Raw genomic sequence first — 72,089 nt, 5'->3', positions numbered from 1 at the left:
CAAGGTCAGTCATCATGGAGACACAGGTTACGTTGGTTAACACATATGAGAAGTACTCCTTGACCATGTAGATTCTCCCAAGCCACTGTGATTTAACAAGAAGTTTCTGGTTCCTAGCATGCACAAATGGCAGAGGAAACACAGTCCATACATGGAATTGAGGCAAGACTCTCTAGAGAAAAACATCCCTTGTGACCATTTTGTAGCACCAAATGGCATCCGATGACAATCGGATCCTTCTCAGACTGCAACAACAAAAACCACATGCCCAAGTAATGAATAGCTCTTAAAAATGCAATCGGGACAATCTTGGACACATTTCTTAACAAACAATTAAGATATCTTTCAAAGGAAATAGCACAACTCCTATTTCTCTAATCGGCTGCATTATGAGATTATCAGACGTGTTTCTTACAAGGACCAAATAGCAGACCAAGAGGTTCACCTATTGAATAATGCAGAGGTAAGTATCTTAATCATAGCCCAAACTTTTGACTCAGACCTGCATTAAAGCAGCAGAAAATTATTCCCAAATTAAAGAATAGAACAAATTCCCACACCTGTATCCCAAAACTGACAAACAAATACCGAGCCAAGAGGAATTTGCACGACAAGGGACAACACAAGGCAAAACGGAATGTCCCATAAGCCCACAAATTAGGCAAGTAACTGGGACTAAATAAATGGAAAGATCAAGACGATATATGTAGTTTAATGATTTCTGTTAATTCCACTGTCTTTACCAGGCAATGTTAGAAGCATCAAAATTTTGTGATAAAAGAAAAAGAAGCATGATCATTTCATTGGGCAAGAATCTATTTTTTTCTTTCTATGAGCTGTGGCAAATGAGGGAGGAGGAATTCGTTATATGACCAAAATCCACCAGTGATAGAATGAGCAGACAAGCAGATAACGATAATAACTCAGAAGGAACTCCAAAATCAATAAATTTGGTCTCCTTGTACAAGCTTGCAAAGGCATAACAAATTAGGTCTCCTCCCTAATAGCTAAAAAATTAACAAAACATATGAAAAATCAAATAAATAACCAGAATAATAATGCCAGTATAATTAAAAGGAGTGGGTTAAGTGAACACACATGCAGCAATTCATATTAGGAATCTTTAAAATCAAACTACACAATAAACATAACATAACCAACTTTATCAGACACGAGACACATATAGGCACTCCTTCATAATGAAAGCATAAACAACAAACAACCATTAGAATAAAAAACACGATGCTAAGAGTGGGTTAGCGCAAATTACGAGCTCAGATATCTGATTCAAATCCAAGAAGCCACGAGGATTTGATGTTGTAGCTTCCTCTCCTCTGAAATGTTTTTCCTGTGTCATGTTCTCATTATGGAATTCCATGGCCTGGGGTTGAGCAAAATCTTCAAAAGGTCTTCTTTCCATTTGGTTTTCAATTAAGTACTTGTATCTCCTCCTCAAGAACCTGAACAGAAAGAGAGAGAGAGCAATTACTTCTTTGCATTTTCTCCAGATTCTATTCCCAAGCATATAAAATAAATAGTATGAATGTAAGAGATATATTCCTAAATGAGAACAAGATAAGTTCTTTGTTACCTCACTTCGGCTAAGAGTCTTTGCTCCTTCAATTTGGCTTTCTGCAAAGTCTTTTTTAAAGTTCGAGTTTCCTGTGAATGAATCCCAATCCAAAACTATCAGAAAGCCAAATATATTACTAAAATTTCTTAAACCAAAATATGCAAAACTTGCATGGGCCAAAGAAAAGAATAAAGATGCGAAAAGCATTTCAAAATGCTAGGAACTGAAAGGATCAAACATTTTCAATCAAACTACAAAAGACTTGCAGAAAAACCATAGTTTGAAAAGTTAATGAGAAATGGACAATCATATCTAGGAAATAAAACAATATTCCCAGAAAATAGATAGATAGATCAGAACCCCATCATGAAGAAAGCCAATAGATATATAAGCTAGACCAAACTAAATACCAAAAAGAAAAAAAAAATATTTTGAGGAAATCAAATAGATATATAAGCTAGACTACAACAAATACCAAAAAGAAAAAACAAATATTTTGAGGAAATCAAGTAACAAAGCCTAAGGTTTCGTTTCATCACATGGGGCGAGGATGAGGTAAAAAAAGAGCCAAATAAAACGAGAGAGAGAGGGTTAAAACAACTCACCATGGAGGAAATGTTATTGAAAAAGAAGAGGGAGCAAAACACAATGAAATGATGGAGAAAACGAAGCAAGGGCAAAAAAGAGAGAGAAAACTCATACCGTCTGCAAATCATCGTACTCGTGCTCCAAAACCTGATGCTTCACAATCAACCTCCTCAAACCATCATCACCAACAGGGCCACGATCCATTGAAACCACCTTCATCATCAACAACAAAACCTCTCTCTTTCTCTCTCTAAAACCAGAATAACAGTCCAACAGAACCCAGAAAACGTCCAGACCGATCAAACCCACAACCCCACGGATCTCAAAGAAGAAACCGAAATGAATAAAGAAAACCCAATAAGGAAACAGTTTCGATAAACCATCGGAGATTACTTTATTAAGGAAAGTTTGAAGCTTTCAAGCTATAGGCAGCCAGAAACCGCCATGGCCCCAAAAACCAGGAAATAGAAAGCTAGAAAAGAGAGAAAGAATTGATAAGAGAGAAATAAATGGTAGAGAGACAAAGAAGACGTATAGAGACAGAAAACAGCGTGTGAATGCTTTCTTGGTAAGGAGGCGCTGTTCTCTCTCCTGCAATTCTGACCAAGACAATGCAAAAGAGGCCCCAAATAAGGCGGGGATAAAAACTGGGAGTGGGTTATTGGGCCTTGGTTTTGCAGAGAGAGAAAGAGAAAGAGGGGCATTATGGGAAGTTGGGCTTCCTCTCTTTTTCTTGGATGGTAAGAGAAAGTTCTTCGCTTTGGGGTTTCCTCTCTTTTTTCTTCATAAATTTGGTCCACCTGGGCCATAACCATCAACAAACAGAAGAGAGAGATAGAGAGAGGTAGAGAGAGAAAGAGAGATAGAGAGAGTGAGAGATTTCAGGATTGGTTTGAAGTCCGATGTGTTCGCTGGTTTCTTGGGTAAAACTTGTAAAAGCGTGGAGAAATGAGAGAGAGGAGAGAGAGAGTGGGAGACGCGGGGAAAAAAAAAGGGTAGAGAGAGAGAGAGAGCAAAATTGTTAGAGAGAGAGAAAGAGGAGGAAAAAAATGGCAGCCTGTTTCTGGCTCACTGATAATACTGATTCCTGTACCTTTTGTGCACGAGACACTTTGGTTTGGACATTTGGTGCCGATCTTTAATTTAAAACTCCTTGTAGTAATAAAAAGAAAGGATATTATATCTTCATTAACAAAGCGTCGTCTTTCTTTGTAATGTCCATTAGGTCCTTGCTATGTGAGTGACGCTCTGTGAGCCGTACTTACATTCTGTTGATAGACGCTAGAGATTGTCCCAAGGGCAAGCGGACTTTTAATCTAGGCCGCTCTTTTGACCTATAATTTAAGTTTACATCGAGATGAGGCCTAAACCATCAAATTAAGGCGCTTCAGAACTTGTCTAAAATTCTTCAAATCCATCGTCTCGATATAAAAAACATATGGATATGAAAAAAAAAATAGATTTTAAGTCTCGAAAAAAATACAGACCGTCAAGTGTTTATAAATTTTGTCGATTTTTTTTTATTTTTAAAATTTTAAATTTATAATAAATATAAAAATAAATTTTATTGCCTGAAACAACATCTTCACAATTATTTGATGATGCGTCTTATTTTGGTTGCTTAGAGCCTCACCTTTATACAATCCACACCACTTGTTTTAGTCTTAAAATTATGGATAGGAAATGTTAGAAAAGAGTGAAAAACATTAGAGGCAGAGAAAGAGAGGTATATGTGGTGATGGATAGAGATTGAGAGGGGTCAGGGCATTTCAGCAAACGCTTTCATTGATGGGGAGAGAGGAAGGCAATGTGGAAAACCTTCCAAGGGAAGAGAGAGAGTGAAAGAGAATTGTTGACACGATAGGAGAGTGGATAAAATAATCAAAAAATAAATTTGTCAAAAGTTTCTATGCTCCTGCTAGTGCATATCTTCCATTAATTCCCTCAAGTAAAATATTATCTATCTAGGATGTTGTTTGAGACCCTAACTTTGAGATTAAACCTCCTCGACCCAATGACCAACTTGAAGAAAAATAAAAAATTTATGCTTGAAACAAAAATAACTTCTCGAACATTGAAAGGATAAACTGTCAACATATCTAGGTGTTTAGGAACTTCAAATCAATTTATTTTTTAAAAAATATACATCTTGTGGTATATTAAATTTTGAGCTAGGAAAAAGATTCCCAAGTAACTAGTTTTGTCTATGAGGAAATAGGCGTTCTTGAGACATGTTGTAGATACGACCAAGTGTCTCTCGAGTTAAATTGAGCGATTATTAATTTTTTATTTTTCCTTTTTGAGTAGTTTAACCGTAGGAATGAACCTTCATATACTGCTCACTCCTCAAACTCAAAACCTGATTCCTCACATAAACCTTACAAAAATAACAAGTTCATTTTAAGTTAGTTTGAAGATATAAAACATGATTCTAGTCGATACCAATTAATTAAGATTCAACTTTGGTGGTGATGATTTCAAGTTAGTTCAAACTTTTCAATATATAACGAAACCCTAAACGGTGGACGACCGTTATATTGATGGTTTTAACAAGTCCGTTATTGTAGGATTCACTTGTCATTTATACAAAAGATCATGACCTTGTGGCTTCTGAAATTAAATTTCCGGGGTTTCTAAGTTGTTTTACGTGATTGGATATTGCTTAAATTAGGGGATTTGACCTTACAGATGGAGACATCTCCTCTAAAAAACCCTAACCCTAATTTGTGGGATAAGATTGAGAGACAGAAGAGGTAGAAAAAGCTGCTTCGTTGATTCCTCTCGTGCACCTTGCCTGCCACTGGTGAGGATTTAATGGTGCCCATTCCTATATTTTTTTATTTTCATTTTGCCCTTCTATTAAAAAAAAAGTGCAATTTGTAGAATTGTGGTTTCTTCTTACTATTGATGGCGACGTGTTGTTTTTAGAGAGAGAGTGAAGAAATATGTGGCTATGGAGTGTTGATAAAATCGAATCGGAACGGTTAATCGGATATATGTCGAGAAGTGGTTTAAACAGCCTAATCGGTAAATCGGTCGATTCAACTGTTTTAACCTGACAAATCCTGGGCAGTCAACAAAGTGTTAAAAAAATAAAAATAAAATCTACGAAAATATGAAAAACATATAAACAATGATTAAAACAAAACACATTCTTGAAAATTAATGAAAAAATAGATTTTGACCCATTTTATATATTTCAATAGTTATTTTTAAAAAAATTTAAAAAATATAAAAGTGAGCAATAATGATCAAAACAATTTTAATCTTTACCATAATGTAAAGAATATTTAAAAATGCATTACAAATCAAATCTCTTGTTTTTGAGAATTTAAATACATGTTTTTGAAAAAAAATTTAAAAAAATACAGTTGATCATCCTAACCTCCTAAAACCTAAACCGGCCACTGGCTGGTTCCGATCTAACCGAGCGGTTTATGTGGCCTTTAAAGGCCTTATGAGTGTGTACTGAAATACTTTCATTATAGTGAAACATAAACTCAGTGGGAGTGTTGACCATCGAGGACCATACTAAGTAAATGATGTTTGCATACACCGAACTATACTTATCAATCTAGGCCAGATGGTTGGAAAACCCAAGGTACTTGAGCATAAAAAATTAACCGATGAGGGTTTTGGGTTAGCCCTTGATGAGGTCGGAGCTTCTGCCTAGATGAAATAATCGAGGGACTGTGTAACCCTTGTGTGTGATGGTAGCCCTACTGAGACGGGGGTCAAAACCTCATCTATGTTCCATCACACGGCATGCATATTGATAGATCATTCGGAAAGTCAAATATCCACCTTTGGGTGAAGCGTATGCATGTGCGAGAGATACCCCTATGCACCATAGAGCTGTGGTCGCATCAGGTCGTGGTGACCTTGATTCGTTTTTAAGGGAGGACCTATAATCCACAAACTGGGATTGCGACCCCTTGGCTTATCGGTCAGACTTTAGTGACCCGCTAATGAGCTCCTGATTGGACTGTGGGTCATGGAAAACACTAGGTCGGTTTGATAAAGCAAGTGTAGTCTGTAGTCCATAATTGAAGGTGGAGTACTCCGTGATCGTTGATAGAATTCCTAAACCATATGGATAAACTTCCCATTATATTATTTTAATTGTGTTCATTTTATTATTAAATTATTTTAGATTATTATTTGAATTTTTATAAGTCATTTGATATTTTATTTCTTATTTTTGGACTTATAAAAATGAAGTTATTAATTTACAAAGTTATAATGTTTTAAAATTCACTTTGTTTAATTTTAAATTATTTATTAAAAAAATACATGGGGAGCCCATAGTGCACATGGGCCCACCATGTGGGTATTAGGTGGGGCCCCACATACCATACATGCGTGGCACACCTTACCCTTGGATACCTTCTCTTATTGCTTTGTCTTCAAGTTTATTAAATATAGTAACTATATCTTATAGCATATGGTCAAATATTGATTAGGAAATATTGACCATATCTTATCTTGATTATGGAAGGAATATCTTGACTTGATATTATTGAAATATTTTTATAGAAAATATGAGATTGAATATGCAATTTATGGTATGCACTATATCTTTAATGGATTTAATTTATTTTAATATATTGATGGGAAAATGGTTTAAGGAAAGGGGGATAATGGTTCATGCACATTCCATAATATTGATGTCTCATTTATGGAATAGATGGCTCAGATCTCTCACCTCACACGTCACATGGATCAAACGGTCCATATTCAATCTCAAGAAAGAGGCAAACTATGGGAAACCCTAAAAAAACCCTAGACCTAAATTTCACTATAAATAAGGGTGCTCTCCCCCCTCTCTATACACCTCTCTTTGTTATAAACTCTCTCTCTCTTCACTAGGGGCCACACCCCACCTCTCTATACTTTTTGATTTTCTCTCTCTACTCTCTCTCTCTCTCCTAAAAAGACTCAAACCTAATTATTTTGGAGTTAGGGTTTTTGTAGAGATTTAAAGGTAGTTATCTAGTTTGGTCGAAATTAGCTTTCCCGATTCGAGATTGAAACTAGATCGCTAATCCTACACCATTGGATGTAGTGACTTGGTGTGGGGTGTAAAAAGCCCGGTTGAGGTAATCTCCGACATCTTTTCTTTTATTTGTTAGTTCTTTTATTTTGTATACTCAAGTACAGTATTAAGTTGTATGAATGGCATCAAGTAGTTGAGATTTATTTTATTGATGTGTTATTTATTTTTTTTTGGAATTTCTATTGTTTGTAATAAGATCATATGTGAGTGATATTGTTACCAAAGTTAAAAGGGGTGATTATTTAAAAAAAAAAAAAATTGCATTTCCCCCGACAAAAGATCATATAGGTCTTTCTTTCAGTTAGCGGTTAGATCGGGCGATTTTGCGGACTATGGGCTCATGTAACTTGCGGTCACTTGGAGGACAGCAATGCACACATGGGTTCATTATAGAATTGCTATCCATAAAAGTTGTGTAAGGTTCGCTATGAGGTTGCATCCTCATACTGCTCAAGTAAGGCCTGTCTCTAAAATTTGTTTAGAAATGTCGTGTTGGGAATTTTATGATGGTTTGAAATTTTGAAAATAGATGGTCCAGAAATTTTATTACAAAATACACTTTTTTTTGGATTTGGACTTCTTGTTTTTCTTTATGTCAATAGATCTCAAGGTCGAGATGATCAATTAGTGGATTCTCTGACACCGGCACACTCCTCTTCTCATAATTTTTGAGGTACACCTCACTTCATTAGCGCAAGGTTGCAACCTTATAGAAACTTCTCCCATAAAATTCTATCTTCACATTACGGCTTATTCAAGGCGTTGGCATTTAAGGTGCAGTTTCAAATGTACACTTGCATGGAAATTTTTTAATCTAATCAATAAATACTTGAAAATATTGAAAATAAATGGTTTAAATATCATGTTACAAAATACGGAATTTTTAAGATGGGAGATCATGTTCTTCACATATCCATAGATATTGTGTTTGAGATCATCAACGGGAGGGTATTCCAATGCGGAAACAAATTTTTCCAACAGGTTTTTGAGGTACATCTTACTTTTATAGTATGAGGTGGGCATCTAATGTAAATAATTTTCTATTAATTAAACATGCACTAATAATATTGGACTTTATGAACTTTTAATCATTGTTATCGAGGATGGATCAGATCGATTAGTCCAATTGGTTGGACTACTCTGAAATCTAATCAAAACCAATGTTCGATCAATTTTAACAGATAAATTGGTGACCGTTTAACAAGCTAACAAGAGTAAGCTATCATTTATAACATAATCCATAATTTTAAACTAACTTTTTTATTGTTCTAAAATCCAATTCAACCGGTTCAACAAGCAGCCCGACCAGACAGTAATTAGTAGCCGGTCCAATAATTTCCTTCCAATGTCAATTAAAGTGACTATTAGACGTCGGTTGTCAACTACCATTCTGATTTAATCAATGATCAAGCCGCAAGTCACTCGTGCTTTCAAAATTTCGGCCACATCACTTGGCACTACATATGGAAATATGATCATAAAGCTTACATAGTAATGTATCCAATATCCTCTTTAAGTTTGAAATCTTAGAAATGAGTGGTTTTGTGTCACCATCTCCTTGAAAACCCTTCAATTGAAGCCTTGCAAATGTCGTTGTTCAATTAAAGCTTTCATGATTAGCTAAGAGTGGGTTTCGAAGTTTTCAAAACCTGGTTTTTTTTGTCAAGTAACAAGCGGTTTTTTAAAGGGTGGGGTTTGTATCGAGACTCTGAACAATCAAAATAAAACACACATTCAAATAGTATCGAGAAATGTGGTTTCAATACTGAAAATCTTTGTGATAGCTTTAAAATATATTTTCATCTTTAATTGTAGAATTTAAAGTTAAAAAACTAATATAGATTGAGCAGATCCATGAAAGCTTGAAAATCGTGAAAATTGATGGTCGAAAGTTGCGTTACAAGATGCACTATTTTCAAATCTTGAAATCCGTTTTTTCTCATGTCCATGCATCTTGATGTCGAGATGATCAATTTCAGGAAATTTGAGCATCAAAATAACCACTTCTAGTGAAATTTTTGAGGTGGGCTCTAATTTGATTGTTTAGAGCCGAGGCTCTATAAATTTTTTTCTTTTCTAAAATCCAGATGGGTAGTTGGATTGGTCACAAGCCAGGACCCATTCGAGTTGTCTATCTGGGCCAGTTCGGACTGATTTCCAATGTGAGAATCGGTCCAAAATATTTTGAAGTAACATTTTTAAATTTAAAAAATAAAAAGGTGGGAACTGGATGATAGTCTGATATAGATTGCCTTATTCCTGACAAGTTCGTTCAATTATTTGATAATACCAAGCTAATTTGTCAAAATCGGATGAATTTCCTATCCAGCTAGGATACATGCGTAATCCCGATCTAGGTTCGTCTTTCCCAATCCCCTTTAGCATTCATTCAAGGGAAAAGTTATCTAGAGCCGAGGCTCTAAACAATCAAATTCGAGCCTACCTCAAAAATTTCACCAGAAGAGGTTTTTTGATGCCCAAGTATTTTCAAGTTGATCATCTCAACATCAAGATGCATAGACATGAGAAAAAAATGGATTTCAAGTTTTGGAAATAATGCATTTTGTAACGCATTTTGGACAATCAATTTTCAAGATTTTCAAATTTTCATAGATATGTTCAATCTATACTATTTTTAAAGCTTTAAATTTTATAATTAAAGATGAAAAAATATTTTAAGGCTATCACAAATATTTTCAGTATTAAAATCACATTTCTCGATACTATTTGAAGGTGGGCTCCAATTTGATTGTTTAGAGGCTCGGCTCTATACAAACTGCACCCTTCATTCAATTACTAATGACAAGAAAAGAATTGATAGTGTGAAAGAGGCCTACTTTTACCATCTCATTTAATAGTGGGGTGTTTGAGATGTACCTTTATTCTCTCATGAACTTTGGCTACTAATTTGATTTTTGTGGCCTTGGTTCCAATGGTGTTTGGTTAGTGGGGTGATAGCCATTGTCTTTGATATAAAGGTGTGATTCTTGGTCTATATGCAAATGTTGAAAACTTGAAACCACTCTACAAGTCTTCATGATTGAAGCCAGCACCAAAGCTAGGAGAATTTGACACTTATATTTTGAAGTAGACTTTCTCTCTTGCCATCATCAATTGTGGGATCTGGTACTTTCATATTCACTTGAGTTCTTTTGAAAAATAGAAAAAATGTTCATACCTTTTTATTATGTTTCCATGATGTACCACAATAAGCCAAAGCATGGCACTGACATGCACATGCCTTTGCTGAGATTGTGTTCATAACTACACACCTCCAATGCAAGCCACCAATCTTTTCGCTGTATAAACAGTATGCTACTTTATGTAGTTCTTTTTTGAAATCCCATATTTCAAAGTTGCAATTGCAAGAAACAATAATAATGATAAGGAAAAATTTTAAATGAGGATGCAACCTTATAATGTAGAACTACTGATGCACCTCAAAAATCCATTGGACAAGGTAGTTTTAATGTTGAAAAACCCTTTGATTGATCATCTCGACATCGAGATGCATGACCATGAAAAATAAAAAGATTTTAAGTCTTAGAAATAGTGCATTTTACAACATATTATCTACACCATCCATTTTCAAGATTTTCATATGTTTATATATCTACTTGATTTTAACCATTTTTGAAATTTATAATTTTATAATTAGATATAAATATAGATTTTGAGATAATCTAATAACATTTTACATCAAAATTATATACCATGATAAAATTTGAAGGGGCACCTTACCTCTACAGCTACGGATGCATCTAAATTCCAACTGCACCCTAATGATAAAGGGTGTGGTTTGAATAAGGCTGAGGTCCTAAGCAATCAACGTAGGGCGCACCTTCAAATAGTGCCAAATATATTGTTTTCGTACCATAAATCTTTATGATGGCTTGAAAATTTATTTTCATCTCTAATTATAAAACTTAAAGTTAAAAAATAGTGTAGATCAAGCGGATCTATGAACACTTGAAAATCTTGAAAATTGACGGTCTAAATAATACATTACAAGATGCACTATTTTCAAGACTTGAAATCTATTTTTTCTCATGTCTATACATCTTGAGGTTGAGATATTCGGATTGAGGGGTTTTCAGCATCGAAACAACCTTTTTTAAATGAATTTTTGAGGTGCGCTTGAATTTGATTATTTAGTGCCTCCCCCTTATATAAAACTTTTTCCAATGATAAAACAACCAAGACAATCTTGAGGAACATCACTAACTTTTGATTTTCATTTCAAGGGGCTTTCAAGGAATAGGAGAGAGCCGAATTATTTATTTCCTCCAAGATCAGTATGGATGGATATATGACTTTCAAAGTCTGGGTTTACAATTTCTAGGATTGATTTTGAATGTTGACTGTTTTTTTTTTCTTCCCCTTTTCTGGTTAAAATCTTCAAAATTTCAAATCTAATAGATCATCGACCATGATCCCCTAACCACAAAGCAGAGGGGAAAAACCCATTTCCCGTTTAATTTCATATGGCGAATAGGAAAATATGACTGATAACCAGAGCATTGGATTTCAAACTCCACACTTCTCAGCATTTAAAATTTTAAACTAGAGAGTTTTTGTGAAAGATGCCCAAAAATACTGATTTCATGTTGAATATTTCCTTTTTTGGGGCACCAACTTCAAACTTTAACTCGGCAAGTTTCATCCCCAATTTAATAGAATTTGGCCTAAATTTCAAGGTAGGCTGTTCTGTATTCTTCTAATTAACTAAAGGAGTATAATGCTGAGTTTGAAGTTCAAAGTTTCAGCTCCTCCTCTTCTCCATACCACAAAACAAATCCAAAAATTTACTCCCGATTGCGTTTCCACACACATTTTGGTCTTTGGTCGAGCAAAATAATTCGCCTTTTTCGAAGTGGGATTATAACCAGTACTTCCAATTGTCATCTCACTCACAAAATTTCCGTGTTATGCATTCCGGTTACACCTACTTGGTTTCCAAAGGGCGATGAAAACAACTACGAATGAGGCCAACAGCACCAGAGCATGTTTTGGGGTGGTTTGCAAATAAGCATCCTGATTGCAATAACAATATTAAATCTACAATTTACAGCACTCACAAAAATGAATGAACACAATGGAAATTTAATTACTATAAGAGGACAGGATTTCCACACCAGGTTCCTTATTTTGAACAGGAAAACAAATGCACAATTTTCCTAGCCATCTCGTCTAGTTGTTGAAAACGCAGATAACAAACATGGAAACTGTAAAGCTCTTTATAAAAGGCTTGAACCGTCAATCTTTTAGAATGATTGTTTAAATAGGTTAGACATGTAATAGCAGTTTCCTCACTATGAGATGTGCTATTAAGTTCAAAATTTGTTGTCAACTATGAAAGTGGAAATCCTTCTAGCATGAAATAATCAAAGAAAAAGCTTCATCAAAGATAAAAACTAAGCCACTAAACATGGAGATCTAGAATCAAAATTTTATGGTGGTTGTCAATGAGGCAGGTGAACTTTGATCATAAGAAACAAATAATACCAAAGAAAGGGCTAGATCAAAATATTTTATTCCACATCTCAACTAAGGGTAAGTAAAGATTGCTCATGTAAGCATTGATGAGGATGAACTTGGAGGCAAAGCATTGATGAGGATGAAATTGGAGGCACATTTTGAATATCTAGAAGGGTGGAGATGCATTGCTAATGAAAGAAGACTAGGTGTAATCCCATAGTTGGTCAATTAAGGAAGGGTGCAGTTTGCATAGAACCTAGGCTCTAAACAATCAAATTAGAGCCTTCCTTCAAATAGTGTCAAGAAATTTGGTTTCAATGTTGGAAATCATTGTGATAGCCTTAAAATATATTTTCATCTTTATTTATGAAGTTTAAAGCTTCAAAAGTAGTGTAAATCGACAAATCTATGAAAACTTGAAAATCTTGAAAATGGACAGTCCAAAAATGCGTTACAGAATACAGTATTTCCAAATCTTGAAATTCATTTTTTTCTCATGTCCATACTTCTTGATGTCGAGATGATCAATTTGAAGATATTTGGGTATCAAAACAACATCTTCTAGTGAAATTTTTGTAGTAGGCTCCAATTTGATTGCTTAAAGCCTTGGCTCTATATAAACTTTTCCCATTAAGTAATGACACATCTCTAATGAATAGATGCTTTGGCACATATTTAAAGTAAGGAAAATGTTTTGATAGGGCTACACAACCTTATCAAAATAAGTAAAGCCTCAACTCAAAACTCACGTAAAATTGTACTTCTGGCATCGAAAAACCTTCAAATCGGTCATTTCAACCTTGAGCATTATGGTTATGAAGAAATTTAGGATTTCAGGCCCTAAATAAAAAGTATGATATAACACATTATCTTGACTGTCGATTTTCAAAGGTTCACGGATTTGCAATATCATTACCAGTTTTTTAACTACAAATTTTCTAATCGGTAGTGGAAATTGAGTTTAGAACCATTGTAAAGATTTCCCATATGCCCAAAATGTTTTCCGGTTGAGGTTTCGAGATAAGGCCTCACCTTTTTTTTCATAAGACTTAGGCCTTATAGAAATTGAATCATTTTTAAGTAATTATTCTCTTTTTCCACTTTCCTTTTTCACATGTGCAGACATGGAAGACAGTAAGTAGGTTACAATTTGGTGAGAGACTTTTCTTGAGTGGGGATTTGCTCATTATTGATGTGGGCTTCGTTGACGTTGGATTTTTATAGTGAAAACATGGTGTGGATTTGCTCAGTATTGATGTGGGAATTGCGCCTTAAACGCCACGTTGACGTTGGATTTTTATAATGAAATCATGGTGTGGTAGTTAAAGTAGTTAGACCTTAAAATCATCTATCACTAAATGTGCCCTGCAACATTTGTGATCCCTTTGGGTGTAGCGCGGGTTTAGAAACCCTGTATTGAGATTTGGATCGGATCGGCAATCAATTCTCATAGTCAAGAAGTATTAAAAATAAAAAAATTAAATGGAATATTTATGAAATATTCTTTGACAGAACAAGGCTATTATACGAGTATCACAGCCGATTTCGGATCTCATAAGGGAATAAACCTCAGAACACAGCTAGTCCGATCCCAATCGACCCGATTTGGGTCGAAAGTATTTTCTTGGACCCGACCGTTAGAGCAATTCTCTATCTCTCTCTATCTGAGACAAAGATCCTCTTGAGGGAATTCTCCAACTGAAAGAGAAATTAAGTTCTTAAAAAAAGAAAAATATTAGATTCATTTCAATTGAGTAAAGTACTCATCATGCATTTTTTAAACATTTATAGCATTATTGTAGTGCAGTCTCTAGAGTGAAGAGTTGTAGTTTGTAAAGTCTACAATATATTTATTGGCATTGACCATTCCAAAACGCAGACAAGCTTCACCTTTGTTTTTATGCCGACTTGAAACAAAACTAACCTGTCGATAAGTGGGGTTGGTAATAAATTGACACAGGAACCATACTTTTGGCCATTAAATTTTGATTTGTTAGGTGGTTCGTTAGAGTAACCACCTTCTTTTGCTAAATAAATGTATATTATGTACATCCTATGTGTAGCTTGACCCAACTAAACGGCGGGTTTGATCGCTAATTTGGTTTGATCCAAAACAAAAACTTTATTTAATTGAAAATTAATAATCTAAATTGGCGTTTTGACAGGTTGGACCATTTATTTTTTACTTTTTAAACCTACTAAATAAAGTTCAAAAAAAAATTCTAATTTTTTTTTATATTTTTAAAATGTTATTCATTCTTATTGTTCTCATATTCTTTTTGAGGAAAATTATAATACCCTCAATTTCAACTATCAACACATCTTTACCCTCAATACTTTTTCTGTTATACCCTAAACCTCAACACAAATTTTTCTTGTATTTACCCCAGTCAAATAGTAAAAATATTTTGAGACCAAAATATCTTTTTTTTCTCTCTCTTTTCTCCTTTTCAACATACTTTTTTATATTTTCCTGTCAAACTCTATCTCTAGTTACCAAAAACAACTCTCTCACACCCATTCTCTCTTTTTTTCTCTCTCCTCCTATTTCTCTCTATATCTCTCTTTCTCTTTCTACCCTCTCTCACTGTTTCACTCTCTACCCTCCCTCATTCTTTTTCTCTCTACCACTCACATATTAATGTGGTCCGGCACAAAAAACATGCCGGACCGAAGAGAGAAAGAATGCGAGAGGTTAGAGAAAGGAAGAGAGATAGAGAGAGTGAGGGAGGGTGGAGAGAGAAAGAGAGAGGATAGGTAGAGGTAGAGAGAGAAAGTAAGTAAGAGAAAGTGAAAGTAAGTAAGAGAAAGTTTGTGTCTAAAAGGACAGAGATAAAAAATGAGAAGAGAGGGAAAAAATGTATTGGTTTCAAAATGCTTTGACTATTTGAATATGAATATTTAATTAGGATAAATACAATAAAAAATAGCGTTGGAGTTTAGGATATAATAGAAAAAGTATTAAGGGTAGGATGGGTAGAAAATTGAAACTGGAGATATTTATAATTTTTTCATTTTTACCCATCTCGACATTTTATTATAAATATAATTTTAATATAAAAATTTCTTAAGATAGCTTGAGAATCTAGTTTTGTCTCTAATTATAAATTTTTAAACTCTAAAAATAATTCAAATCAAGTAGATCTATAACACATGAAAATGGACAGTCCATATAATGTGTTGCAAGATGCACTATTTTACGAACTCAAAATCTTTGTTTCTTTTCATATTCATGCATCTCAATGTGGAGATGATTAATTAGAAGGTTTCCCAATATCAAAAAAACTTTTTATGATAGATTTTTTAGGTGCACCTTTAATTCTACATTTTAAGGTTGAAACCTTATATAAACTTTTTCATTTCTTAAATTCTGGTCCAACCAATTCAACCAACGGTTTTGATTACACGAGGCCGACTGTTAGCAGTATCTCCAAAAAGAGAAGACCTAAAATCGCGTAGAAAGTGCTCCTGCAGGAACTGAACTGAGTGTACTTATTAACCATGTCAAAGATCTAGTTACAAAAAATTTCCCAATCTAAAACTTTTGAGCTTATTTTAAAATCACCATACGAGTATCTTGAAAATAAAAGTGACTGCAAGCTACAAAACACATAGATCTCACAGTCTACAGATTGGATGACCTTTGATTAATTTTACGATTTTATTTTTCTAATCACAAACATAATGTCTTTAAAATTTCTCTTTCTTATTTTATTTATTGAGAAGGTTAAATCCCTCAAAATTGGGTCTTAAAAATACCTATAGAAATGGTTTTATCCAAAGCGGTGAATGGAGGATTTATGCTATGAAACAAATAATCTGTTCATCAACCAAAAGTAGTGTTATCAAGGAGGACGAATGAGCAAGCATTTCGTTCCGAATCGATACAAACAACTAATTAAATGAATCTCATCGTTTTTAAAAAGAACGATTCACACTTTCATGAAAGTACCCAAATATGTTTAAACGTTAAAATAACTAAAATTGGAAGAAATGAAAACTTGGAATCTAATTATAAAATTTGTAAATTGTTAAACTATGAGAAATTTTGAGGTTGAACAGAGTACAAGCAAAAAGATAAAAGTGCAATGATGGGAACTGAGACTTTTTTTTATTACCCTTTGTTGCGGTAAACTCCTCACTAAAACAAATCCAGTACTTCGAAACCAACTTACACCTTCAAATTGACTTCAAAGATTTTAAACATGCAACAAATGTATATGGTGTAATAAATTTGGAAAAAATGAAATGAATAAATAGAAAAATGATGTATACTTTGCCCCTGAGGGAGCATAGTTTACTTCTACTCCCTCGGTTAAATGACCTACTTGAGAGGATTTTTTTCAATTTGAAAATTTGATAACTACCTCATAATCACTAAATGATTATTCTCAAAAAGAAAATTTGAATTTGAGTTTTTCAACACTTAGATCGACCTTCTATAAATTAGACGATTTCTATTCAATCTTGAGACATTATTTTTTTTCAAGTGCTTAGAGGGTGCAATTAGGAAAGTTTCGTATTACGTTAATCTATGTGTTAAAGAGGTTATATCCCCAAAATTTGAGGTCCTAAAACTAATCCTAGGTGGGGTTTTTACCCGAGGGAGGAAATGGACAATGAGAGTAGAATATCTTTTGACAAATAGGAAATAAAAAAAACACAACACAAACAATAACCCAATCACCACCAAATACAAATATGTATAGTTCACCCTAATCGGGTTACATCTATGGGCAACCAACAAATTTCACTATCAATGGAAAAAATTACAAGTTTTTTTGGTTTATAGAGATTACCTTATAATAGCAAAAAGAAATTCAAATTCATTTTTCCATATCACAAAAATATCATCAATCAACTTCTTTTTTGGCTATCTTCGACCAACTCTTTCGCAGCAAAGAAAATATTAATATATCTGGCCCAATACAAGGGCATAAAAAAAGATTAGGGTGCAAAGCAAACCCCAAATCTCTTTCTTCCTCCAAACTTCTCTTCACTCTTTTGTACTCATAAAGGTGATTTCCCATTTCACCAAAAATTCCATTAATATTGACAAAAGCACCACACTGACCCAATAATCTTCACCTCGATACAATAGTATACTCTTACCTTGCCAATTGTATATGTTTAATCTTTTGCTCTTGAATCTAGAGAATTTAACTATCGGCTTAAGCTCTCTAACCAAATGACCTCCATGAACATGCCTTGCACAACTTTCTTCGTGCTTATTATTTTTGTGTAAACTCTACCTTCTACACTCTCATCCTTGAGTTCTTAAGGTCACCTTACCTTTACACATGCTTTAGATTGATCATTTTCAACACACCTAGAAGTACAATTGATGCTTGATCTCTGATCATCGAGATCATTAGCGTAAGTTGTTCTCATAAAGCCTTATTTATGTTCATAGACTTGGCCATACTTGTTCGTACTTTTCAAATTTTGAAGTACCCATTTCACTCTATTCCAAATATTTTCTTTCTAGGTTAAACACAAGCAGATCAAGAAAACAACAAACAAGTATAATAACAAATCTTACACTAACCATGACAATAATCAAAATTAACATTAGAGTTGTATTCAACATGCTAATTTTTATCGAGGAGGATTAAGATCAGAAGCCCCATGTCCCCATACATGTGTAATTCATATGTACATAGAGAGACATAGAAAGTTTTTTTTATAAAAATCTCATTCATATAGTTATAAATCTCTGGGATCAACTACTACTCATGTAATTGAGAGATTGGATTTGATTTTTTTTTCTAGCTTGGGAACATATAGGATCAAAAGAAATAAGTACAACTAATCTTAAATGGCCTTTAGAGAAGAAATGATTTCAAGAAGGATGAGTCAAAAATAAATGAAATACAAAAAAAAAAAAAAAAAAAGCCCCAAGCCATCAGATTTGAAATATAATTTTCCATCCCAAAAATAAATGCACTTGAGGAAAAAAACGTTAACATGAAATATAATTTCATTACAATGTGGTAAACACAATCCTCATTTGGATGGCCCAACAACTATGCCAAGGTGGTTATTTAGAAATACAATGATAAAATGTGTTCTTAGTTTTCAGAATTGGGGGTGGTTGGGTCACAGAAAAAGTCATTGGTAAATAGTAAGCATGCAACCTAACCTATTTTTCACTCCCAAATGGATGCAGGCTAAACAAAGCCTTAAAGTTTAGTAACAGCACCTTGGAACTCTTGGTAAAACATAAGGCTCCGTTTGGATAGATTAGTTGTTAGGGAATAGCATTATTTTTTTCCTTTGTCTAAAAAGATATGGTTAGAAATAGTGAGAAAAGACACAGGGACTTATGGCCTCACTGAGTGAATGACTGTTAATAAAGCAGAATGGCAGACCAGGATTCGTATAGCCGATCCCAATTAATTGAGCAAAGGCTTTGACTAAGATAAAAATGAAGATTTAAGATGAAAATGAAGATTGGTGGTGCTTGATCTAATCCATTATTCACAAGTGAGCCCATAGCCCTAAAATGCATGCTATATCTGTAATATGAAAAATGTTGATATATTTTCCAATAGCTCCCTTAGTAGATATATTAGGCCCTCAAAACAATGTCACACAATAATCCATATTTAACGGATGGTGGGTAGTAGCAATACCCTTGGGAATATTTGTCACTGAAACATGGCTAGTTACAACTATCTGTAGTTGAGGACTGACCCATATACAATTGCATAGGGTTTTGTATGGTATACTTGCCTAAGCATAAAGTATGGAATTATATAATTTGGACCTGCATATTTATGGTTTTTGGCATGTATGGTACACCATTGCCGATATTTACGTTTATGTTTAACGTTTTTGATTGAAATGTTAATGGAGTTCTTGATATCAACTAGAATTCGCTTTTATTAAATGATATATAGTGTCATGTCTATTTTTTTGAGCTGGAGGCGTTTATTTTGTGTGACATATGTACCTCTCTCTATATAGCATAGGTATAGAACCCATCACCCAAACTTTCTTGACCCTTTCTTTATCTGTAATTGCTTTTTGGTCAACTAGGCTGCCATTATCCAAGAGAATAAAAAACAGATCAGACTTATTCAAATATAGTTTAAGTCAAGCAGGTATATTATCACTAGCATTAAATGCTATTAAAGATAAAATATGCCTTCTTCTTTGTGAGGCTAAACGAACTTAGGGGCTAATTTTACAACGTTTTTCAAGCAAGCGGGGCTAAAAATGGTGGTAGGCAAGGTTTAAAAAAAAAAACAGATTGGTGACCCACATTGCTTATCTGGAAAACTAGTCCGGTTCGGTGGGTCAATGGTCCAAATTCGATGATTCATTCTACTGAACCGGCCAATAAAATTTTGAAGAAAATTTAAAAATAAAGTCGGGCCGATTCTGGCTGGTGCTCTAACAGAACTGGTTGGTTTGGTTTTATCATAGAACTTACCAGAACCCCCTAGTTTATGGATGGAACCGACCGATTTCCAATATTTTACAAGAACTAGGACAGCATGATTGGTTTCCAATCTAAATCGGCTGATTCTGATCCAAATCACCGTCTTTTTAAACCATGATCATGGGCAAAGACATTGCGGAGTACTCGTGTTATAAAGAAACAGAATTGAAAGTGTCCTTAAGTCCATCTAAACTGGGTTTTAGACATTTCTACTCAATTTGATGCACGCCTACAACTCTTAAGAATTATTTATCATTAAAATGCAAAATAAGACTATTTAAATCATTGAATTTTAATTGAGAAAGCTATCTAAATGATTGAATTTGAATACTACTCTGAGCAACTAATCATGAAATTTGAATAATAATTTTATCCACGACCCTATCCTCAACAGGTAAAGATGGGCCTTCTCTAAGTTATTAAAAAACTCTTACTCAATATTCAATGAGTACAGAAGGCCCTAGGAACTATACCCATGCAAAGTTGAGAGAGAGAGAGAGAGAGTTAAACATTTGGAAGAGAGAGAGATTTGGAAGGTCAATCTCCTGTTATGGTATTTAGACATGTTTGTTTTGGAAGACTAGAAATGAATCCATACATGTTCAAGAATATTCACTAAATTACACCACAAAGGACAGGCCATTTGATTGAACATTTGAAGATGCTTATTTTAAGAAGTTAGAGGTCATGCATGGAGACATTAACCTCTTTTGGATGGATGTGATTTTCTTTATCTCCATTATTTTGTATGAATTGACCAACTATCTATCTACAATGAAGTTTCTTGGTATCTATCTCCTGATCATTTTGTTTCTTTCAATTTGGGGTATGCCTTAGAGGATACGAATGCCATTTTAAGTCTTGCAACATTTTATAATGATGGCAAAGGAATAGATAATATTTGCCAAGAGTTGCATGCATATCTGTTTCTATATCTATATGTGCCTGTTGGTTGAATGTCCCTTTCTTCCCCCTCATTATTTCAAGGGTAGAAGAGAGTTTTTTTTTTTTGGGGAGTTTCACCCACGGTATGTTCCTCTCTATCCCTTGTTGCAATTGCTGGTAATCTCCCTCTCTGGTAATTGCTAGCAGTAAACTATCTCTCACTCTCTCCATGTTTGTCCAAGTCTTTAGTACTGGCAATGAAGTAGTCTCTCTCTCAATTCCTTTCCTTGTAGTAGTCTTTCTTGTGCTTATTATTACTATGAACTATAATTAATCTGGACATCGAACTGGTTAGGGATCTACGTTAACCAATTTCTGTTTGATTATAAATAAGAGCATTTTAAAACTATGAAATATATTTTAAAAAATAAAATTCCCCAACTTGGTTCAGCTTGTTTAATTTGTCAAAATTAAATAATTGAATCTGTAAAAACAAGTTAAATATTATTTTTTTAGGCAAAATTACAAAAACCTGCCTAGTCAACTTTGTTTACAACCCCTCCCACCCAACTTTTTTATTGTAATGTTTACCCCGAAATAAACTTCTACAGCAAATATTCCTCAAAGTAAAAAAGTCATAGTTTTTTCGACCAAAATGCCCACCCCTTGGTCTTTGAATGTTGTCAGTGCGGCACTTGTAAATGCGGTCCAACAGATTGTTGCTAAGGTCCGGTATATATGATGCCTTGGTCTGAAACTTGTAAATGCAGTCCACCAGATTGTTCTTCTGGTCCGACAGCTATGTCGGCTCGACACTATGATGCCTCAGTCCGGCATAAGTTGCATGCGGTCCGGCAGATTGTTGTTGCGGTCTGACATGTAATGTGTGGTATGGGTTCCAGTCCGACAATAATATGTGCTAGACCGTCTTTGGTAATTGACAGTCTACAGAAATGTGGTACCTTCATGTACAAGCAAGCATCTTTTTTTCTTCCAAACTATGACTTTTTGATTCGGGGGTCTATGTTATATCAATTAGTTTTAAGATAAAAATTGCGAAAAAAATTAATTACAGGGAGGTCGTAAAGAAAGTTAATTAAGGGGTTTTTGTACTTGTCCCTGATTTTTATTGAATTTTTACCTAGCACAATTTTTGTTGTTGACCAAATGCCACTATGAACACACCACAATCGTGGAAATCTCTTTCTCTACCCCAAAGTATTGTCTGTACCAAAGCTGTAATGAACTCACACACAGTCTCTCTAATTAAGTGTTGTCCAGATCTTTGGCGTACTTGTATGAGTAGTTCTGTTCACCTAGTTTTCTTCACCTGATTGCTACCAAAATATCAACTTTAGAGGTCAAACTCACTGTAAAAAACTAAGACACATTAAATTCTCATTTTCTCAATGATTTATTCATTCTTTAACCCCAGGAAAAAAAGGAGAGAAACTTGATTTCTCTAACCACCAAACCTGTAAAATCGTAAACGAAAGAGCAAAAAAATAACTACCCACCTTAATTTCCCACTCACCATCATCACACACACACACACTCTCTCTCTCATCAGTTTCCACTCACCCACATGACTCTCTCTCTCTATTGTGCTTCTGTAGTTTCATTATCAACTTCACTTTCTCACATCTACACCAGTTTTTCGTCCTTCTCTCTCTTCTTTTGTCTTTACCATATTTGTGGAATCCAACAGGCAGAGATTATCAAACTACCCACACAGGACCACCATTTTTTTACAGACTGTTCCTGTGGCATTTATGGCCCCTGTTTTTCCCTGCTTCCAAAACCTGCCCTTATTCCGCTTTCTTAAATGGCCCCCTCTCCTAGAAACCTTCTTTTGGGCCCATTCTCTCTCTGTCTCTACTGCTTTTTAATTTCCATGTTTACCCGGTTTTTTAATAGGGAAAAAAGACCCTCTCTATCTGCCAAAACCTGCAAGCTGTTGTTGTAATATGTCACCATTTGACCTCGAGCCCCCTTTCTCTCTCTATAATTGCCCATCCCAACTCATTCTTTCCATGAATTCTCTCTCTACTATTGTCTCGGGGTGCAATGAATAGAGCGATGCCTTCAGTTCCCCCATTCTCTCTCTCCTTTTCATTTGTTTTCTGCTCCTTATTCTTGTTTAGCAATGGAGTTTGGGGTGATGAGAGAGAAAAAGATCGGATAATTAATCTTCCAGGACAGCCCAAAGTAAGTTTCGAGCAGTTTTCGGGTTATGTTACTGTGAATCAGACGCATGGGAGAGCGTTGTTTTATTGGTTAACTGAGGCCACCTCCAATGCGAATGAGAAGCCTCTGGTCCTTTGGCTCAATGGAGGTCAGCTCCTCTCTCTCTCTCGTGTTTGAAAACCATTATTCGAGCTTAGCTCTCTCTCTCTAAATTCATGTGGGAAAACCATTATTCGAGCTCAGTTCTCTCTCTTAAATCATATTTGAAAACCATTATTCGAGCACAGCTCAGCTCTCTCTCTCTCTCTCTCTCTTAAATCATGTTTGAAAACCATTATTCGAGCACAGCTCAGCTCTCGCTCTCTCTCTTGAGCTGTAGAGTGTCAGTTCCTCTTGTCCTATTGCTCTCAGTTCCTCTACTCCTATTGCTTCTCTCTCCCTCTGCTTGCATATTACAGTTTAAAAATGAGGTTAGGAAGATGTGGCATCGAGAGTTTACAGGAGAGCACATAGATGATGCCTTTTTTTTCCTGCACCATCATTTTTCTTCGCCAGCTTCCTGTAGGAATTTGGGAATATCATACTCTCTCTCTTAAAAAACGAAATTCTCTCTTTTTAAAAAAAAAAATGAGATTTTTCCATCCATATCTTTTTGGGCAACCCTTTCTTTAACTTGAATCAAATCGCTCTTCCTAACCAGTTCTATTCTAATTCTAAATTTTGCTAACAATTTGTTTATAAATGTTTTGGATTTGAAGGCAAGGAGTATTTTAGCTAAAAAAAATTTTTATTTTTTTTGTATTTTTAATGTTAAGTTTTTCACTAAATTCCTAGTTTAGGGTAAGTGGGTAGACCTCATTATGAGCATATTTCATTTTTCTAATTTTTGCAAACAACTATGCACTTGTTGGTCTATATAAAGAGCGTGTGTACTATGCTCATGCGGGAGCATAATGTACATCTACTCCCGTAGTCAAGAAACCTACATGGAAGGATTTTTCAATCTGGAATTTTCCGAACCCCTTAAGAATCACTAGATTGTTATTCTCAAAAGGCAAAAATTGAATTTTGAGCTTCCTAACACTTAGATCTCACCCAATAAAAATTGGACGATCTCTATTCAATCTTCAGACATTGTTCTTCTCAAGTGCATAGATGATCCAATCAGAAAAAAAAAAAATTTTCTTGAAGTTAATCTAAAGATTGAAAAGATTAAGTCCCCAAAATTTAAGGTCCTAGAATTAATCTTAGATGGGGTTCTACCCGAGGGACTAAATGGATAGTATACTCTCGAGGGAGTATAATATCTTTTGGACTACGTGGAAGTGTTTTTAGGAGCCATTTTCTAAATTTGGAGGGACCAAGTTATGGGTACACCTAAATGACTCACAGATTCTTCTTCCATGGGCATAAGTGGTCTACCTGAATTAATATTAACTGCAAATTCATGTATATATCCAATATTTATGTCATGATTTACTTTCAAAAATATGGGAAGGGATTAGATGTGCTTTTTGCATAAAACAAGTAAGCATGATTATGACTAATGAATTATGTGATCCCTTTTGCCCTTTCCATGAAGTCTTCACTTCGAAATTAAACCACATTTGTACGTTGAATGTACCAAGTGAAAAGCTGAAAAACATAAAAGCAAAAAACAGACTGAAACCCTAGAAAGTGGGTCGAATTCATATGTTCACTCATGGACTGGCTGAACAACTTACCCTTCCCAAGAAAATAAGTTAGAAGTTGAGGTTCAGTCTCTTGTGTTCTTGGTGGTTACGGCAGACGTCACCATTGCACTACAAAGTCCTGACCTAAACCCTTTTTTTAAAAAAAATAAAAAATAAATTCCACCTCCCTCTCCACATAACAAAGGGGGTAGACCTGGCCTCTATTTAATGGGCTTTAATCTATGATATCTGTTGTTAACATGACCAGACCGCTCCAAACCAACCGGATCAATGAGTGCATTGGTCTATATGATTTAAAGCAAAAATTAAGTTTAGTTGAAAATCAATTAAAATTATTGTTTGGATGTTTTTAGCAATATGTCTAGCATATAGTTTGAATGTTTTTAGTAATATGACTAGCCAGCTTTGACTAATCATATTTAATTTTTCTTTTTAACATCTTGCCCAAATAGCTCAACTGACATCAATCTGAGTCCAAGACCCTAATTAAATTTAATTTTTTGTTTCTTAAATCCTGCCCAACTATTTCAACCGACATCGAGTCCAATGATTACGAATATCCTGTTAGTGTTAACATATGGATATGTATGTGTATTATACTGATACATATTAGTATGGATATGCATATGTATACTCTTGATAAGATTATGGTTATAGATAAATGTCATACTGATACACATCAATATGAATATGCATTTGTATGGATACATATCCATATCCATACATTAACAGTTAGCCATAGTCTGAATAACAGTGTGAATATTCTTACATGAAAACCAACAGTTTTTTTTTATAATTCAATCTAGAAGACAAACCTCTACCCATTTTTTCAAATAATTTAGGAGTTAGTTTTTTTGAGGTGTTAGTGGGTCGATGTCAACAAAAATGAATAATTTAAAAATTAGTTTTTTTAAGATGTTAGTGAGTCCGTATCAGTGAAAATAAAAACCACAACATAATGACTAAATATAGAGTGCTACCACCAACATCCAATACCTTTTTCGAAAAACCAACAACCACAATATAATGACTAGGTATGGGGTGCTACCACTAGCACCCAATACCTTTCCCGAGGAACTAACGGGTACTTGGGTACATATCTTGAAAGTAGAGGGGCAAAAGCTCTTTTAGCACTGTTGAGGACTACAAGGTCATTCCATATCAATGAAAAGGTTCTAAAAAGGAGAAAGGTGAGAGAAAAGGCAAAGGACCTTTCAAGGGAATTAAAAATAAGTTTGACTTGTAATAATAAGGTGAAAGAAAGAGTTAGGGTTTGTGCAGGGCCTGTCTAGCATGCCTATGGACCCCTCCTTAATGGGGCAAAGACGAAAAAGCATATCTGTCAAAAAAAAATTGGAATTTTCAGCCACTTTTGTCTGTTCTGGATTGTTAAAAGAGAAAAAAACAATAGTTAAATGCACAAATATTCCATAGAAACAAGATAAATGATAAGATACTTTGGTTATTATTCTTATTGCCACACAGGGAATGAACCCCTGTCACTAAAAGTTACACACAAAGTTTGGGAAGGAGACCACACATTCAGGAATGAGAGAAGTCCGGTAAAAAGTTGAAAACTACCCATCTTCACGTTTCTTCATCATTGCACATAAGAGAGAGAGAGTCTTTACAAAAATACCAAAATGACCAAATAGAAACTTTGCAAGAAAAGTCCTTTTTTTTTTTTTTTTTTGAGTCATTAACTTGAGAGATGAAATTAATGAACATGCTTAGGTAGCTAACTCATGTTATGACCTTAGAAGATTACTAATTAATGGCATTTTTGTTTCACGTACCATTTTTAAAGATATTCAATTTTTTTAACTCTTTATTTAGTTCTTAAAGCTTATCAGTGTTTTCCAAAATTTGTATAGGAAAATATTTTAATTATATACTCTACTTGGTTAGTGTTTAATTAACCTTAACTTTAATTTTATGAAAATGTATACAATGAGGCTATTTACCTTTGTTTCAAGGTGGTCACAATTAATCTTGACTATTGGATGTAAAATCGGGTGGTTGTATTTATTTCATTGATCAAGTTCAAAGGTTAAAAGAAAATATCTCGAATTTTGTGACGCACCAAAGCTATTAGATTTCATATCGAATTGTCATAAATATCTATGACCTCCTTGTACCTATAGTAAATGGTCTCATTGTATATACTATGTAATTTTATTTGTAGAATATCTGACATTGGTTTCGTGATATTATAGAGTTCCAAGACAAGAGGTTTTAGGTAATTAACCTTTGGGTGTGGTTATCATAAAGGTTGCAACCTTAAACAATCCATTTAAGGCGTACCTTCAAATTTATCATAACATATAATTTTGATGTAAAATATTCTTAAGATTATCTCAAAATCTATTTTCAAATCTAATGATAAAATTTTGAATTCCAAAAATTATTAAAATAAAGTAGTTCTATAAACATATGAAAATCTTGAAATGTGTTGTAAGATGCACCATTTCTGGGACTCAATTTTTTTTCTTTTTTTCTTTTTTTCTTATTTCATAGTCATACATCTTGATGTCGAGATGATCAATTAGAGGGTTTTTCAACATTAAAACAACTTTTACCGATGGGTTTTTGAGGTGCATCAATAGTTCTACATTTTAAGGTTGCAACCTTATATAAACTTTTCCCTTAACCTATTGCATACTTTCCATTTAATAAATTTTAAAAAATTATAGAGAAAAAATGACACAAAGCTTGAAAAAGGTGTTTTAGATAAGTTATGCATGGATTCCTCGAAAAAATAAAAAAGGAAGTATTTGTAATGGTTTGGGAATTATTTGCAGGCCCAGGGTGTTCATCCATAGCATTTGGAGCTTCGGAGGAGATTGGACCCTTCCGGGTTAATAAGACGGGACACAGCCTATATTTGAATAAGTTTTCTTGGAATAAAGGTATTCATATTCTTACTTTCTTAAACTACGAGCATAGATTTTATTTAGGCCAACATGTTATCCATATATTATTGCTCGGAAAATGAAGAATCCAGTATAAAAATAATAGTGGCTATTGCACCATAAGATATATGTTTAGATAGAAAAGTATTCATTATTTTGTCGTTGTGCGACCCCGACATCTACACCGTCTAATTGTATTGATGGGTAGTGATCATTCTCTTGATCCCTGTATTTAGAAGTAGAAACAAAATCTACACCGTCCAAATTAAATAAAAGTTGCGTGAAATAGAGCGCATACCATATTTGGCATCAAGGGCCTACATAAAAAGTGGGTCCATACTTGATAACTGAAAGAGCCATCAGTTGTTGGCCACAAAAAAGTATTTACTCCGGCCAAGGTACTCGACCCTTAGAAACCAGGCCGAGTTTGAGTGGACTCGACTGAGTTTTATACACTCCAAGAATATGTTACAAAATAAAGAAACATAAATTTGTAAAATTAGTTAAAATTTAGTGAAAGTGAAATGAGGCAATACAAATGACTAGAAGACTAAATGATCTTAAAAAAATGTATAAAAAATGATTATCAAAAAATTTCAAGAAAATTAAAAAACAAAAAAAAAAAAGTTCCCAAGTTATCTTAAAAAACATCCAAATTATCTAAATACGCTGCTCTAAATAATGTAATGGCATTTACATATTTTTGGTGATGTTTGAATTTTTTAATATTTTTTAGGGTTTCTTTGCTCCCCAGCAATTGGGGCACCCCCCCACTTGGCTTGTCTACCGGACGAGGTTAAGTTACTCTACCGATTATAATATCTATGTTTTGTAGTACAATTGTTTTTAGTGAGGGCATTTTTTATAATTAAGAGGGATAGGATAGATATTTTTATACTAAAATAGCGACATTTATTAGTAGTTAAGAAGGTATCATTACTCTATATAGGTGATGTCATATAATGTCATGCTCTATTATAAGTAAGAAACGTTTTTTTTTTAATCAAGAATTTCAACTTTATTTCTGTTTAATTACTTAAAATATATCTAAACAAAAAAGTTACTACATGGTATAATATAGGTATTGAGTATCCAAAAATATTGAGTACATCAAGTAAATAGTCATATGTACGAGTACCTGAACGTAACCCTTATTCAAATTATTATCCTCTTACTTCTTATTTGTAGCAAAGAAAATCTAATAGTTTACTCTTTATCTTATTGCAGATGCCAATCTTCTATTTCTTGAATCCCCAGCTGGAGTAGGTTTTTCTTATACAAACACCACCTCTGATCTTAAGGACTCGGGGGATGAACGAACTGGTAGGATAAGATACCTATGTTCTTTTTAAACCCAAATGGGACTTTCATTTATTTTTTATATTCTTTTTTATATTTTTCATTTGCCAAATTAATTTATATAGTGAATAATATAATAGCAGTTGTAACTTTTTGTGCTTTTCTTCTAAACAATTTGTATAAATATTCCATTCTTTGCATGTATTGACACAGCTCAGGATGCCTTGGTTTTTCTCATTAAATGGCTGGCAAGGTTTCCAGAGTATAGATATAGAGAATTTTACATTTGTGGAGAGAGTTATGCAGGTATGTTGTTTATTTATTATTATTTCGGAAATTTTCTTTTTTATACAGCTATGTGTGAATTCTTTTTTTTCATTTTTATAATTTTTCGTTTGCTTTCTCTAACTCTTTTTACAGGGCATTACATTCCTCAGCTGGCAAAGAAAATAGAAGAGTATAACAAGATAACAACAAAACCTTACCTCATCCACCTCAAAGGCATCCTTGTATGTCTCTTTCTCCTTTTTGTCACAGCACACACATTCACATTTACTAATTTGCCATGCATTTACTAAAAGAAAAATTTTCGATAAAGTTGCAACTTTAAATTGTAGAATTAAGGTGTACCTTTAAATTGTAGAATTAAGGTGTACCTCAAAATTCCATCGAAAAATGATATTTTGAGGTTGGAAAACCCTCTATTTGATCATATCTATATCTCGATATCGAGATGTATGAATATAGAATATATATATATATATATATATATAGGGAAAGCTTTCTATATTCTCCCTACAACATAGAAGTTCTATGTTCCCCTTATCCAACCGTCCATTTTTTAATGGAGAGCTAATATTGCCTCAATCACAATGTCACATCTCTACATTGTTTTATTTTTAATATTTTTTCTATAAATTTTTTTGACACCAAATTTTGGACGTCCATTCCTATATTAAACTTGTACTGACGAAAAATATAAAAAAATGTTTTCAATAAAATAAAATGACCAAAATACCCCTGGAAATTTCTAGGTGTATTTTGGTCATTATTTTTTATCGAAAAATTATTGCTAGTATTTTTTTATAGGTGCGCCCCAATGAGAATATGGCACGTACCAAATTTTATATTAAAAAAAATTGCATTAAAAGACTACAAATAAATTATTTTGAGACATCAGATCTAAGATCAAACGATGAGTGGCTCTCTTGATAAAAAATGGATGGCTGGATGGTAGGGGCCATTTTTGGAATTAAAAATTTTTTAATTAGGTATGAAAATAAATTTTTAGATAATGCTAAGAATTTTTAATAACAAAATTACATGTTATGATAAAATTTTAAAGTGCACCATAATTGCATTGTTTAAGGCTGCATCCTTATAGAACCCGCACCCATATGTATATATATATAATTTTATTTTTATTTTAATTATTATTTTTTAATCCAAAAATAGTGCATCATGCAACAAGGTATCCAACCGTTCCTTTTCAAGATTTTCATGAGTTTAAAGATCTACTTGATTCGGACAATTTTTTTAATTTAAAATTTTATAATTAAATATGAAAACAGATTCTTAAGTCCTAAAAACTTCTTGCACAAAATGTGTTATGATAAAATTTGAAGGTGCGCCTTACATTGATTGTTGCGTGCTTCGGTGTTAATAATATTGTACCATACACCATTGGTACATGTTAATGGTGGATGTTATACATCATAGGAAACTCCCCCAAGTACAAGTTTACTTTCCCTATGTTTAAAGCTCGGAAATGACCAAAATGCCCCTCATTCGAGAAACTCAAACTTTGGAAATGCAGGTCGGAAATGGCGTGATGGATAACTACTACGACAACTTAGGGACAGTGAACTATTGGTGGAGCCATGCCTTGATCTCAGACACCACATATGAAGCTGTACTTTCCTCCTGCAACTTCTCAGAGCCAGAATACTCAGCTAACTGCAATGGTCTTTTCGATTATATAAGTAACCACGAGTTCGGAAAAATCGACCAGTACAGCATCTATACACCACCATGTTCATCTAACGCCACTGCGCTGTGGTTCAAGAATACATTGCTGAGGCGTAGGATCGCAGGCTACGATCCATGTACAGAGAACTATGCAGAGAGATTCTACAATAGTCCTGATGTGCAAAGGGCCCTACATGCAAATACGACCCGAATACCGTATAAGTGGACAGGATGCAGGTGAAATGCACACATAACATCGCTACCTCGATTTCGACTGTTAACGTATCAAAAACAAAAAAATTACATATGACTAAAAAGATTTTATCCTTAACCAATAAGCCAAGGCCCCATGTCCTACTAACTTTGATTCTCTTTCTTTTTATAATTACTTCTTCTCCTTCTTTTTCTTCTTCTTCTTGATCTACAAGGGTAGTTTTTCCAATTTTCTAGTATGCTTGTTTACATAAGAGGAGGGTAAGTCACAAGGGGTGTGATTTGCACAAGGCAGAGGCTCTATATAATCAAAGTAAGGCGCACCTTCAAATAGCGTTGAAATACATTGTTTCAGTACTAGAAATCTTTGTGATGGCTTGAAATTTTATTTTCATATCTAATAATAAAATTTAAAGTTTCAAAGATAGTGTAGATCGAGCAGATCTATGCCCACTTGCAAATCTTGAAATTTGATGGTCTAGAAAATACAATGCATGATGCACTATTTTCAAGAATTGAAATCTATTTTTTCTCATTTCCATACACATCTTGAGGTCGAGATGATCTATTTGAAGATTTTGGAGAATCAAAACAACCTTTTCTAGTGAATTGTTGAGGTGCGCCTTAATGTGATTATTTAGGATATCACCCTTGTATAAACTTTTTCCAAATCACAAATGGTACTTTTTTGTCATTATAAAATTTGAGGTTTTTTAGATGGCACTAAGAAAAATAATTCACTCGGCAAGCCTTCGCTTTCAAGGAAAAGCAGTGGTTTCCATTTCTACTACTAACATCACTCCACTAATACCTTCAAAACAGCTAGCTCCTAATCTACTTGAAAAAAAACGGGTAGGGGTATGTCTTCCCCATTGAATTACCCCAAAAAAAATTAAAAAAAATTGTTTCATGTGGGCTGGACCGCATTTCTACAATATGTGATCCACAGGTATAAAGCATCCATCTTTAAGATGGATGCAAATAGGTGGTCCATCTAAAAACAAGTGTAACAAACGGTCCAAATATTTTCTTATTATAATTATTATTTCTAATTTTCAAGTTCTTTTCTTTTTCATATTCATGATCTCCATGTTAAAGATTATATATTCATTAAAATTTAGGACCAATTATATTTGTTGTCAAGCCTGCATTTCTACAATATGTGGGCTGGCCGCATAGAAACTGTGTTCAAAAATTAGAAAAGAACGCACCGAAAACTCTTTTAAAAGAGAATTCATGGAATCTTTAAATTATATTTTTACTTAGTTGGAGATTGCTTATTTCCTCACAAATCATAAACTACTCTTGAACTATGCAAAACTAATTCCAGGCTTTCTTCGCTTCTCCTATTGTATAAAACTTATATACTTATCTTTATCTAACTATGCATTTTGATTTAGATATAGTTGAGATGGCCCCAATCACAATTCACACTTTTATACTATTTTATTTTTAAAATTTTCTATAAATATTTTGACACCAAATTTTGGGCGTCCACTCCTCTATTAAATCCACACTTGTAAAATATATAAAATAGATAATTATTTCAATAAAATAAAATAACCAAAATGCCCATGAAAGATTTAGGGGTATTTTGGTTATTGTATTTTATCGAAATTATCTTTTCAATATTTGTTTTAGGTGCTCCTCATTGAGATGATGGCACGAATCAAATTTCATATGCATATAATTTATAAAAACAAGAAAAATTAAATACTCTCAGACATCGAATTTAGATCAAACGGCCAGTGTGTCACTTGAAATAAATTGGATGGTTGGATCGGGGAGGGAGTACATCTTTCCCTAATGTAAAAGCTTCCAAATATTGAAACTGTGAAATTGGAATACTAATAGTGTGTTTTATAATAAAATAATATTTTGGGGCATGAAATTGCAGTGATTTGCTGAATAAGAATTGGCAGGACTCCGATTTCTCCATGTTGCCCACCTACAGGGAGCTCATCAAGGCTGGCCTCAGAATTTGGGTTTTCAGGTGAGTCATGTCCAATGATATCAAAATAGAGGAAAACTCCCTCCAATTTTTTGTGGCAGTCGAGGCCAATGTCATCAGAATCAGATTGGCCACCGAATCGATTAAGGACAGTCGAGGCCAATGTCGTCAGAATCAGATTGGCCACCTAATCGATTAAGGGATGGTCCAGTAAAAACTGGCCCAGTCATTTATTACATTGCTTGGGCACGATTATAAAAAAATTAAAGAGATACAGAAATGATAGTATAAAACTACAAAATATAGTATATTTGCCCAAACTTGTGTAGTTGGTCCAATTGATGGAAAACATGTGGTAGGACCACCTAAAACCGGCTTAAAACTATTTTCGACCAAGCGTAAATTTTGCTTCAGACCGTACTAGCCAAGACAACGTGTTGAACTTACTTGTCCATTCCAATTTTGGTGGCATTGCTAGAGGTTATTCTTATATTTGTCACGTTTGAGAAATATAATACACTAATTTTGGTCAAAATTTGAAACTATGATTTAAATTTGGTCTTTGTTTGAATAACTTCATATTTTTCTATTTATTTTTATTCGAGGATACCTTATTGAGCTTACTAGTTGGATAGCTTCAGAAAATGGCTTTTCTTAGAGCTTTATTAAATGACATTTTTTTCCCCCAAGGTTCGGCCCTTTCTTCCCCTTCTATATTTGACCTTAGGGTTGGTATGTTGACCATAACCATAATTTCAAGCATAGTTATCAAAACCAAATCTATTCTAAAGCTAAAATCGAGTTTGGTCGAAAAGTAATCAAGACTTAATTTTTAGAGATTTCGATTATTAAAGTGGCCTTTTTATCGGTTAGACTGATTAAATAAAGTTGATAACTTTTTTAGTACTATATTTCATATTTTAAAATTGTTATTTATATTTTTCTTTAAATCTTTTCCAGCCAGTAGAATTGGCACTCAAACTGAAGACTGGACCCTCACCAATTCAATGTCCAATCCAAATCCAATCCTGATAACACTAATCTAAGCAGAACAAACTAGGAGTTGGAGAAGGAATGTTCGTAGCATGCCACTTAGTCACACAACTAAATCCTACGATAAAAACATTCCAGAAGAGAAACACTAAAAAGTGTCAAAAACATTTTGTGCTTACTCCAGCACTTAACCCATAAAACCATGGACTTGTGTCTCTTTCTAATAATTTACATGTCTGCGACAGTGGTGATGTAGATGCTGTAGTTCCAGTAACCGCCACGAGGTTTTCCCTCAGCCATCTGAACCTTCCAGTGAAGATCCCATGGTATCCTTGGTACTCTAAAGGCCAGGTTTGCTCCTTTTCTTTTTCCTTCTTCATTTTCGTGTAAATACATCATATGAAATCAACTTCATGAATTTAGAGTTCAGATTCAACAACTTTAGGAACATTGATCATGGACCCAACTGAAATCGACTCAAATTGGTGAGAGCAAATTACAAACTGTTGTGGTTTTCTCGAGTCATTTGACAAAAGGAAGTCTTCACTCATTATTTTTACAACCTTGCTCACCAAGAGTTTGTTAGGCTAGGTACATGGGTTTGGAAAGTGCCAGGCTTGAGCTGCACTAAGCCAGGCCCAGGTGCAGTCCGATCGCCAGGGCCTGGCATAGACTCTCTATATGTGATCAAGCCAGGCTGGCTATTAACTGCTCAGTCAGGACCCAGCTTATGACCTACATATGCTAGCTCAGGCCCGCACACAGCCAGGCAGGGCCGAGATACCGGGCCCATTGCCTCCTGCACACTAGGAGGTAGAGACCGGTATAACAACATCACCTCTGCTCCCTGTTACGTAGTTTCCATAAAATTTCTGCTTTATACATTTTTATTAACTAGTTCTATAGTAGATGAGTTTCAAATCCTATAACTGAAACAAAAAAGCCCTAATATCACTGTCCCAAGTTGACTTAAAATATGACTGAAGTAAAAAGCCCCAATATCACAATGCATTTAAAGCAAGTTTAATGCACATTAATTTCCTCATAACAAAAAAAAAGAAGTCAAATATAGACCACATTTTCATTTTTATAGGTTGGAGGCCGGTCAGAGGTCTACCATGGCCTTACCTTTGCAACGGTAAGAGGGGCAGGGCATGAAGTACCAGTGCTTCAACCGACGAGAGCCTTGACACTATTTCGGTCATTTTTGGCCGGAAAACCGCTTCCTACTTCTTAAATCACCTGATAATTGAGATCAACAAGCTCATGCCTACAAGAAACAGATGCCCTCCATCCAACTTCATTGTAAACTTCAAAATTGCAACTGTATGTTATCATTTCTTGGAAAGGAGAATATGTATGTGTTAATCACAGAACAAATTGTATTACTGAAAAAGAATCAAAGTTACAATTAGACTGTGTTAACCTTTCTAATGGCTTAGTTTGCCAAATAAGTAAAAATGCATTGTCTAGATGTGTGACCATGTGTGGACATCACTCAAAAATTGCACATCTTCCATTCCCACACATGCACGTACCTCGGTGCATATATGCGAATGATGTTTGAACCTAATCGGACCATTGGCAATAGACCCTAAAGTTAACAGACCATCAAAACCGTCCAAACGGTTATAGTGAATCATCTTGCCACAAAGGCCATGTAATTTTCCAACAGAGGAGGATTAAAAGTTGAGAGATGCTTCGAAACTTTGTTCATATACTTTTGTGATTCTTCTTTATTTGGTGAGCGTATCGTATAACATGTTGGTCTTGCCGGAACTCCATTTAAGCGTGCTAAATGCTCTCGATATTCACTGTACGAGGAGCAGCGTTAGTAAAATCGAACCGAAACATTTAACCAAACATGGGGATGGGAGCAGTTTGAACTGGAATCGGACTAATTGGGGAGGTAAATCGGATTAACCAGTCAAGTTGATTTTTTAAAAAAAAAAATAGGTCAAAAACTCCCAAAAAAATAAATTAAAAAGTAGAAATACTTGGATTAAGTGTACACTATCTTATTAAATATATTTATCTTGAACAAAAAAAATTGAAACAACTTTTTATAAATTAATATTTAAATACTATGATCCTGTACATGAAAATATCTTAAGATATTTTCTGAAGATATTTTTGTCATGTAACATCTTCCAAGAATTAACATAGTCATTCCAAACCTTACATTGTAAAACTTTCTAGTTTCTTTTGTACAAAAATCGCTCACAATAGGAATGAAAGTTTATGCACTTTTTTGCAAATAACAAAAGTAGCTTGATACTATTAAATAAAACAAAAACGCCAAGTAATTAAGACCAGAAATAGAAAGGACCTCTTCCATACCATATCCATATCCATGTATTGTGCATTGATTTTATCAAAAAATAAGAACAAAAGAACAAATAATTTGATCAAAAAATAATTTTATTAAGCAAAATGGAAAACCACATCCTATATTTATCATAAAACATAATTTTATTAAAAAATCATAATTTTATCAAAAAATAATTTTTACTAAGCAAAATGAAAAACCACTTCCCATATTCATCATAAAACATAATTTTATTAAAAAACCATAAGTTTATCAAAAACATAATTCTGTTAAGCAAAATAGAAAAACAGTTCCCATATTTATCAAAAAGCATAATTTTTTATTAAAAAACATAATTTTATTTAAAAGATAATTTTACTAAGCAATATAGAAAAAAGCTTCCCATATTGATAAACAAACATAATTTTACTAAGCAAAATGAATATTTTTTTAGAAAAAATCAATTTATCAAAATGTGAGGATGATTCGAAATTAATATCACCTTTGTAAAACTCTCTCTCTCTCTCTCTGGAATCGAGCTAGATCAGGATCAGCTAGTGACCAACTACCTGACCGATCCCTAGGTAGTCGGCCGATTTTTTAAAAATCGGTTGATCTTTTAAAGACTCTTTGCAAAACATTCCAAAAACCTTGATAAAAAAATAAAAAATAAAAAATAAAAAATAAAAATAAAAAGAAAGAAAAGAAGAAGAAAATAAAAGAGAAGAACCAAACGCATACATGACGATGGTGTAGTGTTTCATTGAACATAAGGCAACCAAAAATTTTACATGCACTTAAAAAAACAAAATGTCTCATTTCCATCATTACAAATATAACTATATCATGCACTTAAAAAAACATAATTAAAAAAAATCGAGCGACATTATCATGCACTTATCAAAAAAAAGAATCAATTTCATCAAAAAAATAATTTTATCAAAAAGAATAAGTTTATTAAGCAAAATAGAAAAACATTTCCCATATTCATCAAAAAAATTTATTATATTAAAAAAATCATTATTCTATTAAAAATAATTTTATTAAGCAAATTAGGAAAACACTTGCCATATTCATCAAAAAATGTAATTTTATTAAAAAATCATAATTTTATTAAAAATAATTTTATTAAGCAAAATAGAAAAACACTTCCCATATTCATCATAAAAAATAATTTTATTAAACAGAATATTTTTTTAAAAAAAAATCAATTTTCCAAAAACCCCATAAATCAAGCAAAATTCGGAGTAAGAAACGACCATGTTTGGATAATCGAACAAATAAACATACATCCATTGCAAAGGCTTCGATCATCTTTCAAACTCACCAGATCTCATCAAAAAATATTCGATATTTTTAATTTAATTGAAAACAGTGCGAAAATTTCAGATCTATGAAATTTTCATGATATGGTGCAACAAAAAAATTCATATAAAAACATTTAACCAATCATAAATAGATATACCTATTTTATTTGAGAGATCAAGCATTTGATTATAAAAATCCACAACTCAATTTAATAAAAAAAAACGACCAATAAATAGATCAAAAATCTTTATTTTTTATCGAATACAGGTTCTTTGAGCAGCAACACCATTTCGAGCCAAAATCAACCCATAATATGTAGTTTTTTGAACAAATTGAAACATAAATATGATTAATAATTTAATTATCTATCAAAACCACTAAATTTCTTCAAAAACCATTTGGTACTTTAGAAATTAGAAATCATTGAAAGAATGGTGAAAATTTTTAAAAACCTAAAAAATCCGCCATTTCGATTCAAGAAACTCTTTTTCTTTTAACTGTTCAATCCAAATTTCTTGTTTTTATAAATTATAGATAGTGATTTACAACAATAAATCACGAAAAAAAGACAAACAAAAAAGGCACGAAAACGGATTAAAAAAAAATGAAAATTTGGATTCAAGAGTGCCTACTGCAAATAACGGCATCAATTTCCAAATAATGGCCGTTATGTACTACTCTACTGTTAGTTACGTTATATAAGACGTTATATAGGCTAACCGGTCTGGTTAGCAAAAACCGATCGGTTTTGCAAAAAAACCACCGGTTCAAGGGCTAACCGGCCGGTTTTTGTACCCAAATTTTTTGGAGCTCACCGGCTACTGAGTAGACCACCAAAACCGACCCTAACCGGAGTTGCCACCCCGCTGGTAGCGATCTAACAGGCTGATTCCGGTTCTAACAGGCCGGTTCTGCGAACTCTGATGAGGAGCTTAGTTCATGGAAATTGTAATCTACTGGTGGTTCTCTCTCTCACACACACATGCGCATATAGAAGATAACTCTGCTAGTTCCACAAGAATGTCTCAATACCAAAAGGAGACCACAGGCACAAAAAGTTCGAACATGGATGCCACTGGTTCTACTCCCAAGACAGACATGGTTCAGAAAAGAATCGCATTTATCACTAAAAGCAGTCCACCACAAATCATTAGTTCTTTGTAGTACAGACAGAACACTAGCTTCTACTATGTTATATTTGTTATGCATCTGCTGAGGCCCTATTTGGGCAGACTATTTAGAAGGAATGACACCATTTCCCCTTACATGCATTTAGACCGGAAAAAAAACTGAAGCTTGGACCACTCCACTATTCATGGGTTCGCCCCTTTTGTGAACCCGTTCATTAAGAAAAACTGAGTTGTCGGGTCATTCAAACAGAGCCAAAATAGAAGTTTTGGAAGGAAATAAACCTGCAAACATCAGTCCGATATTCCATTATTCAAGTTTCAATGAAACAAGTCCATATTGAACTCTTAAGAAGATGATTTACAGTATCATTCAGCATCTAAGAAGTCCAATAAAGCAAGTAAATGCATGGAAACATGAAAGGAAAGAGCATTAACATGTGATTGTTCTAAAAAAATAAATGTTTAAAATACAAAAGGAATGTTTATTTATCAAATTCTCAGTAATAATTTTAATAAAACTGCCCATTTCTCTTTAGGGAAACCACTTCCAGATCGAAACAATATACAGTGCAAGAGGAAAATGTGTTTGACCACTTTCTTTTTCTAGTGTACAAAAATGATACCCTCAATAGTGCAGGCGCATCAACTCTCCATGGTCATTTATTAAGCCCTTCGCTAAGGCCAGGAGGCATTCCAAGGCTCTGAGCAAGATTGCTCATCCTCTCTTTCATGGCCTGAGAGAGAAAAGGTCATCAAAGTTATTACAATAGAAGAACAACAAAAAAGGGGAACAAAGAAGCTCCCCAACTTCGAGCTTCAAAAGGAACAAGAGTTCTGGACTCATAAGAGAACCGAACTCACCTGAACGCTCTTTTGGTGTGCATCCTTGTATGCCTCCGTTACCAAGAGCGAGAGTTTCTACATTAATAGGGAAAACAATATGAATAAACATACAGAAAAAAGAAAAGAAAATGGTTATCTCTAAGGAAATCAATTTTCCCCTGGGACCAAGAGGTGCCGGCTGTTCCACTGTCCTAATGTAAGCAAACCATATGAAATACAACAGGCCCAACCGCCCAAGGTTGGGCTACAATGCTTAACAGATCTTGCCTTGTTTCTAGACTCCACAATTACCCACCAAAAAAAAACTATAGGCTCTGAAAGTATCAAATCAACCCCAAATCTATGCATGCTGCAAGGCTTTGCGTTCACACATGCACAATATTCCTGAGAATGTCTATATACATAAGGGTATTTAGGGTTCAATGCCCTTAATACCCAAATATCAAAACGGGTTACTCACTGCTTTGGATGTACAACGAGAAGTATTCAGCTGAAGAGGCCAGAGCAAAATAATCTGAAGACAGCCACCAACCACTGTTTTCCAAATCACACTTTGACTAAGGCAAGACGTCAAATTTGCAAAGTTCAGCAAATCATCTTTCAAAAACCGAGAAGTTTAATAGTTCTCCCATATTTACCATGAAAGGAATCATATAAAACTAGATTAGAGTTCAATATTTTCCCATGTTTACAATGGATTCAATATATAAATATATGTTAGACAAATTTCCTGTTCCTTTATTATTTTTTCTTTTGTAAGTACAGGTTTGGTATGTTGTGCTGGAGAAGAGATCAGAAGGTTCACATGGACAGATTTAAAAACCAGATTGGATTATCTTTTGTGGAAGAAGCTGCAAAGCAGACCCCGGAATTGCTATGGTCAATTAGAAAAAAAAAAATAGAGAGAGAAGAGGGGTTCATTGTGAACCATCTCCAATGCCCTCTCTAAGATTTTAACACCCAACATTTACATTCCATCCATTTCCATTAAAAAAAATTAAAGAGAGAAAGGGTTTGTAAAAGACCCCATCATAAATTTTTAAGAGATGTTTTGAGATTTGGGTATTTAGGGTTTTAACACACGAAAAATTTAGATAACCTTCTATAACAAAATGTGACAACAATTCATAACTGGTATATGATAGACTGGATTGGCACGTTTCCAGCAAATCCGATCCTGTTTTTAAAAACATTGTTTTATTCTTTTATCAGAAAATAGAAGGGTCAGATTACACTGTAGGGATCCAGACTTTTCATAGAAACAAGGTTCATCAGACTTCAAAATCCAAGAAAAAAACATATGAATGATCTTATGCAAATATATTTTCTAGTCCAAAGTAGGCAATGATCGAGAGACCAATGAAAAGAACAAAAAAAGACCACCGGAAACATTGAACAAAGTGACTTACTTCTGGTCCCAACTCCATTGCAGCCTCAGTAATTTCAGTGCGAACAGGTTGTTGGTTTCCAGAAAGTGTTACCTGGAACATCTAGAATCTTGTCAATCACACTATGAAGTAAAACTTGCATATTATACTAACTTGAGCATATTATAAGAGGAAAGGAATATCATATTATTGCACATTTTTGTATTTTATAATTATAAAATATTAGTATCACAATGCCTTTTTCTATTGAGATCATCTAGCAAGTTGTATCTCATCATGTCCAACAAAGCATTCTTCAAAAGGGTAATATCTGAAATATTTTATGTTGTTGATGGAAGGCCAACTTCAATCTCAGGCATGTTCGAATGGTGGCATAGCTGCTCCCATGGCCATATGTTTAATCTTAGGCATGTGCGAATGGTGGCATAGCTGCTCCCATGGTCATATGTTTAATAAATTTATTCTTGTTACTCCCAAGTAGGATATCTTGAGACCCACTTCAATTTGAAGGACAAGGATGACGGCATCCCTGACCACTTCAGAAATTCTTCCAAGCCTCTGACTGCAGAGAAAACCAACTACTAATAAAGGTCTTTTATGCAATGATCCTCGCGTAATGCAGGCAGGCTTCACAAATGTTGCAGGCAAGCACTCTTTCAGAAGAAACAGCACAAACTCGTTTCGTAGAGGCATAGAAATGAACAAATCGATGTAGATGATAGAACTCCAGACTTCATCTGAGTACCCAATTGCGACACTTCCACCACTTCAAGCCCCAAATTCCTGTATTCAGTGTCTAATTCTAAACTCAAAAGAACTACCGTTACTGCTATAAATACAAGATTCTACAACTACTAAATGGATATCAAGAAAGTTTCCCCTTCGTATATTACCTGATATGTAACTCATAAAATGGGAGAGAAATAAACAGTTGTTGGCCATTGATAAATTTGTATTTGTAGCACCAGCATCCATAGACTAGAATAATGCCTAGCAATGTATGTATACAACGTGGAGTCCATTTCAATTAATTAACTCTACATATCTGAATGGACATGAAGATAGTTGAATATCTGCCACACAATAGGTAAGGAGTATTATGACATTATAGGGAAGCATACCTTGATCAGTTCACCTTCACAATAACCATCAAACTCAGCTCTGCATGCCACAAAAAACTCCAGAAGTCAACGTTATTGCAATATAAACCTATAAAAATCTACGTTTGGGGAAAAGTAAACAACATAGGTTCTGGAACATACGCAGCAAGTTCTTTTTGAACACGCACTGCCTCAACTTGGACAACCATCTGAGCCTTCTTTACAGTCTCATACAGACCTTGCATATTTCCAAACAGCCCTGCCTAAAATACAAATGCAGTGATTACATCTACCATGCAAGTCCAAGAACAAACAAAACTCCAACCCAAAAAGCTAACTAAAGCTTATTTGTCAAACAATTTGAATTATTGGAAATGAATTCTGCAGATTCAGACTCAACTGTATAGAACATCATGAACCAAGGATACAAAATTTAGCTTGGTGACAGAAGATGTAATGAGATCAACACACCATGGAAAAGATATTTTAACATTATAAGGGACAGTATACAATCAGAAAAATACTATAGGGCACAATTTCCATGCTTGGTATATGGGTATATGACCAAAAGTAATTTTGTAGAACTAAGGCAGTGTGGATAGACGGAAATGAACAAAAAATCCACAACACAACCCACCATGTTGGCCATCAATCCTCGTGGTTCATACATATAGAACATGAAGACAACACAGACTACATGCAAAAATATGAAGGAAGTACTCAAAAAGTTGTTATCATGCAAGTAGGTGAACTAAGATATCATCATCATCATCCAAGCCTTATCCTAATTATATGGGGTTGGGCTACATGAATCTTGTTCCTCCATTCTTCTCTATCAAAAGTCATACCCTCAGTAAGATCAAAAGTCACCATATCTTTTCAAATAAGCAATAAAATGAGCTCACAAAGCCATCTGCACAGCAAACAAATAATAAGCACATAAATGAAGGAATTACTCTTATGAAGAAGAAAGAAAGACTTCGTAACATACTTAACAATTTATGTAAAGAAGACAAAGAGTGCAGTGTCGATCTAGAATATAACCGATTAAGAGGGCAACTTGGTTCAAATGGAAGGCTCTAAAAGGGCAAGAGGAAGGCCCGACAGGAAATGGATGGAGGTAGTGAGAAGAGATATAGTGACCTATGGTCTAATTGAGGGTACGGCCCTTGATAGAGCAAAATGTTAGAACATGATTTGTGTAGTCAACGCCAAAATAGTTGGGATAAGGCTTAGATGATGATGATGTAACGACGACAGAGTAATGTACATTAAACAGAATTTCTAGATTCTTCACACTCCCCTTCGGTATGCAGAGTCAATATTAGCACATCTTAGCTTGCACATGTACAAGTGGCGCTTATCATGACCCAATGCTTTAGCTAAAATATCCTATTGTATTGATATTTTAAACTTTTATTTACTGGAAGCTCCCGAATTCTATAACCATGTATGTAATAATCCTAAAATTTCAAAAAAAAAAACTTTTAATAAGTGATGGTCCATATAATGGTCCTTAGGGGCCATCACTACTTTCAAAAGCTTTTGATTTAAGTTTTTTTGCTGCCCTGCCACGTCCTTTAGTGGACGCGGGCTTTAAACGTTCAGGTGTAATATAATTGTTACACCTCATGTATAAAGTGTAACTTAATAAAATAAAATAATAATGTGTTTTAAGAATTTAAATAGGAGATGCGAGGACTCCCACCCTAGAAAATTCTTGAGATCTTTATCTCTCTAGTCGAAACGCAGTGAGCTCTTTCTCTCTTTAGCCGAATTTTTATCGGAAGCTCCCTCTCAAATATTTTAGGTAAGTGACTTCATTATCTTAAAAAATAATCCGTTCTTTTTAAAAATAAAATGAAATAATTACTTCTGCTTATTATCATGAATTTTAGGCGCGATAAATTTTATGCGCAAGCGACCTCATTATTTTGAAAAATAATCTTTTTAATAAAATTGTGATATTTTATCTATGTTAGAAATTTTAAATGCTGTAAATTCTTAGAAATAAATTTATTTATTTTTCTTGTCTATTGTTAGAAAATTTTAAATGTTGTAAAATTATTAGAAATAAATGTAATATTTCTGCTTTTACTAAAATTGTGATATTTCTTTCTACTATTTTTGAATATTTAGACAGTGTAAATTTCATGTGCAAATGACTACCTTATTATTTGAAAACTGATATTTTTGCATTTGATTATAGCATTGTCTGTGAAGTGTTTATTTGCGAATTGACATCCCATAAATTGTGATAATTCTGTATTCTTGAATTTCTATAAGAGTTTTTCTATACATATTAGATTGGCAATTATGCTAGAATGTCTTTACGAACTGCTACCTTTCTTCATTTGAGCCGAAAATATTTGACTAGTTATTTTTGAAATGTTATTGAAAGTGATTGTTATGAATGGTTTCAGTGACATTCATATTAATAATTTCAGTGATATGTTGAGTACATGATATTGCTGCTTTCGAATGTTTAAAGAGATTTAGAAATACTTTTAAGTATACAAGTGGACTCATCCGGTTTGCCGGTGAGGTATAAGTGGACCTATCCGGTACGCCGGTAAGGATTAAGTGAACTCATCCAGTACGCCGGTGAGGTATAAGTGGACCTATCTGGGATACCGATAGGGATTAAGTGGACCCATCAGGACGCTGATGGGGTATACAGGTGAGCTACTTGGGACGCCAGTAGGGTAATTTTGAATTATGCATTGCCGTTAAAATGTTATATGCATTTCAATTATTCGTATTATACTTAATTATGCATTTTTTAAAGTGAAACTGTTAATGCATTTCTGTTAATAGATCTCCTTTTTGAAAATATTGATATCTTTCAATCATGATTATTTTTAGGATTATGATGACCACTTACTGAGTGGCCAAACTCATCAAACTATGGTAAACATTTTTTTCAAGATAACTGCGGTTTCATTTTGAGTGCTCGTCAGGATCAACTTTGGAAGATATTATAGTTGTGCTTAAACTTTCTTTTGTTACTTTGTAACAATTCGCCACTGTAAATTTGTCCTATCAAGAGATGTATATATGTTTTGACTGTCACATATCAGGAATATCAGTATTGTAAATTCTTGGGGCGTGACAATTATGGTATCAGAGCAATAGGTTTAGGATTCTTAAGAAATTTAAAAAGAATGTACTTAAAATTACATTTATTGCGTGTACAAACCGGGACGAAGTCAAGATCCAAAATAGTTGAAGCTAATATGGAAGGAATTCACAAAGCCTTGGAATATATGGTTGCTCTAATGCAACATCAGATGGAAAACAACAATTCACCCAGGCAGTAAGTTACGGGAAATGGTGGGAGTAATATCGAACAATTTAAGAAATTGAACCCACCTTCTTTTAAGGGTGTTGTAAACCCACTAGAAGCCGAGGGATGGATTATGCAATTGAAGAAAATATTCGAGGTAATGGAATGTCCTGATGATAGGAAGGTGGCCTTGGCAGTTTTTATGTTAAAAGGAGAAGCACAACACTGGTGGCGAATGGCAAAAGGAGTATTGGTCAAAGAAAATAAACCCTTGACTTGGGAAGTATTTCTAGAGGCATTTAATGAAAAGTATTTCCCAAATTTATTCGAGACCAAAAAGAAATGGAATTTTTGGAATTAATCCAAGGAAACCGGATAGTAGCACAGTACGAGACCAAGTTTACCGAATTGGCCAGGTTTGCACCACATATGATTAATAATGAGGCAAGAAATGTGCAAAAATTTGAAAGGGGTCTCAGACCAGCTATTAGAAGCAGAATATCAGTCTTAAAATTGAGAACTTATGCTGAAATAGTGGATCGAGCCCAAATTGTTGAAAAAGATTTCGAAGATTACCAAAAGATGAAAAATCAGAAAAGTCAGGTTAGACCCACACCATCTAATCGACAACAGTTTGAAAGGCAAACAAGAAGCCAAGGCCCTTGCCACTTCAAAGCCCAATAGAACCATGTAAAAAATGTGGGAAAAAGCATGGGTCGAGCCCTTGTTATTGGAATACTGGAGCCTGTTTTAAATGTAGAAAATGGGGGCACCAGATTAGAGAATGTCCTAGCTTACAGATGCAACAGCTTTCAAAGCAGGGAGAGATAGCTCAAAAGCCTCAGATGAAGGGAAGAATATTTGCAATCACCCAGCAAGACGCTCAGGCCTCAAAATCAGTGACTATCTTCCAAAAAGTAGCTCATGTTTTGATTGATCCTGGATCTACTCATTCATTTGTGTCACCACACTTTGCATGCCATTTAAAGGTCGAACCAGAACAATTAGAATACATTCTAGAGATAGCCACACCGATGGGAAATTTAAGTGACACCAATATAGTATACAAATCCTGTGTAATAAAGATAGAAGAAAAAGAACTGTTGGTTGATTTAATACTTCTAAAAATTCAAGATTGATGTAATCTTAGGCATGGATTGGCTTTCTGCATACCATGCAAGTATTGATTGTTACAAGAAAATGGTTACCTTTAGTATTCCGAATCAACCAGTATTTTGCTTCAATGGTATTAAAGAAGACTCCCCATCATATTTAATCTCCTGTTATTCGAGCTAATCGCCTCCTTCAAAAAGGGTGTCAAGGCTTTCTTGCATATATCAAAGAAGATAGGAAGGAAGAGATAAATTTGGATACCACTTCGATTATCCAAGAATTTCACCACGTTTTCCCTGAAAAATTGCTAGGATTACCACCTGACAGGGAAATTGAATTGTCTATTGAATTATTGTCAGGGGTAGCCCCAATTTCTAAGGCACCTTATAGAATGGTACCTGCAAAACGTAAGGAACTTAAACAACAATTGAAAGAGTTATTAGATAAAGGTTTTATCAGGCCCAGCGTGTCACCTTGATGTGCTCCGATATTGTTTGTTAAAAAGAAAGATGGGACCATGAGATTGTGTATCGATTATAGACAGTTGAACCAAGTGACAGTGAAAAATAAGTATCCATTACTTAGAATTGATGATTTATTTGATCAATTACAAGAATCACAAGTTTTTCAAAAATTGATCTTAGATCTGGATACCATCAGCTTAAGATTAAAAGTGAAGATGTTCCCAAGACAGCTTTCAGATTAAGGTATGGCCATTATGAATTTTTAGTCATGCCTTTTGGATTAACCAATGCACCGGCTGCATTTATGGATTTGATGAATCGGATCTTTAAGCCCTTTTTGGATAAATTTATTGTGGTATTCATCGATGATATTTTAATTTATTCCAAGAATCAAAAGGAACATGAGCAGCATGTAAGAATGGTATTGCAAATATTACGAGAAAAGAAATTATATGCCAAACTTAGTAAATGTGAATTTTAACTTGAACAAGTGATATTTTTAGGACATGTCATATCAAAAGAAGGTCTATCAATTGATCCTTCAAAGGTTAAAGCCATTGTTAATTGGAAACAACCAAGTAATGTGACTGAATTTCGAAGCTTTTTGGGATTGGCAAGTTATTACAAAAAATTTGTAGAAGGATTTTCTTGAATCCCAACCCTAATGACTCAATTGACACAGAAAAATGTCAAATTTGAGTGGACAAGTGAATGTGAGGAGAGTTTTCAAGAACTAAAAGTTCAAGTAATTTCAGCACCTATTTTAACTATTCCTGAGGGGAGTGGGGGATTTGTGATTTATAGTGATGCTTCTCATAAAGGCTTGGGCTGTGTATTAATGCAATATGGGAAGGTAGTGGCATATGCATCCAGACAGTTGAAAGAATATGAGAAAAGATATCCAATTCATGACTTGGAGCTGGCTGGAATAGTATTCGCTTTGAAAATGTTGAGGCATTATCTATATGGTGAGCAATTCGAAATATACACGGATCATAAGAGCTTGAAATACCTCTTCTCTCAGAAGGATTTAAATATGCGGCCGATAAGATGGATGGATTTCTTAAAAGATTATAATTGTACAATCCATTATCATTCAGGAAAAGCTAACGTTGTGGCCGACGCTCTAAGTAGAAAATATACGGAAGTCTTAACTCATCTAATGATCCAAGAAATGAGATTGTTAGAGGAAATAGTGGATTGGCATCCGACTCAGTCCATTAATGGTGTTATAAGTATGATTGCCAACATTAAGGCAGAATCCCAATTAATCCAACAGATTCGATCGGCACAAAAGAAAAACCCTAAACTTATAACAATTGTAGAAGAGGTGAAGCTAGAAAAGAGAGAAGAATTCTCTATATGTAGTGAAGATTTGTTAAGATTCAAAGGTCAGGTTTGGGTCCCGAATGATAAGAGTGTGAAGAAAGCTATCTTGGAAGAAGCACATCACTCTCGTTATACGATACATCCCGAAAGCATTAAAATGTATCAAGACCTGAAGAAAACCTTTTGGTGGAATAATATGAAAAAAGAGGTAGCACTATTTGTGTCTAAGTGCCTAATATGCCAGCAAGTAAAAGTTGAGCATCAAAGGCCTACTGGGTTGTTGCAACCTTTACCCGTGCCAGAGTGGAAGTGGAAGCACATCTCTATGAATTTTGTCTCTGGCTTGCCTAAAACAAATTCAGGACATGATAGCATTTGGGTCATTGTGGACCGGCTGACCAAAGCTGCCCATTTTCTGTCGATTCGCACGACATACACTTTGGATCGACTGACCCAGTTGTACATTAAGGAAATAGTACGGTTGCATACAGTTCCGGTATAGTACGGTTGCATACAGTTCCGGTCAATATTGTATCAGACATGGATACTCGATTTACTTCTAAATTTTGGGCTAGGCTACAGTCAGTCATGGGGACGAGACTCACCTTTAACACTGCCTTTCACCCCCAAACTGATGGACAATCGGAGAGGACCATCCAAACCTTGGAAGATATGTTGAGGGCCCGTGTCATTGACTTTACAGGAAGCTGGAATGACCATTTACCCCTGATTGAGTTTGCTTATAATAATAGCTTCCAAGCCAGTATTCAGATGGCACCATACGAAGCCCTGTATGGAAGGAAATACAGGTCACCCATCTGTTAGGATGAAGTTGGTGAAAGAAAGCTTTTGGGGCCAGAAATTGTCCAAGTAACCACAGATCAGATAGCATTAATTCGAGAAACGCTCAGGACAGCTCAAAGTCAGCAAAAGAGTTATGCCGATAACCGAATGAGAGATCTTGAATTTCAGGAAGGTGATCGAGTTTTCCTAAAGATCTTACTAATAAAAGGCATTATGAGATTCGACAAGAAAGGAAAGTTGAGCCCACGTTACATCGGACTATTTGAAATCCTGGAAAAAATCGGAGGTGTCTCTTATAGATTTGCCTTACCACCCGAATTGATAAACGTCCATAATGTCTTCCATGTATCATCACTATGAAAATATCAGCCCGACCCATCCCACATCTTGAAATATGAACCTTTACCGATCAGGATTGACCTATCCTTCATTGAGAAGCCAATTTTGATACTGGATAAAAGGGTACAAGTGTTGCGCAACAAGGAGATTCCTTTGGTCCGTATATTATGGCAGTACCATTCAAGAGAGGAGTCGACTTGGGAACGAGAAGACGATATCAGAGAAAAATATCCCTATCTTTTTCAGTAATCAGGTACACAAATTTAAAGGATTAAATTTCTTTAAGGGGGGAAGAATGTAATAATCCTAAAATTTCAAAAAAAAAAAAAAAAAAGAAACTTTTAATAAGTGATGGTCCATATGATGGTCCTTAGGGACCATCACTACTTTCAAAAGCTTTTGGTTTAAGTTTTTTTGCTGGACGTGGGCTTTAAACGTTCAGGTGTAATATAATTGTTACACCTCATGTATGAGGTGTAACTTAATAAAATAAAATAATAAGGTGCCTTAAGAATTTAAATAAGAGAGGCGAGGACTCCCACCCTAGAAAATTTTTGAGATCTTTCTCTCTCTAGTCGAAACGCAGTGAGCTCTTTCTCTTTTTAGCCGAATTTTTATCGGAAGCTCCCTCTCAAATATTTTAGGTAAGTGACTTCATTATCTTGAAAAATAATCCGTTCTTTTTAAAAATAAAATGAAATAATTACTTTTGCTTATTATCATGAATTTTAGGCGCGATAAATTTATGCGCAAGCGACCTCATTATTTTGAAAAATAATCTTTTTAATAAAATTGTGATATTTTATCTATGTTAGAAATTTTAAATGCTGTAAATTCTTAGAAATAAATTTATTTATTTTTCTTGTCTATTGTTAGAAAATTTTAGATACTGTAAAATTATTAGAAATAAATGTGATATTTTTGCTTTTAGTAAAATTGTGAGATTTCTTTCTACTATTTTTGAATATTTAGACAGTGTAAATTTCATGTGCAAATGACTGCCTTATTATTTGAAAACTGATATTTTTGCATTTGATTATAGCATTGTCTGTGAAGTGTTTATTTGCGAATTGACATCCCATAAATTGTGATAATTCTGTATTCTTGAATTTCTATAAGAGTTTTTCTATACATATTAGATTGGCAATTATGCTAGAATGTCTTTACGAACTGCTACCTTTCTTCATTTGAGCCGAAAATATTTGACTGGTTATTTTTGAAATGTTATTGAAAGTGATTGTTATGAATGGTTTCAGTGAAATTCATATTAACAATTTCAGTGATATGTTGAGTACATGATATTGCTGCTTTCGAATGTTTAAAGAGATTTAGAAATACTTTAAATATGCAAGTGGACTCATCCGGTTCGCCGGTGAGGTATAAGTGGACCTATCCGGTACACCGGTAGGGATTAAGTGGCTCCTCCGGTACGCCGGTGAGGTATAAGTGAACCCGCAGGGATTAAGTGGACCTATCTAGGATGCCGATAGGGATTAAGTGGACCCATCAGGACGCTGATGGGGTATATAGGTGACCTACTTGGGACGCCAGTAGGGTAATTTGTGAACTCTTTTTAATTATGCACTGCCGTTAAAATGTTATATGCATTTCAATTATTCGGATTATACTTAATTATGCATTTTTTAAAGTGAAACTGTTAATGCATTTCTGTTAATAGATCTCCTTTTTGAAAATATTGATATCTTTCAATCATGATTATTTTTAGGATTATGATGACCACTTACTGAGTGGCCAAACTCATCAAACTATGGTAAACATTGTTTTCAAGATAACTGCGGTTTCATTTTGAGTGCTCGTCAAGATCAACTTTGGAAGATATTATAGTTGTGCTTAAACTTTCTTTTGTTACTTTGTAACAATTCGCCACTGTAAACTTGTCCTATCAATTGATGTATATATGTTTTGACTGTCACATCTCAGGAATATCAGTATTGTAAATTCTTGGGGCGTGATCATGTACAACTATACGCTTGGTGCACTTATCTTCCAACTATTTACAGTCGGCTACATAAATCCTGGTCCAATATTCTTATCTATCAAGGGCCATACCCTATGAGTCCCCATATCTTTTTTCACTACTACCAACCTTGTCTTTTGGGCCTACCCCTTACCCTTTTTCAGCCTTCTTCGTGAAACAACTCGTACATCCTAACAGGTAATGTACTGGATCTGCACTGCACATGGCCAACCCATCTAAGTGTACTATCTCTCAACTTATCGTCTATTGGAGCCACATCTAAGTTTTCCCAAATGTATTCATTTTGAATTCTATCCCTTCTTGTCTTTCCACTCATCTATCTAAACATCCTCATCTCAATTACACTCATCCTATAGGTATGTTGTTTCTTGACCGCCCAACACTCTGCCCCATAGAGCAAAGCTAGTCTCACAGTTGTCCTACACAACCTCCTCTTCAACATCATTAGTATGCGCGATCACATAACACTCCAGTTGCACATCTCCACTTCCCCTAGCCACTTCTAATTCTATGTGCGACATCTTCCTCAATCTCTCAATTTTCCTGGATTATCGATAATATGATTCGCAATTTAGTTGTCATAAAACAAGATCACAGATTGCGTACCACCAAAATAGAGGTCCATACTGATATGGATGTCGTGCCATCGCTCTCTGCTTCAAAGATTGAACAAGTTCTAATGATTGTATTTAAGTCTTCTCACTAAAACAGCTATTTCCTTGTGAACAAGACACACACAATAATAGAGTTCTGAGGATGTCCAATCATTCTGATCATTGGACATCCTCAGCTATCTTCACAATATAGGCAATGATCTATGACCTTGAATCAATTGAAAGAGATGTGCCTTTCCCAGGACTTCCCCCATTCGACTATAAGATTCTATGAACAGCATCAAATTATTATGTTATTCATGCAAGAATAGCCTGACAAGCCCACATGCAAGAATAGGCGAACAAGGCCATGAAGAAGACAATGTCCAGCAGTTAATTAAAACCCGCTTTCAACTTGCACAAGCTCGCCAACTCAACTTGACTGGACCACTTGCAAAGTTCTGTAACTAAAAAACTCAGATGCACCTGAGTTTTGTGTGTATATATATAGTATGTCCTTATGCGTTTTTTGGTCATATAAATGGTAGGTAGTGAAGTATTCGGTGTGCATTTTTTACTTGATCACCAACTGGGTTGAAATCCCCCATAGATGCTTATGTTTTTTTCCCTCTTTTTGACTTCTTACAAAATTGGAAAAACTGGCCTGAGGTTTTGCTAGTTAATTGCTTAACTTTGAAAGTCCACTCAGTTTTGGCAATAACCGAATCAATCGAGTTTTTCAGGTTTTTGAACATTGGTGTCAGTCTAGTGATGGTTACATTCCAGACTAGATGTCAATATAATGAGGGAAAGGTTTATGGTTATTGTTTAGAACTAAATTGGTAATAAAAAAAGAACTGAGGTATTAGGTCACATATGTCGATCAAAAGTGGAAGCTATTATGCCATGTTGGGACCACCAAGAAGTTAAACAGCTATCAAGAGTATTGTCTCCAGACAAAGTACAATATATTTTTCATATAATGCCTTTAACGATGGATGAGAGTAGAATACCTTTTTAGCTGTTTCGTCAGTGTTCTCATTATTCTCCTTTTTTCCTCCAAATAGACCATTCACCCTCAAGGATCTCCTGCAATGAAAGGTTCTGCTTCGAGGCCAATATACAAAGTGCGGACCACTAGTGCTCGTACTTAATCCATTACCTTATAAATAAACAACATATACCTCATAAATAAACAACATACAAGCACGTCAAGTTTAAACTTGCAGATTAGCATATACATGGTATCAAACAGAGCATTATTCTTCATCATCTTTTCTTGAAAGAAAATATTGTTCTTAAACTCAACCAAGTATGTGAATCAAGAGGAAAAGGGAACCCAACGTTGTACTGAACCTCAGCCCATGTGTAAATAGGAATAAGCAGAAACAATACAAAGCACAACCAGCTACCATCTGTCCCCTTATTTCGAAGACAGGATTTGTGGAAATTGTCTTGCCAACTCTTGTTTAATTTAACCTACCCAAAAAAGACTCCTTTTTACTTTCTCCCAACCCATGCCCATGTAATCATAAACCAAAAAAGAGAGAACATATTGAATTTTTCAAACAACATAAAATTCACGTGCCAAAGCCAAGCCATAATGCAATCTGGTGCTTCAATTGCTTTATAAGGAACCCATTTAAAAAGGAACCAATCCACTTTTAGTTACTTAACTTTTGTTAGTTAGATACCATTCAACAATTTTGAATCAGCCATAAAAAATCACATTTCACATCAATAAAGTGCCTCGTGAAGATGGATATCTCCTAGATAAGAGAGCACAATAACATGACAAGGTCCTATAGCTAAAGCATAGTAAGGAATCATGACAATTTCATGGGTTTGCTTAATCTTGTCTCAAAATTCAAGTACCAGATAATGTTCAGAGATATGACCATTCAAACATCATAGTCTCAAATAAATCCCCTATCTTTCAATTTCTTCAAGTCATGTTCTCTAAATCCTAAAAGCCCTTTCAACAGGTTTACTCAAAGTATTTCGGAGCTCTAAGACATGCTTGAATACCTCAACAAAAAGACAGTCAATTATAATGAATCCCCCAAATCTCCAATAACTTTGAAATCAAACAAATTTCATTTCACAGAAGCTGCATTGGCTAATTGGAAAAATTCCCAGTCCAAATGCGTGTTACTCTCAAGGGAATCATTTGATAATAACCCAGTGAAACTAGGGCTTAAAAATCGAATTTCTTTCAATGATTCGCAACAAATTTAAGTAATACACTTGGAAGCAATAGCAATGCCCCACTCCAATTCACAGAAAAAGAAAAAACGTAAGGCATTTGATACATAGAACCAGCAATTAAAGCAAAAGGGAGAAATGAACATCAAAACCCAAACTTGACCAAGAATTCCTAAATTTTGCAGATGATAGAAGCCATGACAAGTGAGAGAGCTAAGGCTAAGGCTAAGGCGTTTGAAATCAGTATGGTAAAAATGAAGAGAAATGCCACTTTGCTTACCTAGAGAGAATGGAGAAGAAAACGGATTCCCCCTCTCCTTTGAGCGTTGCAGGTGAGCGAGCTGGCTAGTTACGGCACTCATTGACGCCATTTACGAGCTTCTTAGAGAGAGAAAGGATATGACACGAGAGAAACAAGCCGACAAAAAGACGTCTTCGGGGATAAATAGAGCGCAATTTTATTTGATAATGGAGATCCATGAATGGAAGGAGCGCACAAACTAACACGTGCCGCATATGAGAGAGACACGAAATTGTGTCGTTCCAATGACTTATGGGAGATTTGCTAGTAAAATACCCGAGTCTTAATGCAAAAAATTAGTTAGGGAAAATTTAAAAAAACAAAAACAAAAAGAACAAAAAAAAAAAAAAAATCCAATACCATATTACTTCCTATGGAACTTATCCCATCTAATTTTTTCCCAAACTTTTTTCCCACATGCCCTAAAGAAAAAAGTTCTTTTTTTTTAAGACAGAAATACCTTTTCAGTACAATTGGCCAAATTTGATGTTGACTTTTCAGTACAATTGGCCAAATTTGATGTTGACTTTTGGAGCCAGTAGCACATATGCCGGAGGGTACAATCACATTACTGGAGTGCACAAGTGCCGGACCGCCTTTTACATAATGCTGAAAACCTTAAATCCAATAACATCTACTGTCAAACCGCCTTTTACATAAATGCTGAAAACCTGAAATCTAGTAACATCTACTGCCGGACCGTCCTTTGCAATTGTCGAACCGCATTTTACATGATGCCGGAACCCTATTGCTGGACCGCACTTTACCCATCGCCTTTTACATAGTGTTGGAAACCTGGAATCCAATAACCGTCGGACCACCATTTGCAATTGTCGGACTGCACTCTATACAATGCTGGAGCCCTACTGTCGGACCACACCTTACACAGTGGAGGAGCCTTACTACTGGATCGAACTTATACAGTGTCGGAGCCCCTATTTTGGTGGGATAGAGGAGAGAGAGGCATAGGTAAAATAAAAATAGGGGATTGTAGTTTAGGCTTTATTTATTTATTTATTAGGGTATTTGCATAAAATGTGTAGTTTGGAGAAAAAAATGAAAAAAAAATTAGGTTGAAGTAAGCTGTATGAAAAGTGTAGTCTTGGGGTTTTTTTTTTTTTTTAATTTTCCCAAAATAGTTGCAGTATATCCAAACTTGTTTCATCTCCCACCATATGGTCCTCTCTCTCTCTCCCTCTCTCTATCTAAATTTTTTACATATATGAGATATCTTGTTTATTTTTATTTAATTTAATTATATTTTTAGTATTTTTGTACAAATGTGTTATGGTCAAAAATATGAACATCTTAATCATATATATAGAAAAAGAATAAAATTAAAATACAATAATCACTATACAATAGTGGCATTAAAGTATAAAAGGAGATTTTTGTGTTAATTTCCCTTGTCCATTTTACCTTTTATTTATTTATTTTCCACTCCATCTAGAATTTTTCGGCGGAAATAACCTCCTACCACTACCCCACATTTTCACTATTTTAAGGCATGTTTGTTGCACATTAAAATATTTTCTAAGAATTCACCATACAGAATTCTCTCATGGGGTTGGGTATGAAAATATTTTCACACCAATTAATCATAGTGCATCTTTTCACACTAAATTGACAGCTAATTGATACCCAAACCACATGATAGAATTTTTTCACATGACTTAATCAAGTGTGCACTTACTCAACAGAAACAAAAATTTAAAAAGCTCTAGGGAACCTCCACTCCTGTGACCTTTTTCTAGCCCGACTCTCATTTCCAACATTTTTAGAGCCTAAATATTCTTTTAAGAAACCCCACCGAGTGATAAGGAACCGGGCACCCAAGCATCGCCGGGGGAAGGGAGGGAGAGAGAGAGAGAGGAAATTACGGACCTTCTGAGTGGTAAATAAGTTACTCTCTAAAAATGCTATTTCCTTGTAATTTACCCTTATGTGTTATCCTTTTTCCTTTTATTTTCTTCTCTTTCTCCTCTTTTTTTTTTTCTTTTTGGGCCGCTTGGCATGTTTATTTGTATAGCTTTCATTGAGTCAATGAAATATTTGTTTAACTGTTTCAGGAAAAAGAGACAGAAAGAGGTAGAGAGAGAGATAGAAGTTTCAAACTATGGACGTGGTCGTAAACCCTCCTCAAGGTTAAAATTTTTCTTCAGCTTAAAATCCATCTGTTTCCAAAAGCCTAAACAAAAAGTACAGAACACAATTTACCTCGCACGCACGGCACAATCAACCCAATAGTCATATGCGAAGCATGATAACGTTAAGATATATCAGTGCTTTTTCTAAAACCCAGGAATTTTCAATCCGGGTTGCCGTTTTGGATGTAGAATCGATCAGGACCGATCCCAATAGTCATATGCAAAGCATGATAACGTTAAGATATATCAGTGCTTTCCTAAAACCCAGTAATTTTCAATCCGGGTTGCCGTTTTAGATGTAGAATCGATCAGGACCGAACCGGTTTTGAAAGTTTATGGGTCCCGATCCAATTCCCCCCCCCCCTTGCCGTTTTGGATGTAGAATTGATCGGAACCGAACCACTTTTGCAAGTATATGGATCCCAACCCCACCCCACACGCATTTTCTTTTTCTTTTTTCTTTTTTTCTTCAAGCTTATCTAATGTTTTCTATGATCCCTCTTAAATCCCCACCCCAAAAACCTCTATTTTTATTTTTATTTTATCTTTTACATTTTTGGATTATCAATCTAGACGATTCACAAATGATCCAGATTGCCGATCCGAACTGGGATTGGGGGTGAATGATCCACCCCACCGATCCGTTTGTTTAAACAAATTCAGCATCATCGGAAGCCCCAAAACCACTTCAAGAGACTTTTTTAAGAGCCTAAAACACATCTTGATTCATGATGTGATCAAAATAAACATGCCTTTAAAATCTGCACCATCCATTCAAGTAAACCATGTCACAAAGCACTCATCCATCGGGAATCTAACATACATCCATTTTAGAAAGTTGAAAGCCAATAGAATAACAAGTCATTAAACAACTAATCCAATAAACAGAAGCAGCAAATCAATTGAGGAATGAGATTCAATCCAAATGCCTCACAATCTCAATTGGTGGCTCCCACCATGAGATGTCATCTCTCGACCCTTCTACATGCACTTCCTGATGGAACAAAAACAACGCCCCCTCACCCAAAAAATATTAGCAAGATTATTTGAAGTATGAAAGACGAGGACCAGAGCTTTAGATTATAATCACTTCTCTCTTTTCTTTCCTTTAAGATGATCTTTAGTGATATTATTCTCGATCAAACACATTAAGAACAACAAACGCAAACTTCGGTAACTTGTTTGTAAAGAGAAGAACCATGCCATAGGTTGAGACTTTAGAGCGAACAAGCCACGAGCCAGGATCAGTCGCCTTGATGTCACAGCCCGAGATTAAACACAACGTTAGAAAGCCATGGAAAAAGAAAAGCAGAGGAGATCAGTTTATCAAGAAAAATTGAAAATTAAAGGATTGCTAATACAGAAGTAAAGATTGATGGCTGAAACACAATAAATCAATGGACCTTTGTTTGTTCCACAATATTATCAGAAACAAAGAATTATATCGTAAGTGTACAAGTCCAAAAAAGAAATCACAATGACTCTGAATTATGTGTAACATCCATTCTATAGCTTCTTTTACATTAACATTTTAGTGAACACTATGACTGGGGATATAATAAAGAATAGGTCAACTGTGTTTGAACCACAGTATGAAAATTCTTTTCTTTTTTTTTTCTCTTTTTTGGGGTAAGCGGCAATCACAATCTCAAGGTTGCAACAAGGACCTTCCAATTGAGTTATGGGGCTCAAACAAGTTGCGATAGAAACTTTCGACATAATGCAGTGAATAGGTTTGCTTTTTTGTGTCTTATTGCTGGAAAAGTGTGTGGTGAGTTGGCTGACTCACCTGTTGATGTCCGGCACCTTCAAAATCCATCTTAAAGATGGATTGTAGATCCAGAATTTTGGGGTTTGTTTATCTCAAAATATGATGATTATAATGAGTGGCATTTCTTTTTTTGAAAAATAAAATGGTATTCTTGCTATTTTCTTTCTCCACCATCCGTTTTAACCTTAGTGGAGGTCCCTTCTTTTGATGTCCATGTCTAAGATGGTCATCTTATGCATAACAGGACACACGTGTTTTGGTGAGTCGGCTGACTCACCAAAACTGGGCCATGTATTGTTTCCCCCGCCTCCCACTATTTATTTGGTAATTCTTTTTCAGGATTTCAGCAACATATTTTTCTTCCTGGCTGCATTTTCATGTTAACTGGACGTGGCCTTAGCTAGCACAAGAAATATGTCTAGAAGACAATACATGGTATAGGAACTATGTAATTACTAAAACCACAAAGGAAATCAGCAATAAACATGTAGCACAAGTGTACAAATTCCATTCTACTTAGCAATGACATAAAACCCCATGCAAAGCAATCAACTTGATGCAGTGTGGTCCATATCATACACATCTGGTATAGTCAAAGGGATACAAATCAATGGTTACAGCAAATACTCGTAGGACAATTGTTGAGGGAGCAAAATACTTCTTCTAAATGCCCACTCCACTCTGGTTGCATCTTCTCAAGCCAAAGAATCACTCGTCTCATTGGCATTTATAAGGACATGATAAAAGAATCTCCCAACAAATTGATACACTCCAAAAATTTCTTCTAAATGCATCTTGCAATTTACAATACCCAATAAGAAGAGAGGAGGACCACTCCCCTCGTGGAGTCACCATTACTACGCAGCTTAGCCATTAAGGCAAGTTGGTGGACGTGCAGAGACATGAGGCAGATACGCCCTTAGCAAAGACAAAGAAACCCAAAAACTACCTTAGCCTGCTGAAAGGACTTTAGCACACACTAAGCACTAAATTGACAGATCAAACGTTCAAGACACCCTTTGTTTCCTGATCCATGCCAACATGATGATCAATAATGCATTCATCACCCTATCGAAACATGCCCCGTTGTGAGTTGTGACACTCGTGGAAAACCTCCAACTAGTCAGCCCTGACAACATTTCAATACTTCTCAAAAGATGGCAATAATAAAACCATCCAATACACCAAGATATCAAATTGCTTTGGTGAGCCAGATGAGCATTTTCCAAAACAGAATTCACAAACTAAAGTTCCATCATCAAAATGTAAGTCCTCATTCTTGGAGAGACACACCACACCCATACTTCATAGAGGATTGGGATCCTTTCTAGTTTATTTCTAAACATATATGTCTAATAATAATACTTTTTGGTTTGTTCCCCTAGAACAAATATGCATTACTTCATAAATTTCGATTGAATCATTTATCTCTTTCTATCTATTTTACATAGAAATGGACAAGCATTCTATTTGTGACACGCATGCAAGTGTCAGAAATGTAAACCCCAAAAAATGATATCTAGACACGGCACGTCCATACAATACGTATATGTGTACATCTCTCTCTCTCTCTCTCTCTCTCTCTCTCTCTCTCTCTCTCTCTCTCTCTCTCTATATATATATATATATATATATAGGTCGATAATCTAGAAAAATAGGGAGATTGCGGAAGATGTTGCATTTAGTATAGAGATATGCAACCGGAGTTTTATGGGATTGCCACATTACCAATGAAGCTAAAGGGAAAATTCTATAGGACAACTGTGAGACCAGATTTCTTTATAGAGCGGAATATTGGGTGGTCAGGAAACAATGTACCCATACGATGAGTGTAGCTGAGCTGAAGATGTTAAGATGGATGAGCGCCAAGACAATAAGGGATAGAATTCAAAATGAATACATTCGGAAAAACTTAGGTGTGGCTCCAATAGGCGATAAGATGAAAGAAAGTAAACTTAGGTGGCCATGTGCAGTGCAAACCCAATACAACACCTGTGAGGAGGTGAGAGTTGGTTCAAGTGGAAGGATATAAAAAAGCAAGGGGTAGGCCCAACATAACATGATTGGAAGTAATGAGAAAAGATATGAGGAATTGTAGCCTCACCAAGGGTATGATCCATGATAGAGCAGAATGACATGACCAGGATTCTTGTTGCCAACCCCAAATAATTAAGAAAAGGCTGTGATGATGATGATGATGATGATGATGATGATATATATATATATATATATATATATATATATATATATATATATATATATATATATATATATATAATTCATGTCATACAACAATTGTAAAGCATCAAAATAAAATAAAAATAATTACATTAATGTCCAAAAAAACTTACTTTGTGAATTTGAATTTTATTCATCAAAATTTCTTATAGACCAATGCAATGTTACATCATAATAACATGGAGAAAAGCCAAAAACTATTAACTGATAATAATTCAAAATGTAGCACCCTTATAGCCTGACGCTATTGAATAGGGTCTTAATGCATTCATCCAAAATCACATGATCATCCCACTTGTACCCTCAATAGATCCATCCTTTTTCTAAGATCAGTTCATCAAACACCATGTTCTCAATATCAAAAAAGTACTACGAAATTTAATGACTATCAAATACTACTACAAGCTTTCAAAACTAGTATAAGTCAATTGTTAGGACAATGTAAGGTAGCATACAATTCATGCTATTAATGACAAAAAAGGTTAGTGAACAAAAACAATCTTACACGGCACAAGGCACAACAAGAAGGGAAAAGAGAAAATTTGGAGTAGATATACAATGCATATCCAATGGTCCACAGCTTGGAGAAGAAAAAAATATTTGATCTACGGCTTGAAGAGGGAGATACCAGTTGCGGAGAGAAAATCTTGGAAGGTTTAATGGTAGTTGAAATAAATCCATAGTTTTATTTATAGGAACAGTGATTTACAGAAACCCTAAGCCAAAAACTAAAAATATTTTAAATTTTTTTATTCTAAAGTATTTGTTTTATTCTAAAATATTTTAAATTTTAAAATAAAATATTCTTCAATGAAAAATGGCATTTCTAAAGAAAGAAATGCCACTTTCCAAAAAAAAAAAAGTGTTAGAAAAGTGACATACTAGTGGATGCTTAATAGAGGTGTCGTTCAGATGTCTAGGAGCGCCAACATGCATGTCTATATCCTCAAAGTGTCGACATGACCCTTGGACACACATTTCTATGTTTTCATAAATATTCATAAATACCCATAAACATGTTTTGAAATCTGCAACATTTGCAACATCTCTTTAATTCTTGCCCCCCAAACATCAAAATAACATCCAATCATATGGCCTCTTATAAAGTACTCTAAAAGGTTGGTTCATCAAATTCTCAAATCCTCTATTGTCTAATCAATTGCCAATATTTTTTGAGATAATGTTAGCTCTTGTATTAGCAAAAGAGTAAGTACATAATAGGGTACGAATAAGTTACCTACAAGTTGGGTACTCTTTGCAAAAAAAACTTCAAACCACAAGGCATGTGCTCTATCTATCTAAGAGTGAGGTGCACCCTAAGATGCTAAGTGCATGAGCAGTATGGGTCATTGGACACCTGAAAACAAAAGAGAAACCAAAATAACATTGAACCAAAGTCAAAAAATTCCCCGAAATGGTTTCATTGGCATTGCCCACAGCGGCTCCTCGTTTGGCAAGGGCATCAACCTCTGAGTTTGCCTCCCGCCAAGTATGCTGAAAGGAAATCTGAATATGCTGCATATGTCATGAATTTGGCCAAAAAGGTGTCTAGACCCCATGGGCAAGGGGAGGCACCGGATGCCACAGCCACTGCATTTTCTGAGTCACCCTCAATAGCTAAAGATGAGCCCCATTGCTGATTCTATGAACATAGACGTATGTCGGGGGTCTGACCACATGTTGACACCTGGAGGACACGAAAACACATATCGACACTCCTAGACACTTCCACAAGTCATTGTTCCTATAAATAAAATATGAATTTATTTCAACTATCATTAAACCTTCTAGGGTTTCTCCCTCCCTACTTGTTTCTCCCTTCCCAAGCTATGAACTAGTGGTTTGTCCCTCTCTAAGCCATGGAACACTGGATATTCATCTCATATTTGCTCCAGCTTTTCCCTCTTCACTTCTCGTTCTTGTTCACTATTGTTTTTGTCGTTAATAGCATAAACTGTAGGGCAACTTTCTTCATACCCCCTATTTTTGGTATCAATTTCTTAGGAGACCCAAGGATTTAATCTATTTCTGACGGCATGAGGTCTTTAACTTTTCTATCTTCTAACCCCCTAGATTCCTTTGACTTTATATTATTGACCTAAACAATTTCTAAAATGACTCCCTATTATCAAAACATAAGCTCCAGTTAACCCTTCCGTCACTCTCTCTCTAAACTCTATCTTTCTTTCTCTCCCCTCTCTCTCTCTCATACCCAAAGTTAGTGGGTTTTTGCACTCTCCCCATCATCTCTCTCTCTCAAAACTCAGCTTCTCTCCCTCTCAAAACTCCACCCCTCTCACCCTTCTCTCTCTCACACACACACACAGATAGACGTTTCCAAAGCCTCCAACCCCAATTAAGGATGTCTGGTTGAAGTTCTTCTTGCAACTATGAGAAAGTGAAGTTTCGGCCCAGCCCAAGGCTCGATGAATAAATGTTTCCACTAACCCCACTCCTGGAACCTCTTTGTGATGCTATATGCTCGAATGGCCACCTGAATGAATAGGGAGAAGCCATGAAGAGAAATTGTTATGTTTTCTCCAATCTTCAGGTCTCCTATGCCACAGAAAATCATGGCCCCAAGTCCCACAAATGCTCCAAAAGCCATGAAAAGGCCCACGGCTGTTGCAGTGCCGCTCTTTGAACTAGCCTTAACCAAAATCTTCCACCCTGAACAAAAATTTCTCCATCCAAGTTCTCAACTGTGCTGCTACGCTTTGTGATTTCAGGCCCATTAAGAAGAGCATTGGGCTCTGGTTCATCAGACCCAGATGAGTTCAGACTCATCGGACCCACTTGAACAAGTATTCAACCCATTGCTATTGATGCAGTAACCATGAAATCCTTATAGTACAAGACAACCAAACCAGAGACCAAGGTCGATAAGCCATGCCCTGTGACTGCAGGGTAGCCATTGATGTACACATTGAAGAATAGCCTATTCAGAGCCTTGCTTATGATATCACAAAAATGGAGCCTAACCAGGTATCAAAAACTTGAGTCTACACTAAAGCCCCATGTCAAATTGAACCCATGGTGAGCCATTGGCGAAAGCTCAAGAGCTGAGGCATAAACCCAATTTGGGGCAATCAATGGACTTACAATCTCTGTATATGTAATAGCATCTAGTGAAATCTTCACACTTTGGGTTTTGAAGAGAGAGAGAGGAGCGAGAGAGAGAGAGATAGATGCATAGTTTCGAGAGGGAGAGAGACATTTAAAGGAGAGAGACGATGGGAAGAAGAGAGAGACGATGAGGAGAGTTGCAGAAACCCACTGACTTTGATTATGAGAGAGAGAGAGAGGGGAGAGAGAAAGATGGAGTTTAGAGAGAGAGACGTTGGGGAGAAGAGAGAGAGATGATGAGGATAGCTTTAGAAACCCACTAACTTTGGGTATGTGAGAGAGAGGGCAAAGAGAAAGACGGAGTTTAAAAAGAGAGATGGAGTTTTAAGAGAGAGAAACGGAGGGGTTAACGAGAGGTTAGGTTTTGATAAAAGAGGTAATTTTAAAAATTGTTTAGGTCAATAATATAAGGTCAAAGGAGCCTAGGCGTTGGAAGATTGAAAAGTTAAAGACCTCATACCGCAAGAAATAGTTTAAAACTTTGGGTATCCTAAGAAATGGCTGCCAAAAATAGGGGGTATGGAGAAATTTTCCCTAAATTGTATTCTACCTTGCATTATCCTAGCAAATGACATTTACTAGTTTTGAAAGTTTGCATAGTATTTGATATCTTTTAAATTTTCTAGTACTTTTAACATTGAGAACATGGTGTACGACAAACAAAGCTTAGCAAAAGATGGATCTATTGTGGGTGCGAGTGGGATGACCATGTGATTTTGGATAAATGCATTAGGACTTTATCAAGAGCTATTCAACAAGAGTGTTACATTTTGAATTAATAATTAGTTGATAGTTTATAGCATTTTTTCAATGATGTTATGATGCAACCTTGGATAAGTCAATAAGAAATTTTGATGAATAAAATTCAGATTCACAAAGTAAGCGTTTTCCAACTATTAATTAAAAATAATTTAATTATTTGGCTGTTTTTCTATTGTTGTTTATATACATACATGCATATGTGAACTACACATAGATCTTAATATATGTATATATAGACATAGGCATCATATATTATACAAACATCATGTCTAGATGTCATTTTTTTGGGTTCAGATTTCTGACACTCTCATCCATTTCACAGATAGGCACGTGTTTCTGTTTCCATGTAACATAGTGATGATTGTATCTTTTTGGTGACTTCTAGCAAGGCCACTATTTTTGCCACAGTGGAATCCGTGTGGACTATGAAATGGGAGTCGGACTCGATGGTGTGTTCTCATTATGATCACGAATAACCCTCCATATCACGTGGGTCCAAGGTTTCTAAGTGAAGATCCACCAAAGCTTAGTTCGATTTGGCACGGTTCCGATGGTCACCACAAGGATGATAGAGGGACTTGTGGAGACCTAGCTTTGAGTAATGCTTGCCAATTGTTGAGGAAATCTGCATGTATTTAAACGCTTAAGAGTTTATTGCCCAGAAAAGTACCATTGATATGATCTGATCTTTTGAGGAATTTGGCACTCCTTTCCTTGCCGTTGAAGATTATGTTGCTTCTTTTAGTCCAGAGTACCCAAACGGTTGCCGCTAAAGCAGCTCTTCCACAAAAATCTTCCTGAAGCTAAGAAGGTTGGGGAGTAGTAGACCTAAAACTGGAATAGAGGAATAGTTGTAGTAGATCAGATCAGAGATTACCAGCCAATTTGCAATGGAGGAAAAGGTGGTTGTTAGTTTCTTCCTTCATTTTGCACACGGCGCAACAATTGGGTATATGAAACCCCCTTATTTGGGTTTGATCTAATGCAAGTGCTCTTCTAAAGATGGTCCAGCTGAATGTCCAAATTTCAGGGGGATGGGATTCAGTCAAGCTCTATTAGCAACAATTGGGGAAAGTACGTTTGGGGGAGGGGTCCGAAGAGAAGCATAGGAGGATATTGTGAATTTCCTAGAGGGGGAGGCCATCCAAATGATTTTATTGGGGCACCCTATTGGGAGGCAGGTGGACTGCAACAGGAAGGAAAGGGCTAGGAACTCAGCTTGCTCATGGTTTCCACGGCTCTCCTGAAGGTAGGACACCACACTCTTGTATACCCCAATAATTCGAATGATTGGGTCACTGTTACATCCTGATCAGTGGCTAATCGAAGAGAAACTAGAAGCGACTACCTAGGGGAGAGTCCCCAAGCCATAGATCACTGCAAGAAGATACCCTTCCACCACCTCTTGCTCTGAAACGAATGTGGCTCTTGAACTGGTTAATGGTGGACCAAATCAAGTAGCATTCTCCCAAAGATCTTGCATTTGGAGATCTGTTACGTAGCCAGGCAGAAGGGGCAATCATATTTATGTTTAACCACAGATTGCCAAAGTTGGTGGCATAGCGCGACAAAACTATTTGTCAAGGAGGACAGAGATATGGAGCCTTAGGCAATGTACGCCATCCACCCTTCAACTTGGTCAGACAGTGTCCTAAGGTATGAGGTGAAATATTTGTCTATTCCCCACATCCGACCAAAGAAAGCTCCTCATTGGCCACTCTAGACACGAGGATACTAAGGCAAGATTCTGGAAGAGGGATATTTGATAGGTTGGAATGATTGAGAGCATTGCTTTGATTAGGCTAATGCAGCCTGCCAAAGACAGGAATCGTCCTTTTTCAAGCTGCTAATTTCCAATCAAATCTTTCCACCAATGTTCAGAAAGGGATGCTGGCTCCCTAGGCAGCAAGACGGCCTCCTAGGTGAGCGCTCACATACCTGGGCAGCCCTCAGGCGTCGACGGGTGGGAGGGGGCAGTAGTGGTTGGGATGGGGGACCGTATGTTGTGTGTATGTATCAATATGTGTATATATATAATGTGTGTGTGCGTGTGTGAATGTGTGTGTGTGTGCATGTGTGAATGTGTGTGTGTGTGCGTGTGTGAATGTGTGTGTGTGCGTGTGCATGAGGCCTCGCATGAAACACTTAAAGGTGATCTTTTTTCTTATCTTATATGTAGAGTAAGAGAGATAGAGAATACGGATCTGTCTGTGACATAGATGTCATGAAATGGAGGACATTCTTCTTTTTCTTCTTCTTTTTCGTCTTCTAATATGTCAATCGAGAGAGAGAAAGAAAGAGCGAGAGAGAGAAAGAAAGAGAGAGAGAGAGAGAGAGAGAGAGGGACCTCGCATCAAACTCTTGGCAGGTTTCGTTTTTTTTATTTTTTTCCCCTTACATGTAGAGAAAGAACATGTGAGATCATGTGTGTTTTTGTGTGCATGTGTATGAGCGAGAGAGAGGCCTCGCATAGAACACTTGGAGGCTATCTTCGTGTTCTTTTTTTGCTTACATGTGCAGAGATAGCACATGGGCCCAATCTAGCGAGAGAGAGAATGGCCTTAAATAGGCATCAACTTCTCTTTTTTTTAAGTGGCTTTTTCTTTTAAGGGGTGGTACTAGGCAAGTGCCTAGACCCGCCTAGGGGCCCACCTTGAGCCCACCTTGGGTGCCTAGGAACATGTCTGCAAAGGGTGACCCCCTAGGCCTATTTTAGTCATTTTTTGTCCCAGCTTCCTAGGCGGCTGGGAGGACGAATTTTTGAGCAGGGTCCCACAATTGTTTCTTTGGTTCGCCGATGAGAGGTGGAAGACCAAGGTGCTTGGTGGGCAAACAGTCTACCTCACAACCCAACCTTTTGGCAAGGACTTGCATCATTTGGTAGTCAATAGCAAGGCCCATGATTTTAGATTCTGCTGTATTGATCTTGAGCCTCATGGCGACCTTTAAGAATTTGAGATAGATCCAAAGAGTGTGTAGTTGTTGCTGAGAAGCATTGCATAAAATGAGGCTCGTCGGCACTAGTAGATAGGACATATTTGACCCCTCACTGCCCCACTTGGAAACCCTTCTTGAGGCATTGCTCATACACTCTTCCCATGAACTTCCTAAATACCTCTGTAATGATTGGGGAGAGGGGATCTCCCTGCCGCAGGCCTCTTGAGGAAGGGAAGTAGGCCATTGATGAGGATCAAGAAGATAGGTGCTGTTATGCAAACCGTCATCCATTGCCTCCATTCATTCCCGAATTCCATTCTTCTCAAAATATCATCTAGAAAGGGATCAATTGACATGGTCATAAGCTTTTTCCCAATCAAGTTTAACTACAACCCAAGGTATCTTAGCTTGGTTTCTTGAGTGGACACATTCATCAGAAATGAGGGCCCCATCTAAAATATTCCCATCCTTGACAAAAGCCCCTTGGTTGGGGGAGATGACCCATTTAAGGACTTCTCTTGAGCAGGATGCAAGGACTTTAAAAAGGAATTTGTAGGAGATATTAAGGAGGCTTATGGGTCTAATATCTTTAAGATCCACCGCTCCTTCGACTTAGGGACCAGGGCTAAGACAATCGACTGCCAATCTTTCAGGATCGCATGTGTTAACAGAGCTTAAAGGCTAAAATATGATATCTGAAATTAAAGAGTTGCAAACGAGGATTGTCAACAAAGAACTATTCACGCAAAATTAAAAATTAGATTCCAACCACAAACCATACTAGCCATAAAAGAAACCCCCATCCCTTTTAGTGGTAACAACAAAAATCCAATGTTTTACTTTTTTCTCGACAAACTCCCCAAGTCTTCTCAATTTTATTTCAGGCAATGTTACCCCATTTATAACCCTTAAGGCAAGTCTTAAGGTTAAAAATTAAAGGTCCCCCTCTCTCTTTACTCTTCAGGCTTTTCTTCTCTCTCAGGATTTCAGGTGATTGTTTCAAAAATCACCATCAAAATGGCATGAGACAGGAAAAATAGGCATTTCCCTGGGCCATTTGTTTCAACAAACATCCTTGCGACCTCTGGCTTAATCCATGCACTCTTACCAGTTGGAGAGAGCATCGCAGCATAGAGACAAACTCTTCAGTAAAGCAAGAGAATTGCTATCAACTCTTCAGTAAATGGTCTCAGATTTGTAATATTTAGTTCAATACTTTTCACAAATTTTGTCACTGATTCTTTTGATTTTTGTCCAAGTAACTCATCAACAATAAGTATATTGTTAGCATATCAAATTATTATCTCAGGATCATACTATACGTATCATGAAGCAGCTCAGCTACATACCCCATGGTTTATTCGACATGAATTTCAATTGGCTAGGCAAGAGGTTCAAAGCTCAACACTAATTGGCATCTTGCTTCAATTTTTAAGTCTTGTAAATCAAATCTTTGATTCAATGAATACAGGTTGACCATCACGCACGTGGCCGCACATGCACACACATAAAATCAAAGATGCAGTCTAGCACACACACAGCCTAAAGTTATGCATGTGTCTATATGTAATATTCACCATATGCATGCATGCACTGCAAGCATGCATGATCTACATAAACATTTCCTTTTTTCTATTTTTTTGGATAAAATTTGCACACATACATTCGTCATAGATCCATAAATCCACCCTTCACATGAATCAACATATCCTGCTAATTACATGTTTTTTGCACCGGTCATACCTGCAATGATAATTTCATCCATTTGATACTTTTTCTTCTTCAGAGCTCTCATCTCTTAAAGGCCCTCTCAGACTATCCTTATCACCAAGAAGTTCCCTAGTCGCCTTTGCAAGAAATTCTTCAGCAGCCGCATGTACCGATTGCTTTTCAGTCACCTGAGACTTCCTCTTCCTCTTACCTCGCCTTCTCTCTTCAAATTGACTCCTTTGCCCATCCTCTCTGCTAATTTCTCGCATACTTTGTCTTTGTTCTAAAATTTAAAAAATTAAATAAATAAATAAATAAATAAATAAATATTAACCTAAAAATCCCTATTAAATACTGTGAATAAAAGAAGTTCATATCAGAAAAGCATCCACACCAGGTGCAAGATCAGGCAGAGAATGTTCAATAAAACGCGTTGCAGCTTTATAATTTATGGTCGTGGAGGGTCGCTGAGGGCCTGTAAAACAAATTTAATGCATGTTTAATAAACAATAGATGGGCTTTGATCGAGTACGTCTTCAATTCACAGGAGAAAGTTGGAAACACATACCACATTACAAAGAATTGTCAACCAACAATGATAGCATCTTGAAGAGTATCCAAATATTTTTAATAAGTACACAAATTTTAAGAGATGAATACCCAGATTTTAAGAGGGGAGAGGGGAGAGGGAGAGAGAGAGAGAGAGAGAGAGAGGGCAATATGAATTACCTCTGGTCCAGTCCTTATAGCGGTCAATCTTATCTTCGTATAAACTCAGTCTCTCCTGAATAATGGCATAATTCAAAAATTTAAACCTTATCAAATTCCTTTAGAAAGTTAGAACAGGCAGAACTTCCTTTATGGAACTTACAAGCTCTGTTTTGACAGGATGATTATCTGGGTGCACTCCATTACATCTTAATCTCACTGCAAGTGACCAGTAAATAAATAAATTGTATGAATATCTAATCACGGAAATTTAATAAGAAAACTAAATTAACTCAAATAGGTGCACAACGAGAAAAATACAAGAGATTGACAATTCAGCAGAATTTGTAGACAAAAACACTCATCAAAAAATTTAAAAAAAAAACAAATAAATATACATAGCAAACTAAAACAGTTCAAGTTCATAAAATCAAACTCCAAAGAAAAAAATTAGTAAACAACAAATTCTCAATTCAAGAGAGCTAAAATTGTAACCTGGAAAAATCAGCGACCAATATATACTCGATAGGGCAAAAAAACTATGGTAGAATAGAAAAACAACCAAATGAAACACTTGAAAGAAAAAAAAACGCAGTTGATAGATTAACAAATAGTTCGAAACATTGCTCCTGAAATATATCATATCACGAACTAAGCAGGATTTCTACTGGTTAGAGGTCAAAAAATCAGAAGAAAACAACAATAAAGTCGATGTTTTCTTTCACTTTGGGGGAATTAAATTCAAGTTTTTTATGAAATACCGCAATGATATAATCAAGATAAATAGCAAAACAACACAAGAACAAAGACCAGTGTGGTGAGCTTACACGTGTAGAGAGATGAAACCGCCTTGGCTAGAGTGAGAAAAACATTGGCTCGTTGAAGAGGAGGCAAATAAGCGAGTACATCTGCGTCGCAGGCCCCCATGAATTGGACCATGTTAGCTCTGAGGTGGTCTACATGGATTAGGGTTTCTGAGACTGACTCTAAAACTTGCTCAGGAACACTCTCCCCCATTCTCTCTCTCTCTACTTTGCAGCACTACTGTCAAACCCCAACAAGACTTTTACAAGCAAGTTTCAGCAACAATGGAACCACCTTCTTTCTCTCTCTCTAAATGACTCTCCCCTATCTCTCTCTCTCTCTCTTAAATTTCTCTTAAAGCTCTCTCACTGCAAGGGTCTGTGCAAAAATCTCCCGCGTTAGGGTTCCGAAAATGAGCGGCTACTTCTAAAACTCCATCTTGAAACGTGGCGTGTGTTACCTCCTGACGCTTTGGGTGGAACCCGCTAAGCATAATCCGCCTATTGATTGGACGGTGATAACCTAATGGCCGCGTTGTTGTTGTGATAATATGTATCATACTGTAGCGATACGAATATATTCCAAATTCAAGTAATTGAGTATCAATAGATGACATTGACGTTAGGAGTAACTGATATAACATGGATTCACATTTGTAAGCGTTTGTTTCTTAATACTTTGTATGTACCATCAATTATCCATTGTATTCAAGAAGATTTGAACATATTAATTTTAGGTAATTATGATTTGTGGGTTTTTTATTTTTTTGGAAAAATTATAAAAAATTATGTAAGATATATTTTTTATGCAACTTATCCCGACTAACCTTTTCTCCCACTTTTTTCCAAAAAAATAAACTTTTTATATAAATACCCCCCAACCATCCCAAAAATAAAAAAAAGACCAAACTACCCTTACTTTACCCATTACCCATACCTCTTTCCAACACTATGTAAGTGTGCTCCAATACTACGTAGGTGCGCTTCGACAGTGTAACATAGTGCTTTGAGCATTGCATAAGTGCGCTCCGACAGTAGAGCATTTTGAGTCACAAGGCTCCGGCACTGCCTAAGTGCGCTCCAGCAATGTGCTACCGAAAGGGCACAATGCTTTGGCACTTCGTAAGTGCACT

General features: G+C 35.4%; 4 protein-coding genes across 12 annotated transcripts in view; 1 reads left to right on the top strand and 3 right to left on the bottom strand.

Moving 5' to 3' along the window:
- Positions 1 to 2,948, bottom strand: part of LOC18435271 (uncharacterized) — a 15,581-nt gene extending 12,633 nt beyond the window's left edge. The window contains exons 1-5 of one of the 2 annotated variants that reach the window (XR_016045705.1): positions 2,276 to 2,948; positions 1,592 to 1,662; positions 1,271 to 1,460; positions 446 to 502; positions 1 to 245 (exon numbers count right to left, since the gene is read on the bottom strand). The exon at positions 1 to 245 is cut by the window's left edge and continues 27 nt beyond it. Coding sequence is in view for 1 of the 2 variants with exons in the window: in XM_011625467.3 (XP_011623769.1) it covers positions 1,271 to 1,460; positions 1,592 to 1,662; positions 2,276 to 2,383 (369 nt within the window). In the remaining variant the exon portion in view is untranslated. The remainder of the gene's footprint in view (positions 246 to 445; positions 503 to 1,270; positions 1,461 to 1,591; positions 1,663 to 2,275) is intronic. The other variant, XM_011625467.3, reaches the window with a different exon arrangement.
- Positions 2,949 to 22,562: 19,614 nt separating this feature from the next.
- On the top strand, positions 22,563 to 35,714 carry LOC18435270 (serine carboxypeptidase 24). Its single transcript, XM_006845317.4, has 9 exons — positions 22,563 to 23,362; positions 27,710 to 27,817; positions 29,048 to 29,143; positions 29,333 to 29,425; positions 29,540 to 29,628; positions 30,936 to 31,324; positions 33,198 to 33,293; positions 34,490 to 34,595; positions 35,338 to 35,714. The coding sequence occupies exons 1-9, from the start codon at positions 23,095 to 23,097 to the stop codon at positions 35,479 to 35,481; spliced, it is 1,389 nt and encodes a 462-aa protein (XP_006845380.3). The 5' UTR covers positions 22,563 to 23,094; the 3' UTR covers positions 35,482 to 35,714.
- Positions 35,715 to 38,959: 3,245 nt separating this feature from the next.
- Positions 38,960 to 54,868, bottom strand: LOC18435269 (nucleoid-associated protein At4g30620, chloroplastic). 7 transcript variants are annotated; one of them, XR_016045702.1, is made up of 9 exons: positions 54,734 to 54,868; positions 53,262 to 53,410; positions 42,484 to 42,584; positions 42,343 to 42,382; positions 42,115 to 42,211; positions 41,243 to 42,004; positions 39,852 to 39,908; positions 39,614 to 39,724; positions 38,960 to 39,272 (listed from the first exon to the last, which is right to left on the bottom strand). XR_016045702.1 is itself a non-coding variant. In XM_088853502.1 (8 exons), exons 1-7 carry the CDS (start codon positions 54,822 to 54,824, stop codon positions 39,647 to 39,649), a joined length of 597 nt encoding a protein of 198 aa, XP_088709628.1. In that variant the 5' UTR covers positions 54,825 to 54,868; the 3' UTR covers positions 38,960 to 39,272; positions 39,614 to 39,646. The 7 variants fall into 7 exon arrangements, 4 of the variants coding, with proteins under 4 accessions (XP_088709628.1, XP_006845379.1, XP_088709630.1 ...); XR_016045704.1 differs by having other exon boundaries at positions 41,243 to 41,323; XR_016045703.1 differs by having other exon boundaries at positions 41,243 to 41,314.
- Positions 54,869 to 57,650: 2,782 nt separating this feature from the next.
- On the bottom strand, positions 57,651 to 71,283 carry LOC18435268 (Sas10/Utp3/C1D family). 2 transcript variants are annotated; one of them, XM_006845315.4, is made up of 6 exons: positions 70,981 to 71,283; positions 70,317 to 70,372; positions 70,175 to 70,229; positions 69,840 to 69,920; positions 69,479 to 69,728; positions 57,651 to 58,153 (listed from the first exon to the last, which is right to left on the bottom strand). In XM_006845315.4, exons 1-5 carry the CDS (start codon positions 71,168 to 71,170, stop codon positions 69,493 to 69,495), a joined length of 618 nt encoding a protein of 205 aa, XP_006845378.1. In that variant the 5' UTR covers positions 71,171 to 71,283; the 3' UTR covers positions 57,651 to 58,153; positions 69,479 to 69,492. The 2 variants fall into 2 exon arrangements, with proteins under 2 accessions (XP_006845378.1, XP_020523594.1); XM_020667935.2 differs by lacking the exon at positions 57,651 to 58,153 and adding an exon at positions 59,125 to 59,801.
- Between the last annotated feature and the right edge of the window lie 806 nt (positions 71,284 to 72,089).

This window comes from Amborella trichopoda, chromosome 12 (assembly GCF_054954075.1).
Source record: "Amborella trichopoda isolate Santa Cruz 75 chromosome 12, AtrichopodaSantaCruz75HAP2 v2.0, whole genome shotgun sequence".
NCBI classification, from domain to species: Eukaryota; Viridiplantae; Streptophyta; class Magnoliopsida; order Amborellales; family Amborellaceae; genus Amborella; species Amborella trichopoda.
The sequence above is the reverse complement of the archived record's forward strand: the minus strand, read 5'-3'. Positions and strand labels throughout refer to the sequence as shown.

Excerpts from the sequence above, each read along its gene's own strand:
- LOC18435269 (XM_088853502.1), bottom strand. The coding sequence starts at position 54,824 with ATGGCGTCAATGAGTGCCGTAACTAGCCAGCTCGCTCACCTGCAACGC. Across the intron at positions 42,585-53,261 it reads CTGACGAAACAGCTAAAAAG|GCAGGGCTGTTTGGAAATAT; the intron begins GTATTCTACTCT and ends TTTGTATTTTAG. Across the intron at positions 39,725-39,851 it reads CACACCAAAAGAGCGTTCAG|GCCATGAAAGAGAGGATGAG; the intron begins GTGAGTTCGGTT and ends TTTCTCTCTCAG.
- LOC18435268 (XM_006845315.4), bottom strand. The coding sequence starts at position 71,170 with ATGGGGGAGAGTGTTCCTGAGCAAGTTTTAGAGTCAGTCTCAGAAACC. Across the intron at positions 70,230-70,316 it reads ATCCTGTCAAAACAGAGCTT|GAGAGACTGAGTTTATACGA; the intron begins GTAAGTTCCATA and ends GCCATTATTCAG. Across the intron at positions 69,921-70,174 it reads CTATAAGGACTGGACCAGAG|GCCCTCAGCGACCCTCCACG; the intron begins GTAATTCATATT and ends TTTGTTTTACAG.
- LOC18435270 (XM_006845317.4), top strand. The coding sequence starts at position 23,095 with ATGAATAGAGCGATGCCTTCAGTTCCCCCATTCTCTCTCTCCTTTTCA. Across the intron at positions 29,629-30,935 it reads TCCACCTCAAAGGCATCCTT|GTCGGAAATGGCGTGATGGA; the intron begins GTATGTCTCTTT and ends TTGGAAATGCAG. Across the intron at positions 34,596-35,337 it reads CTTGGTACTCTAAAGGCCAG|GTTGGAGGCCGGTCAGAGGT; the intron begins GTTTGCTCCTTT and ends TCATTTTTATAG.